Source organism: Mytilus galloprovincialis, chromosome 12, assembly GCF_965363235.1.
Source record: "Mytilus galloprovincialis chromosome 12, xbMytGall1.hap1.1, whole genome shotgun sequence".
In the NCBI taxonomy this organism is placed as follows: domain Eukaryota; kingdom Metazoa; phylum Mollusca; class Bivalvia; order Mytilida; family Mytilidae; genus Mytilus; species Mytilus galloprovincialis.
The window spans coordinates 36437884-36509972 of record NC_134849.1 but is presented as its reverse complement, the minus strand read 5'-3'; the positions used below and the strand labels follow the sequence as shown (position 1 = coordinate 36509972).

Below are 72089 nucleotides of genomic sequence, written 5' to 3'. Positions count from 1 at the left end.
AATAAACGTGTCTTTTTTAGAATTTCTGATGAAAATTATAAATGGATTATAATATACATTCAATCAAACCTGTAACAGTAAAATGTCCATTCCAAATTATGCAAAAGTAACGTACATATATATGAAGTGCATTATGTGTCTAGTATTCTGAGAAAAATCATTAACTTTTGGATCAGTACTAAATTCTTAGAAAGGTCAACGAATAATCAAGTGGTTCAAGTGAGGCTGCTGATACCAGAGCTGGACGAAACTCAAATCTTAAAACAACCTAAGTATTGCACGTTTAAAAAATATTATCAGTAATAAATTGCTGTTATTTCCTCTTCTGCCAATCAGATAGTCTGTTCGATAGTTCAATGTATATTTCAATATTATTAATTGAATCATACAAGATGAATAACGGTTTTGACCACCTCACGATACTTACATTCAAAACAAAATATTGAGTAACTGCAACGGTGGCAGCATCTAACAACAAAAAGGATACAGACATCTTGAAGTAAATAATATGAACGATTTCAAGTAAACAACCACTGCCGTTATTCTATATATCAAGTTCTGAGTCTCGTGTACATTCTAGAAGTCTAAAAATGTGATAAATGCTTATTGCAGTGTCAATATGATTTGGTTTAAGAAACTGTTATCATATTTTAGAAGAAAAAAACCAATAAAGTTGATCACTAACCTCCATCAGGTAAATAATAACATAACAATTGGGGCATATTTTTGTATGTACCATCTTTTTAGAAGTTGTTGTTATTGTCTCTTTTTTTTTGTTTAACCTGAACCATATCATACTAATTTACACATCGTATTTCATAGACTCTACAATTGCGTTATTTTGGAAAGTTGATTTACTAGTATTTAGCAGCTGTTATTGCAAGCTCTTTTATATATGTTGGTTCCCTGTAAAAACATTTAAATATAAAGTTGCTATCTGAACTGATTATCATTTCCGAAAAAGTGGCCAGCCTCCTTTGTATTCAATATCAAGATTATAATCTATTGATTATCATATTGAATGTGTGTACTTTTGTTTCTCTTTTCATCTGGAATCTGTTCTAAAATTTTGTCAGCACATCTATAGAGTTGATGACTTTTAATTAAACCCTTTTTAGCTTGCTTTTATTTTAATTACATTAACATTAAATGAAATCAACACGTAATAAATTCAATGCGTCCGAACTATTGCATTATTCTGTTTGAAACCTTTCTGAATATGATATTTATATTAAACGGGATTTATCAAAATGATGTATAAAAATGAAATATTTTAACCAAATTGTTTCTTCCTTGATCGTAATCAATTCAAATTCAATTTGCAACTTATCACGTGCCCCCATCCCCCAAAAAAATTAAGAATAAAAACATTCAGAATATTAGCAGGGTCGGATCAAGAAATGTGCATTAAGGGGGCATTGGCTGCCGAAGAGGGGACCGCACCAGTCATGCTTCAGTGATTCCTTATATAATTAACACAATTTTCCCACAAAAAGAAGATTGCCCGACCCCCAATAAATCCTCCTCTGAAAGGAAGTGGACCCGAAAATGCAAAATTACTGAATATATGTGATTACACCTCAAAATGTGATCTATAACAGTTGATTACGATTACTGATTACAACTATCCCTATGCGTCATGTCAACTATCATCAACTTTCATCATTAATTTTTACTTGGTGTTTTGTGAACTGCTGCCTCTTTTTCTGTCGTTTTATTTCACTCTGAAATGATCTCAGCATTGGTAAGGTGACTTTTAAGTTACGCCTATGTATTTTTTGGTATTTGTCATTTTCATGAATTTATTGTTAATTGACGGTTTCGATAAGTCATTGGGACAATATCAATCATTGACCATGTAAAATAAATAGAGATAAACGAAACGTCTATGTCAATGTAAATTACCGTATTTCCCCTTTCTATAAGTCAGATAGTCTGCTCTAATAGTTATTAAACATTTGTTTTGCTCGCACACCTTTTTAATCTAATGCTATTCTACATGTATGCGAATGTCATACAAGTGAGAGGTTAACCAGCTATAACCAGGTTTAATTCAACATTTTCTACATGAGATAATGCCAGTAGTAAGTCATGAAAACACAATTATATTCGTTTCCTTTCATGTGTTTGAGCTTTGTATGCTGCAATTTGATATAAGACTTCCTTTTTTGAATTTCCTAGATGTGTAGATGTGCTATTTAACTTTTTTTTGTTTGCACTTTTGTGGTGTTTTTTTTTTGGGGGGGGGGAGGGGGGGAGAAATAAAATCGTTGTTTTTCCCTTTTAGATAATTTTACATGTTGTCACACTGGGTCCAATTGTAACGTTTACAGTAAAAGTGCTGATTTTTGGAGACCATACAGTGCCCTATATATTAGCATTCATCTTCCTGCCGATAAATAATTCGCTGTCTCATTGGCAAATAATATATCCCATCTTATAATATTTCTTTTTCGTATCAAGGTATTTATAGTTGCACAAAGATTAATATTAATAATAGGTAACTCAGCTGGAAGCTATTTCCATACATCATTGACTCAAATAATTATTTAGCTTTGAGAGTTACTGATGAAGGTATAACCAGAATAGCACTTCAAATGCATGAAATGTGCAACGTTTTGTTTTCATTTTTTACTGAATTGATAAGAGTATAGTGCCACTTTTATAATGTACAATAGCTAAGTATCTCTACATTGTTGTAATACAATTGATAGAGAAACTAAAAATACTTTTGTTGCTTTCGAATGTCAAGTAAATGTTTGATGAAAGTAGAGTTTAACACTTCATATTCTATCTTTAATTGTTCACGGAAGTAGACAAGGAAATTATTTGTTGACATCAAAGTCTCATAATAGAAATGTAACACTGTTATTCAAGGATGATATGATAATTTAAGTATGCTGAACTATTTTTTTGGTGAGGTTTGTGTTGCTTATTCTTTAGTTTTCTATGTTGTGTCATGTGTTCTGTTGTTTGTCTGTTTATAAAAAAAGAAGATGTGGTATGCTTGCGAATGAGACAACTGTCCACAAGAGACCAAAATGACACAGACATTAACAACTATAGGTCACCGTACGGCCTTCAACAATGAGTAAAGCCCATACCGCATAGTCAGCTATAGAAGTTTTTCATTTTTAGCCAGTGTTGTCAGTTTATTTTCGATTTATGAGTTTGACTGTCCCTCTAGTATCTTTCGTCCCTCTTTTAAAACGGTAGTTGTTATCCTTTCAGAGAGAAAAGGAGAAGCTATATATTCACCACATCCCATAGCTTTCCTCCTTTTTGCATAAATAATAAGCCTTGATTTGAGTAGGCTGGGCTATAAGACACCCTTTGATAAAGATGAAATACTTATTCGAGTCTAGGAATTGAGTTGTTACACTATTATCTTTTTTCTTTGTTGTCAGAATTTCAAATAGTATTGTGTCATTCTTGAAATGATAAAAAGACTGAAATATAGATTAGTTTTTCAGCTTTAATAATTAATTGATAGTTAAAGCTAAAAAAAGCGATGTACTAGTAAATGAGAATGAACATTTTTTTAAAGATATTTTCGTACTTTGCTATTAGTATCAAATAAAACAGAAACAAATTGATATCGAAGCAAGTATCTTATAATCATTGGTGAATTTCGTAATAAAAAATTACACATAACACGTAAAGATAAGAAAGAAAAAAAATTAAATGTTGAAATAAAAATTTTACAACATACAGTTTATCATTAAAATTTAGAATTTTGTAATTAATATATTTATTTTTGAAGTTATTTTGCAAGGATGGTGGATGTTTCGTCTACTTCAAGTTTCTGTTTAATAACATTAACGGTACCAATTTTTCTGCACCAGTAGTGATGTCTATTTCTTATTAAGCAATGTCAAGCTATTAGATAAATAAACGATTAATGTTTTTTTCCCATAAAAACTGAAACTGATATCAATCGAACTATATTAGTGTTCAATTGGGTATATCCTCGAATATGTTAACACAAGTAGCTATGTCCTTGATATATTTCGATAACATCACTTTGATGGCTAAAGTCAATGACTTAAGTCAAATGACTTTGAAATTATTTAGATTTTATAGTTTTGTTCATCTCACCAAGCAGTAATATCTGCTCAATACAGCCTTATATAATATTGACCTGTGTTATACGTTATCATAAAGTTCATTCCAAAGATAAGTTTATACCATTCTATATAGAATCACGGATGTGAATTAAAAAGTAGAGTAATAATTTACTAAAACAATGAAGATGAAATTCAACTGCAGCAAGCAATATGTCATTACCATTGAAAAGTAACTAATGTTCCAACATTGAAATTTGTTCTATTTCTCTTTAAGGTCATGCATATTCATTTGTACGTACATTTTTCCGATTTACAGCATATTTTACTTTACAGGGTTATGTCTTTATGACTTTGGAAGACTACATAAAAGACTAGGCCTTGTGGTCATAAAACATTCGAGCACGATTTTTGTACTCGGACTCAAGAATCAACCAATCAAAATACTGGATTTTGTGTTTCGAGCATGATTTTTGTACTAGGAGTACTGAGTAAAGTTTTATGACCGAGAGCCCTGATCCTAGAAAAAAACCATATCTTAGAATACCAATACAATTTTAACCGAAATGTACAACGTATGTTTTATTGTTTTCTGTTTACTAACCACGCCTGTCACAAGTTAGGTCTTATAATAAGTTTATTATATGCATAACAAATGAAATCTTGAGAACTTTTTGTCAAAGAAACACGAAGGATTTATCAGCCGTAGTTCCTCAGATGATATGTTGTTCCCATGATAATCATCCATTTTGAAAAGATGTTCAATGTCTGCCAATCTGTAGATAATATTTTCATCCGTTTTGAAAAGACTGTGATGTTCAATGTCGGCCAATCTGTAGATAATATTTTCATCCGTTTTGAAAAGACTGTGATGTTCAATGTCGGCCAATCTGTAGATAATCTTTTCATCCGTTTTGAAAAGACTGTGATGTTCAATGTCGGCCAATCTGTAGATAATATTTTCTCATTCAATGTTTCTATGCTAGTTACGATGATGATTCAATGACAGTTGCCGTCGACATTTTTTTTTATGATATCTAGCTTAGAAAGTTGGCTTTTATTTTAGAACATATTTATACAGTAATTATTGTTCCTGATCCAATTGTTTCTCAAACTTGTTTGTACAATGTTATGGAAAGGGCCTCCGTTTACGTATGGTCTTATTGGTTTATATACTGTCACACCACCATGTCAACACCGTTGTGAGCTAGAACCCTGGCAAGTAAGTTTGACTCTAATCTTGATTGACAATGAATGTCAGTTTTCCCTTAGGCAAAGTTGACTTTAGATGAACTTGGCTATTCATTTAGGGTATTTTTGACATATATCTCTTCAACGATTTTCGGTACTTATACATATTCGGATTTCAAATCTTTGGCTTTGAGCGTTCCTGATGAAGGTAGATCCAGAAAAGCAAATTAATAAACGTGTTGTTTTCAATTTTTTGATTGCGAATGTAAATTCTCTTATTCCATCAGCAATAAAACTAGACCGCAAAACAATATACAATAGTGCTGAATGGGGCATTAAACACCAAGAATCAATCAATCAATTCCAGTCATTTTTCATGGATAACTTTGGATGATAATAATTTGTTTTTCTTGTTGATCTGTTGATCCTTCTTATAATTTTATATCTTGGTCATTACTAATACGAGTTCTTGCAACTAAAGGTATCCATGGTATCGAAAGGTGTTCCCATGTTGAATTCAGATAACAAAAATATTCTTATCATGAGAGCTTGATCATTGCTCATGATATACTTTAGTTGAAAATATAAAAAGTATTGTTTGTATGTTATATCGTAGACCTACTGGTCTACTTTATGAATGATTATTAATTAACATTGTTCATATATTAGCAAATACTCGTAACAAGTACGGAATGACAGCTGTTTGATTTTGTCATTTGATAAGGGAATTTCCGTTTTGGATTTTCATTTCGGTATCTTTTTTAATTTGATTTTACAGTAAAACAGTCCTGTTATATATTTCTGAGTTGTACTCTTTTTTTTTAGAACTTTCTGTCAATAGACCGTTAACATTTAGAAATATATTATATTTGATGACTGAATAAGCTGTTATAAGGGATTTATATTGTTGTCTATTGGTGGACCATTTATTCAACCTGCGTAAACAAACTAACTGTCTTTAACTTGCATGTTTCTTTTTGCACTTTTATGGACAGAATTTCTATATTTCTTCTATTATTCATCGAAGTTGGTATCATATACCGACTGATAAATGCAAATCTTCTATTAAACAACATAATTTTATTTAAAAAAAGAAAAGAAAAACCACATCAGTGTAAACAAGAAAAACATTCCTATGGTTGTCCCTTCCCGATCTGGCCATCCGTTTGCAAGTACGTCCATCCTTCTATAAGTACGTCCCTCCTTCCGCGGTTATCAGATTAATGTGTTGTTAACGTCAGTTTGAGGTCAAACGAACTTGAAACTTAGTACACATGTCCATTATGAGCTTAACTGAACTGTCTGAAAGAGACGCCAAATGTTGTAACACTTTTGAAAGAGCTTTCGTGAGACACTGAACATGGAAATTTAATAGAATGTTACAGGCATTGTGTTCTATGTAGTATTTTGCTACGTTAAACTTTGTAGATATATATGAAAATAGCAATTAATGAAATGCATGCGTCCAAAGCGCTTCTCGAAATTAACTTCTTCAATCAACAGCAAACCAAAACATTCTCAAACAAAGGATGTATAAGTTACTTGAATAATTAAAGAGCGATATGTTAAAACTGATCTAAAATCAATTACAATTTCCACTTTAGGTCAACATTGTCAATAGAATTTCGAAAACGTAAAAAATCTAACAGAAAGTCCCTAAACAAATGACATAACTAAAAGCTCAAACACATCAATCGAATGAATAACTATCATATTCCTGACTTGGTACAGGTATTTGTCTTACGGAAAAAAATTGGTAATTAAACCTTGTTCACCTCTCACTTGTATGACAGTCGCATAAAATGCCATTATATTGACAACGAGTCATATATGAAATCATCGTGTACACTAACAGCAGCAGTAACCCATTGTATGTTGCTGTGTATGCTTCACTTTGTTATACTCTGAACATTGTTCGCGAATTAATTCAGAACAAGACGTTTTTAACGAAAGCCCGTTAAAAAATGGATCTTAAAATAGATGGACTCAGCTGAGGCTTAAACAAAAATGAATACTAGTTAAATGAAAATGGATGTCATACTAAACTCCAAAACTTATAAATGTACTAGAATTTAAAAAAAAAATTATGCAAGACTGAAAATGCCGGGTGCTTCTGACTTGGGACGGGCACAAAAATGAGGCGGGGTAAACATGTTTTATCAGATCTTTTTTTCTTGCTTCTAGTTCCGATGCAAAGACCTTTTCGTGTGAGTATATCAATATTAATAACAAACTTTACCATTCTTAATGTCCTGATAACAGTATCGTAACAATATGCCTTTTTGAATATAGGTTGGGTTTTTGGCTGAATACCGACTTTTTTGCACTTTATAATGAATATTACCATTAAAGATTGGATTTGAAATATCTAAACATATAAGATGTCTGCATGTTGGTTTATGTTTACGAATGGTGTCCTTGTACTGATGATAAAATTAAGTCAATGTTTTGACTAGTTTGTGGTTTCGAATTATTTTTGGATAAATAAAGGCAACAGTAGTATACCGCTGTTCAAAACTCATAAATCAATAGAGAAAAAAAACCAAATCCGGGTTACAAACTAAAACTGAGATAATCGCATCAAATGTAAGAGGAGAACAACGACACAACAGAAACACAACATTAAAATGTAACACACACAAAAACGAACTATAATATAACAATGGCCATTTTCCTGACTTGATACACGACATTTAAAAAAAATGATGGGTTGAATCTGGTTTTGTGGCATGCCAAACCTCCCGCTTTTATGGCAATGTTAAATGTTGAACATTAAATGACAACATTATTAGACAAGACAACAATGATAATACAGAGATTTTTTCCGATAAATTAATATAGGTTAAAATAAAAAAAAATCCCGTTTTAACATATGGCAATGCTAAAAATACCGTAAAAATGACCACATCACGTGGCAGGAATTCAGTACAAATATACGTAAGTAGAGATCAAAGGTACCAAGAACACTCGACATAGAGAAATATATAAATAAATAATAATTTTCTTGTGTTCAAGGGCTTCGATAGTATAAGTGGTCTAAGTAGTTTATCAACAGTATCACTGACATCCTGTTATCGACTCCGATCTTATTACACTCACAGTATTTGTTTCCTGTTGATCGTCGTTGGTTTTTTCGCTGGAACTCAAGTATATCTCAACAATAAAAACTGACAACTACCATTTAGTCAATAGTGCTGATAGACCGTCAACCGCGAACCATGAAATAGGTTGAGATATCACAAATCATGTGTAACCCGCAGCCTTTTCAAAAATCTCTGGCCTTTGTTTGTCTTGTATGTTTCTTTTAAATAAGTTCATTTATATGTTTCGGAGTTTATAGTGTGACGTCGATGTGAACTACTGTAGTGCACATTTTCTGTTCCGAGGCTGCTGAAGCTAGTGTTATATATATATAAAAAAACGTTTTTTCTTCTACTATTCGTAAAATGTTTAGAAAATAAACTTCTGTTAAAGGGCAATTTGAAGCTTGCTTTCGGATGCCGGATCGCCTTATCGTTATGAAGACCCCATTTTCATTCTCACTTTTATTTATTAAGACATAACGTTAACCTTGTCAGTCATATGTACCACTTCTGTCAACACAATATTCATTTCACGAAATTACACTTATTAAACCTGACTAACAAGAATACAAATAAATGGCGGATGTTCTATCATTATTGTACATCTTCGAATCAAATGAAAACAGGAAGCCTGTGCGATAAGGAGATAGAAGAGATACTTAAAGCTACGTGAAATTATTAAGTATTAATTTGGTACACCCCTTTTATTTTATATAATATAAGCACGAGAGTCGACTGAAGGTGTGTGTATGTGGCTGGAATTCAATAAGATTTTGTTTATTGTCTGATATAGGCTTGAAGTAAGTCAGTGTCTTGTTTTATTTTCAATATATTTTTTTCAACATTTCCCCTCCTCTTTTTTCTCCCGAAATAGGAAAAGATAAAAAATTAACATATAATGAACACTGGGACTCCCAATACCTTCCAAATATGGACACACCCCAAAACAACAACAACAAAAGATTACTAAAAATAACTCTTCTACATCCAAGTGATTCTATGCCATATAAGAGCAAGAACGACTGGAACATCTTTTTCCGTGTTCGTAATCGGTCCGTTCGCGTTTTGTATTTAGCTCTGTTCAATCTCAGTGATTTTATGCTATATCAGATCAAGAACGACTGACATATCTTTTTCCGTGTTCTTTTTCGGTCCGTTCGCGTTTTGTATTTAGTTATGCTCAATCTCAGTGATTTCGCGCAATATTGGAACATAAATGGCTGACACGTCTGTTTACGTGTTCGTGTTAGGTCTGTTCGCTATTTGTGTTTTGTCCTCAGTTGACAAGAAAGACTCGTCAACCATACCAGACTGAATATATGATACACAAGACAACGACCATGTGTTTCGTCTTGATCACACTCAATGATGAAGCTCCATTTAATTCTTAAAATGTTGATATTTGAGGTGCCTCTCTTTAACTCTATTGATAGTTGATTTACTTTAAGAAATATTAATTCAAGTAACATCGCATTCAATTTTCACCGCATTCATTCAAGTAACATCGACAACCATAACAATTGTCTTTTTTTTTAACTAAAAAATTCACGCACATAAACATAGAAATGGTCGGTTTAAATGGCTGCAAGCAATGTTCAAAAATAGATTAATATATACATTTATTACAATCGCACAAAAATGTGTCAAAAATGTATTTATATGTAGCTATACCACATGATTTTCTTGAGATATTCTGACAAATACATTCGTCACAACTCGGCAGATTCCGTACCTTCATCTAACCGATAAAAGGAGAGTAGCGGATTCACTCGAGGATTGCCGATTGATGAGTGTATCATTCGTCACAACTCGACAGATTCCGTACCCTCATCTAACGGATAGAAGGAGAGTAGCGGATTCACTCGAGGATTGCCGATTGATGAGTGTATCATTCGTCACAACTCGGGAGATTCCGTACCCTCATCTAACGGATAAAAGAAGAGTAGCGAATTCACCCGAGAATTGCCGATTGTTGACAGATAAAATTGATTTTTCTAAATTTATTTAGAGCAGCTTTTTTTTTGATTCTGTTGAAAAGGTCTTTGCATTGTTGTCTGAATTGGATGCTTCAGAAACAATAAATTATAGTTATTATAAAATTATACTTTGGTACACCCCTTTTATGTTTACAAACATAAGCATTAAAGTCGACAGAATGTGTGTGTGTGTTTGTGTCTAAACATTCAAAAAAGATTTTTGTATTGTCCGATATAGTCAGATGTTAGACATTGTCTTGTTTTTGAATTTCCAATTTATTTTTCAACACCCCCTTTTCTTCTAAAAATAGGGGGAAAAACAAAGAATGAATAACAGACATTCTCTACATCTTCCAAATATGGGTAACAATTTTCTAAACCCCTTAAAAGAATTTAACAAAACAAATCTAAAACATACAAAACCCCATAAAAAAAAAAAAAAAAAAAAAAAAAAAAACAGCCATAAGATTACGGAAAATATATTCAGTTATAAATACACTAAGAAGCAGTCTATTGGTTATCTTTTATTGAAGAATTGTTAACGTTAGTCCAAGATATAAGAGCAATAACTGATGACACCTTTTTGCGCGTATTCGCGTTCGGTCCGTTCACTTTTTGCATTTAGTTCTACTCAATCATGGTGGTACTATGAAATATTGGAATAGGAACAGCTGCTGACACGTCTGTTTGCATGTTCCTTTACTTTACATTAATTATTTGGCATTTTGTTAGGTTGAACCAGTGATTCCATGCCATCTGTTTGTTTGTTCTTGTTCGATCTGTTTACGTTTTGTATTTAGTTCTGTTCAATCTCAATGATTGTATGCCATATAAAATCAAGAACGTTTGACACATCTTTTTCCGTGTTCGTATTCGGTCCGTTCGGGTTTTGTATTTACTTCTGCTCTATCTCAGTGATGTCGTTCCATATTGGGACACATCTGTTTACGTGTTCTTGTTCGGTCTGTTCGCTATTTGCATTTCGTTTTGTCCTCATTTGATAAGAAAATCTCGTCAACCATACCAGACTGAATATAGGGTACACCAGACATGTGTTGCGTCTTGATCACACTCAATAATGAAGCTCCATTTAAGGTGGTACCTAACACTACAGGGAGATAACTCTGTAAAGTCAGCTAAACGTTTTAATTACGTTGTGTTGTAAATGGAATATTAAGCTTCTCAATGATAAAAATTGATGTTTGTCAAACTGCTACATGTATATAACCAGTGTAATTTTCTGACAAAACGGTTGGTTCAAAATTTTTGTTTAAGGGTCAAAGTTAATACTTTGTCAAAATTTTATGAAAATTAAACGAGCCAAATTAATTTTAGTGGAAGTGTTGGGTACCACCTTAATTCTTAAAATTTTTGTACATTGTTCAGAGTTTATAGATATATCATATTTGAGGTGCCTCTCTTCAACTCTATTGAAAGTTTAATAAATATTAATTTAAGTTATATCATATTCATTCAATATTCACCGCATTTATTCAAGTTACATTGACAACCTTGACAGTTGCCTTTTTTCAAATAAAAGATACACGCACATAAACTTAGAAATGACAGAAATAAATGGTTGCAAGCAATATACAAAAATAGTTCAAAATATATTACAATCGCACAAACATGCGTAAAATAAAAAGTGTTTACACGTAGCTATACCACATGATTTTCTTGAGATATTCTGACAAATACATTCGTCACAACTCGGCCGATTCCGTACCTTCATCTAACGGATAGAAGGAGAGTAGCAGATTCGCCCGAGGAGTGCCGATTGCTGACAGATATAATTTATTTGTCTAAGTATATTCAGAGCAGCTTCTTCTTAATTCTATCAAATAGGTCTTTGCATTGTTGTCTGAATTGGATGCTCAAAAAACAATAAATAATAGGATTGAGCGAACTACTTAGCATGTAGTTTCTCAGGAACAAGTTGTAAACCGCCTTTCCAGCAGTGCTCAATCTTGCGTAATATGACTTGTCTAGAGCTCTAATAATAACTATGACGCAATAAGGAACAAACGATCCCATGAATACAATTGTGACCATGAACAACATCAAGGTTGTTTTGTACATTTGTGACTTTCGAGCTTCGATGCTAGATATCGATAATGATCTCTGTCTGAACATGTCACGTCTAACGGAAACTGTGGATTGCTTTGTCAACTTATGTGTATTTTTTTCTGGCGCAGAATAAACAATTTTTTCGTTGTGGTTCTCGGTCTGTAAATTATCCAGCCTCTCTTGATCTTCTGTCCTTTTGTCTCCTAGACAGTTGTCGTCTGTTGACAAAGTAGAGGTACTTCCCTTCCTATATTTTAATGGAGTCGGATTTGAAGATGTCCCCCTTTTTATAACCTGATATCCGATCATCGAATACAGAATAATCATTGCCAAATCAATTATCACATTGCCTACTAGAAGAGATAGTGAGAAAATCAGTGGATAGCTCGTATGTATGTACTCATCTTCGTATAGGCAAGTTTTCCCTATGATGCATATGTGTGGTTTTCCTGGGATAGGAATGGGTACAGTCTGTGACCCATATATGAACAGAGCCGGCCAGGCAAATGCAACTGCTAATATAAGCGCAAGAATTACAACTTTCTTGGCATGGTGTGGACGCAGTTGTGGTCTCAATGGATAACAAATTCGAATATATCGATCGATAGCAATTGCCGCCAAAACTACAGACGATCCATGGTTCATCATAAAGGTGATATATCGGAAAACTTTGCAAACTGGATTATAGTCGAATGTTATGATGTTATGCAATACAGTTAATTCCATTGGCATTGTAAAAAAGCAATTCATCAAGTCAAATCCGGCTAAAGCAAGGATAAATATACGGGCAGTAGTTTTACGCCATTTTGAAAAATAAATATAAAATACTAACGCATTTCCAGGTCCACCAATTAAAAACATAAAAAGCGTAAAGATGAAACTTGGTAGAAATATACTTTTGAACACTTGGTCATTTGTCTTGTCCAGATAAATTCCTGTTGTGATTTTAGTACTACACATAGGAAATTCGGTACTGCTGTTAGCCATACTGGTATCGTTCATCTGAAAATAACGAGTCACGTAAAATCAACTAGATTTAAACCAAGAGATATTATTTATTTATATATTACTATTAAGCCAAATAAAAATATATGTGTGGTTCCAGTTACCCTACCTACCCTTCTTTTTAGTCTTAATAATAGCCAACCTAAAGATTGTTTTGTCATTTTGCATTTAGTACTCAAGTTTGAATGTTGCTCCCATATAGTCGATGTAAAAAAAAGCCCTATACCTACATACCTACTCTAATTTCTTTTAGATGTAATTGGAACCACAAATATTATTTTCTTTGTCCTTGACATCATTTTTATCATAAATAATCATTAATATTTCTATCGTTTTTATGCTGTTATTAATTTAATGTGAATATTCTGAATACGCCTAGCAAGATCTAAAAATTTAATAATTGTGAATTCAATTACCATACCGAATTCTTTTGACTATTTAAACAGTAAAATTTAATATATCATACAGTAATTCTCAATGGTGTTTTAAGTGCATTTCTTTCCTAAGAATTTGGATCTCGAATTACAGTAAATTTTATGAATTTCTAGATTGATTAATTGTTTTTTGTTTAACTTCCAGTAGCGAATATGTTCAGGACGATGCATTTCAAGATTAATGCTTAGAACAATATCAGTGTTTTCTGAATGTAGTTGTAATATGAGTGAATGTTGTGCAATAGAAAACATTTGAACGTTTGTTTTATAAAATTTCATTTAAATGATTACTTAATAAACATATAAAGCGAGTCTGCTTATTATTTTTTTAGATTAGGTCGAAACGTGTCACAGAAAAAAGCCATATCCAATATGAATTTGCATTTCAATTAAACGGAAAAATGCAAAATTATTTCAACTTATAGCTAGAAATTTTGAAATGAAAATAAAAGTCATAATAATAATTCTAATTATATATTTTCATGACACAAAAGAGATGCGGGATATAGGTTAGTTATTACACTTAAGCTTGTCTGTATTCAGATGACTTCTTAACAAACACTTGACGAAGTTAAGTGTATTTCTTTAATGTCATATTTCATGGAGTTGTTGTATGCCCACACAAAAGTGTTTGGGGGAAAGATATTGTTTTATTTGCTATGATCAAATCTAAATTGATGCATTTATTTAAACATCAATTTAAGCTAAATATATATATATATATATATATATATATATATATATATATATATATATATATATATATATATACATGTACAAATGTATTCGGAGTTAATTATGACGTCCATTATCACTCAACTAGTACACATATTTGTTTATGGCCAGCTGTAGGATGCCTCCGGGTGCGGGAGTTTCTAGCCACATCGAAGACCCATTGGTAACCTTCGGCTGTTGTCTGCTCTACGGTCGGGTTGTTGTCGCTTTGACATATTTCCCATTTCCATTCTCAATTTCATTGAGATAAAATTGAGGATGGAAATGGGGAATGTGTTGAAGAGACAACAGGTATGAGTATTTGCACAAAACGACCTCAGTTAAAAAATAAAATAAAAACAAATTAGAAATACAACAAAAAATTCAGATGTAGCAAATTTACGATTACAAATTTCATTCCATTTTATTTTTTCTGTGGTTGTCTTTTTTTTTAACTGAAAAATTAGTTCGTTATTACTTTTAATGTAATTAATCATAAAAAAAAACCCATTTTGTCCGCTCTTCCTTTCAATAAAAAAACAAAATGACTAAAAGAACGACTGACTAACTAACTTTTGAGTAAAAAGAAAAAATCAAAATATCAAATTTGAATTTTAAAATTAAAAGTATTCTGAAAATAAAACCTACCTCAGCACAGAGCAAAGTCCTCCAAAAAACTCATCAAAATTAACTGAAACCTAACTATCTATAACCACTCAAGATACTTCCGAAACAGGGCAAGCTGTTTAACTTTAACTTAATGATATATAATCTCTTATCAAATTAGTGATATAGAGTATAAAATGTATTTATATCGATGCGATATTTTATTTCTTTGAAGTGGAATAAGATATCGTATATACTCGGAAAGAGGTATTTTAAAGTTATACTTCCTAGTGAATTATTTTGTATGGTTCTTAAGATTTATACCTAAGAAATCTTATCTTAGTGGCAGATATTAGCAAGCAAAATCGAGGGAAGTGTACAAATGATGAGACAAGCATGAAAATTAGCACAAAGCATCATTATTATATACGTTTTGAGAACAAAATGCTGGTCATTAAAAAAAAATCGTTTTTTAAAGACGTCGACGGCCTTTTTCTAAATTGGCTGGTATTTTTTCATTTTGAAATTTCTGTTTTTTTTTTCTGGAAAACTTTTCTTTGACCTTCTTTAAAAAAAACAGATTTATTAGGTTTGGTGGTTACCTTCCTGACATGGGACGTATTTATTAGAAATGAATCAGATTTGACTATTTACTATATATTAAGTGGTTTTAGATTTTTAATGATATTATGAATTGGTTTGATAACATTTTTAAGGTTATGATACATATACGTGTTAAAATTTAGCGCATGCACAAACTATTGATAGACATAAAGAGCGATTTGCATGTACTACCAGGGCACACTAGTATAAATCGTATTTAATCTCATTATTCTAAAAATCGAGGCTCTTTTAGAGTTGTTCAAGTAAAGTGTAACCTCTATGATGTCACTGTTTGAAAACAAGCCCATTTAATTGCAATGATCAGGGATTCGATGGATGAGGCGAAAAATGAGGTTAATCCCGGAGAAACATCATTTGTAACCGCGGATCAGCCACTTTTGCTAATGGCTAAGCAAATTCAGTAGAAATGGCTTGATTTGTACGGAAAAGATAAGTTTATAGTCTTGTTTGGTGGATTGCAGATTGAAATTATTTGTTATAGAATTTTGAGTGATATATTACGTGATAGTGGATGGACATTTGCTTTAACTGAAGCCGATATTGCAACACACATGTACAGAACAGCAGATTCTTTCTATGTTTGTTTAAATGTACCTAGGACTAGACACGTGCATCAGATAACTGCATGGGTTTTGCTTGAATTGTTAATGTCGGCTTATGAAAGCTAACTAAAGAAATTATAATTATGTCATGACTCTGTGACGTTCAATGATTTGTAAGTAAATAAAGTAATCTCGACCACAGGGTAATTCCTGGCGTTCAATTATAAACTAACAAATTCCTGTACTTTTGGTAGTTCGCACATTTTGTACTTAACAAACAGTCCATATAAAGCATGATACCTCATTTTTTTATGTCTTGATTCTGTAAATTATGCTCGATCGTAACCAATCCATCTCCGAATATGGTTTTCCTTCCCGAACATCACCCACATATGGCAATGGAATATGAAAATTATAATTTCACTGTACGTAAGACCAGCAATTTTTTTTTCTTATATCAAAATTGATTAGGCACAAAAACAGAATAATGCAATTATGAAGGGCGATGCTGGTGCATTGATTTAATCGAAGATCCCTTTTATATAAATGAATGATAGCTGGACCAGAAATCAGTAGACTAGAATATGAATTTGAAAGATCTAGTGGTTTGAGGCATTCTACAACAGATCAGCTACATAGTGAAGAATCAAAAGGATTTCTTTAAAATGCTTCAAAGGCTTTGTAAAGTGATGAACGAGTTTGGAAATCCAGTTCTAGAAGAGTCATCAAATTTGTAAAAAAATACTGTATTAACGAAATTGTTGTTTTCTCTGTGAAGATGACAACGAAAAAAAGTTTCTTGTCGACAGAATTGCTTCTTTAGAGACTAATGAAGAACAACGGTCAATTATTCCCCTTTAATGATTACACAGGTGGCAGTGCTGTAGATCAGGTCCAACCCACATAGCATTTGTTATCTATACACATGGAAAAAAGTATTGCAACACCTTGATTTTTTAAAACTTGAAAAATCATTCTCTTATTTTGGATGTAATATGATAAAATATTTGTAAAATAATATTGAAAAGTAGTTAATGATAACATTGGCTTTAAAACGAACAAAAGATGTATGAAAAAAAAAATTTTATCTAATCAAAATTTTTATAACAAAATGAAGTGTTTTTTTGTACAAAAAAAATGCATTTTACAACTTTTACTGTAGTCGACCTTCACAATGTCAGACATTTCAAAATTAATCTTTAGATGATTGTTCACATCATGGTTGATCGTTATACGCAAAAGAATCAGTACTTTGTGCGCAGCCTCCATTCAAACGGATAACCGCATCTTAACGTCTTCTGATTCCTGCCATAAGTCGACTAATTTGTTACTAAGCTAGCAATACCATTCTTGACGAAGGATATTGTTTATTTCATGACTTGTTTGAACTGGGGTGTCCTTTCATGCATTTTACGCCAAACAGTGTCCCATATATGCTCGATATGGTTCAAATTCGGGCTACGATTGGACCAAGGAACATAAACCGAATTCCATTGGAACAATGGATCTTCCTCCACGACGCTAATTTCCAACTTTGGCGAGCTCTGCACTATATTGGATACGGGCATCTGTGTGTCTGTTCGTAGGCAAATGTCCCCGAAATGGTACATTTTTGGTATTTTCACACGATAACCAGTAGCGATGAGTAGATCTCGAACAGTTCTTGTTTAAAGGCTCCTGTATGGTCATTATTCTCTTTTTGGGATTGTATTGTTTGCGATGGGTTTCCTTCTGACCAACCTTCCTTATGCTTTATTTTCCCTAGCAGATGTTATAGGGGGTCTTCTTGACCTCGGAAGGTTTTTAACATCGTTTCTTGCGTGATTTTTATTCTCAAAACGACTTATAGTGGAATGGTGATGACCAACAATACGTACAATTATCACAGCGACATACCTGCTTCCTTCATGCTGGATATCTGCCATCTTGCTGCAGTTATGAGTTGTGGATGACCAATTACAAGGTGTCAATAACATGAATTTGTAAACTTGGTTATTTTAAGTGTTGAAAACAATGAGGATAACAACAGATGTTTTAGTGTTTACGAGTACAGTAGCTTCATGTGCAGATAAGAACTGATAGAGTCAATATTTATTGATTAAACTCAGGTGATATTTAAATAATGTTTAACTAGTTCTATTTCAACAAATTATTTAACAAAAAAATTAAATGTGTTTTTTTAATTTGAATTTCAATTTGGTGTTGCAATACTTTTTTCCATGTGTATACAACCTATATATTTAGAATAACGGTGTGTTGATTACTTGTTTACAAGTTAAAATAACAAGTTTTTATTCACTAAAATGACATTTTGTTGTCTACCTGCATGTTCTAATAGAGGTGGAATATGGATATATTTATATATTTATACCAATTTTCATGCTTATATCACGATTTTCAAAATTATTGTCATAGCATCTCCCACTGTTGTTTTATTTTTCAGATATCTCTATTAGTTTATAAGATATCTCTATTAGTTTATAAGCTATCTCTATTAGTTTATAAGCTATCTCTTTTAGTTTATAAGATTAGTTTATAATATACCTACATTAGTTTATAAGATATCTCTATTAGTTTATGATAAATCTTTATTACTTTTTAAGATATCTCTATAAATTTATAAGCTATCTCTATTAGTTTATAAGATATCTCTATTAGTTTATAAGATATCTCTATTAGTTTATAATATTTCTCTATTAGTTTATAAGATATATCTATTAATATGTAAGATATCTCTATTAGTTTATAAGATATCTCTATTAGTTTATAGTATATCTCTATTAGTTTATAAGCTATCTCTATTAGTTTATAGGCTGTCTCTATTAGTTTATAACATATCTCTGTTAGTTTACAATATATCTCTTTTTTTATAAGATATCTCTTTTAGTTTATAAGATATCTCTATTAGTTTATAATATATCTCTATTAGTTTATTATTTATATCTCTATTAGTTTTAAGATATCTCAATAATTACATTTTATGGATGTTTCTTTAGTATGCGTTATTTTGATTGGCTAGCAGTACTTTCGTCGTGTCATTCTTCATTTTAAAATGAATTACGTGAATTGAAACATACATTATGACACGTGCACCCGTTTCAACAATAAAGTGCGCAGGAAAATTAAAGAAAAATTTGATAGGAATCGTGTTTTGATGATCATAGCGAAACAATGTAATTATAAGTATTGATTGCTTCTTTAAGTAATTTCATAGGATCGTAAAAGCGCTGACCGTGGATACATTTTTAGATACAAATTGTTCTTCGGTCTACGCTTTTACATCCAAATGAATTTACAAAAAGAAGCATTCAATTCTTAAAAAAAAGTCATGAGATATCCTATAAAGATATTAGATAAAAGGTAATTTTGATCGATTTCAAACAATAAAATTAACGATTTCTGTAATGGGATTGGTGTTGACGTTCTTCCAAAGGTTGATATAATACAATTACTGTCTTTTGATGAGGTAAATATTTTGTTTTATTGACTTTTAAAAAAACCTTGATATTCACTGAGACCAACGGCCAAGGTGAATATCAGTTTTTCAAAAGTCAATTAAAATTCATATTATTCAAAAGAAAAGGCAGTAATTGTTTCATTCCTTATTCCAAGAAAGTACAGAGAGAAATGTATGTAATGACATTTAACAACTTTAACATAATTATACACGTTAAAGCACGCAACGTTTTGAACGGTGAATACCTTATACTCTTTTTCGCGGGTGATTATGCTTATTTGCTAGTATTCAAAATCCCATTCATAAAAAAAAATTTCTATAGTTCCATAAATGTGAAATTATAGAATTTATCGTCTTTTCCTTCGCGTATATCACCTTTCCCAATCGCCCAGTCGCTCTATAATCATGACTTTGAGACGTAATCAGCCTTTAGCAGCAAAGTAATACTGTCTATGAAGATGTTATGAGGTTGCTTGCTTCAAGCTTAAAACTGATTACGTTAGGGCAAAAAGACCAGGATATCAAGACCTCAGTGAGGAATAGCATCTCTGCAATCTGTAATCTGAAGAGTTGAATTTGAATTGGACATATTATTTCACAGATTGGTGAAATAACGTACCGCTTTGAAGATAATATAAGATGATATGTATGACTATTTAATGAGTTTATATATTCATGAAATGAAATGTGGGATATGCACCAATGAAACAGCAATTCGAAAACACACATTGCCAACATATGTTCACCGGTTAACATATGCTGTCGGTTATACTGCAAACAAATTTATTTTAAAGCATGGTCGCTATTTTCAAGCAGTTTAAACATAAAAGCCATATAATATAGAAGTTGGTTATCCATGTCCATCTATTATGTATCTTCCCATACTTATATTTAAATGATAAAAGGAAGTTTTTCTCGCTTTGTCTTCATTTACAGGAAGAATTTTGAAGTGGATACTTGAAATGTCTATTTTCTTATGCAGCCAAACTTAAAAAATCTGACATTTTGAACTTTGAAAATATTGAGCATTGTGTTAACTATTATTGTATTTTAAGTTAATAATCTATTGTGGCAACACTTAATAGCTCAAGTTTAAATACTAGGAAGTTCTTACTTTGCTGGCTGTTTGTACATATATTGAAATTTTGTAAGTGATGAGGGTCTTGATTTCTATTAATATTGCTCTTTTGGGAGATAGTTTTCATTTTTTTTAGTATTTACTAGCAAAAGAGTTGCATAGCGAATTCGTCGCTTTTTTTCTCTCTGTTTCCTTTTTTGGAGGCATGCTTTAAATATTGTTTTTCCATTGTTTTTTTATCTTTAAGTTTTATTTAGTTGTTTTCAGAATTCTGTATTTGGCTGCATACAGCAGGAATACGACAAGAGTCACAAAGCTTATAATTCAATCAAAAGTAATAATTAGCAAGAACATATCCAAAGGGCCAAATGAATTGCATGTGTACCCTTAGAACTTTTTCGGTTGAAGAATCTTCGTATTCCATTATTAGGAATCAACCATTTAACCTCAAGGGGGGTCATGCTTTTTTTTCTTAGTCCGAAACTTATTTAGTTTTTCGACGCGATCAACCAGATAATTCATTAAAATTTTTGTCACCTGCTTAACCAGAAATTTTTTTTTCAAGCACATTGAAGATCAGAATATTTTTATCTAGAGAAAAAAAACAACATTACCACCCCCCTGGAAGATAAACGGTCGTTCCCTTAGAGATAAGCTGAAATAATATACAGAACACATTAATTTATTACACAATGTATCATATCAACACTTCCTTTGTATAAGTAGTAATTTTCTATCGGGAAAATCTGTGGTTTTGTTTCAAGACAGAAAAGGGGACGGTGACCTATTTTTCTATGTGATAATTTCTCAAATCTGTAAGGAAGTATTAATTTTGTTCGGGAACATCCTTGTTAATAGAAATCTTTTATCAGGGAAATCCTTAAAATCCTGTGGTATCGTTTTCATCAAGGATATGTTGTCTGTAAGTTTTGATTGAATCTTGTTAGATGGAAAATGAAAATGATTTATTTTCTCATTAAATCACGGAAATCAATTTTTCCTAACAAAATATAATAAAAGAACACATATATGAACATGAAGTCTGCTGGATATTGAAAATGAAGAAAGTTTAGTAGGCTCTGTTCATTTTGAGCATGGCTTTGTGTTTTCTTAAAGACCTTATCATGTTAACCTCTAGATATTTTTGTTTTTTTAGAAGTTGGATTGCTGTCCCACTGGCAAATATTCCATTTTTTCTTTTCTTAATTTATTAATATTAATCAAAACGGGCGGCGTGAATACGTGTTTTAAAATCGGACACTGCATAACCAGGGGACACCTTTATATCACGAAGCCTTTCAATGTATAGTTTATTCATTTATCCTGCAATTGGCTGTCTTACTATACAGATACAGCACTTCAGATATCGCTTTTCTGTATCTGTATACTATTCAGATATCGCTTGAAAGCTCCGCCCACTGCCGAACTACGATTGTGTATTGCTGTTGACGAGTGTTGTATGAACCTGCGTAACATCAGAATGTGTATTGCAGTCGCATTCCAATGAAGTATTGTTTGACCTTATGCGAATCAACGATTACTTTTATAAGTTCTGTTTGTTTTCAAACATGTCGTTAGAGCAATAAGAATTAAACAAATTTTCGGAAAACAGACAAACATGAACAGCAGTATTTTCTACGACGAAAATCATCGACTTCAAAACTTGAATGTGTACATGTGTAACAAAATATCAAAAGCATGTCAATTTCAGCATGCATGTTAAGCGAATGTCAAGTTAAGTACAAAATTCGGAAGCGTAGGACAACTCGTACACTTCTGTTTCAAATTGGACAATTTTTTTTTATTTGTTTTTACTGTTGAAATTATTTGTTATGTTAAAAGGGATAATTATTCACGTTGAGCGATGTATTTTTGTTGACCATTCGAGATTCTTTTTTGCGAACCCTTCTTCAGCTGAATGTGTGATTTAATATTACAACTTGGGCCTCAAGGGATTTTAAATCGAAAATAAATACAAAAAATGTGAGTATTTGTGTCTTTCAAAGGACAAACAATATACTCGGCTCAAAACATGAGTAAAAGCCCGCTAAAGCTCGCATTTCACCTGCCTCTTAAGCTCGATCAAATACAGCTGATATTTTAAGACACTAAACAGTTATTATCTATATACAACTTTTGGACCGTTATTCTATGTGTAAAAATTATAAGTCAATTGAAAAAAAAATTATGGCCAGATTTTTGTTTTTATACTGGTATTACATTTGTACATGTTATAAACGATAAACAATGAGATACATGTACAATTATTCATAGGTGTAACATACCTTTAGTATTGAACTTCTGGTCATTTCATCATTTCAAGTATCGTTTAAGGATACACAAGGATTTATTTCCGATTGAAATAAATGCTGTCCAAATAGAGATTGAGTGTTAGGGAACACCCAATTACTAACCAGCTATATCATATTCAAACAGGTTAAGTGAAGGTGGTATTCGTTTTTCTAAATATAGATTCTATTTTAATTGAATGTAAGGGAACGCCCAATTACTAACCAGCTATATCATATTCAAAGGAGGTATTTGTTTTTCTAAATATAGATTCTATTTTTATTGAATGTAAGGGAACGCCCAGTTACTAACCCACTATATGATATTCAAACATGTTAAGTGAAGAAGGTATTCGTAATACTTTTTATATCTGATATTTAGAATTTTGTTGCTATTTGTCGCGTTGAGAGACTGTGACGTAAGCCGATTTTGTCTCCTACCTAACAAAGTTTATGGACCTCTTTTTTAAAGACACTTTTTATTTATATGTGAAGATTGTTTGTACCAAATTTAATTAGCAAATCACTGATGTTATTATAATTACTAGTAGATAACGTTAGAGCAAAAAAAAAAGTAATGTTTTCTTCAAATTATAAAAATTGAATGAAAATGAATTATTGGCAAAATCTTATTACCCAGATTAGAGCATACTTATGTTTTACAATAATCCACTTGTACATACATTTACTATAAGGCTATTTAGTACAACTTTTAACCTTAATACTAAACTTAGCACATGGACCTTATACCAAAGTAAGGATGAGGGTATTACACATGTAAAATTGGTTTCACAACAACATATATTGTTCCTGTACCAAATTAGGCAATCAGAGCCATGTATTATTTGGTGTTATTTATAAAAATACAAAACACCATACATAAATATACACTGGTAACAGTCCGCCAAAACATAAGCACCGCCTATTTTTATTGCATCGAATTTTTTTTTTCATTTAAAAAAATCAGTTAATCCTCGAAAAAGAGAAAATATTCATGAAGCAATTTTGCTAACATATACAATGAATAAACCATAAATCGTAAGTTTGGTCACTTATGCAGGTTGTATGCATTTGAATTTTACGTTTATAGAAATAAAAATAATGAAAATTACACAAATTAGAAACAGAAATAAAGTTTCACTGTGATTTTAATTTTTTACAACAATTATTGAGTCAATAGGATGTAAAATCACCTCTCTTCCGGTACAGTTAAATAACAAGGCATCTCTGATGAGTTTATTTACAACTACTGGGTCGATTCCACTGCTGGTGGAGTTTTAATTCCCCGAGGGTCAGTATCATCAGCCCAGTAGTCAGCACTTCTACGCTGACATGAATTATCATTGATATGTTCATATTTATAAATTAACTGTTTACAAAACTTTTGAATTTTTGAAATACTAAGGTTTTTCTGCCTCGGGAATAGATCACCTAAGTTAGCTGTATTTGACAAACTTCTAGGAATTTTGATCTTCAATGCTCTTCGATCAACTTCGTACTTTATTTGGACTTTATAACTTTTTATAGAACTCGATCGTCACTGATGAGTCTTTTATACACGAAACGCGCGTCTGGCGTAATTACAAAATTTAAGCCTGGTATCTATGATGAGTTTATCTTATACTCTGTACAAGCCTTCTGAGCTTAAGTTGAGCAAATTTATTCCATTAATCAACAATTGCCCCTCTCAGATCGCAAAGATTTTTTAAAGGTGGATATCTGCGATTGAGATTTCTGCCAATAGCATCCCAGACATGTTCGATAGGGTTCATGCCTGGAGACATGGAATACTAAAAGATAGTGTCAATGGCTTTTTGCTCTTTGTACTCGGTAAAAATCCTTGCCCTGGTCTAGCGTTGTCGTCCATGTACAAAAGACTTGATGCAAGTGGAGGATTATCAAAATGAGGGTCTTCAACGTTTTTTAAGCACCAAATACATGTATGTTTGTCCGTTCATGTTACCCTCCGGAATATGCATACCCAGCTTACTTACAACAGTATGAGAAGAAACCCCAAACTGTTACACCACCAGCAACGAATGCAGTCGTTGGGCAAATGTTCTTTTGGTCATAGGCAGTTTTATTTCCCCATCAAACTCGTATTCTGCCGTAAATTGGTCGTAACAGAAACTAACTCTCATCTGAACAATGAGCATTTTGCAAGCATCTCACGTTCCAGTGTCGATAGCCATTAGCCCTTTAAATTTTGAAACCTGATAATACGGTGCCTGGCTGTTAGGGTAGGTCTCTTGGCAACACAACGTAGTACACATCGGAAGCCTTTATGATTCAACTGACCAATTTTCGAGCGCTGACACGACCAACTGGAGGCCAGTAGTGTCTAAGCTATGGATGCAGGAGTAAATGTATTGGATTTAACAAGACCAATAAGCAGTCTGTCATCACGATAGGTAGTTAAACTGGGTCTTCCGGACCTTAGTCTATCATTTACAGTTGCTGTATTTGACAATCTGACAATGACAGGGTGATTAACATTGAAATGGTTACCTATTGCTCCTATTGCTCCTACCGCCAAACATGTCAATTGCTTGTCAAAAAGTAAAATCACAAAAATACTGAACTCAGTGGAAAATCCAATCGGAAAGTCCAGAATCACTTGATAAAACACATCAAAAACGAATGGACAATAACTGTCATATTCCTGATTCAGTCACAGACAACTTATGCCATATTTCACAGTGACTTGGTGAAGTTCAAATTTCACCTGTACGCGGGACAGTAGAAAGATGATTTAAAGACAACAGTGTATTTGTAAAAGTGCAGAAGACCTTTAATAACAAGTTGGTTGGCGGGTTAATCAGTTCTTTTAATATTTTTGAATTTTCTTAGTATATATTATTTATACATGTTATAGGCAATTTATAACAATAAACATAAATGTTTTTTCGCAATTGTTTAAAAAATATTGCCAGTTATATTTAGGTGGTGCTTAACCTTTGGCAAACGGTATATAAATATTTTAGTTTTATTAAAGGGGCACTAGCTGTCAAATTCATGTTCACCGATTTTACTCAAATTCTCATATTTGATTTATCACAATGTCAAACATTTATCCAAACTATCAGAAGTCTAAAATAAACAATTAACAGGGCTCGATAATATGTAGCTTCGTTTCGTGTCAGTTTTGACGCCATCCGAAGACCATATAAGCGATGTAAACATAAATATAAATATAAATAGATTAGGCGAACTCGTGCAATTAGATTTTTCTAGGTCTGGTTAATTAATCTTATATCATACTAGTAGATTAGAAATATATGTTTTTCATCGTTTATAAGAAGATTTTTTGTGGATCGAATCGATTGTTTCACTTTCAATGTGACATTCTTTTTCCTTTGAATAACCATACACACACAAAACATACGTTTTCCATCTCTAGCTAATGGGTTAAATTGAAGTTCACATAAATACGGTTTTAATGAGGTCGAATTATTCACTTGCAATTGAACATTTTATTATCATTTTTTCTTAGTTTAATTTAACAAAATTATGGCATTAAATGAAAATAATGAATGCATAAACACTTTTAACTGATCAATTCTTTAAATATTCATTTATTTATTTTCGGTTGACTGAAGGTATTTCTCTGCGATAGATATAGTTATATATACACATACTCATTAGATAATTTGTAAAACGGGTAATTGTTATATTGGATCTAAATATTTTGGTAATATATAAGGTATGCACGTGAAATCCTTTGACGGTTTAAAGGGTCGGGTGCCCTTATATAATGTGATAAAAATGCTGAGCTGTCACTTTTACGAAGGTGCTCATAGTTTTTTCAACGTTCAGTTTACTGTTCATTGTCTATTCATGAATATGGATTATATGGAGTTTACGGTTCATCATAAGAAATGGAAAAAAAACTGTGTTAACAGCAAAAAATACGGATTAAAGTACAATCAGACTCATATGTGTATCTGAAAACGTTTTAAAGCCTGGCATCCATGAAATATATAAAAATTAGATGCATTTTGTGTGTAAGCATTTTTGCAAGAGAAAAAACAAGTTACTGCGAGCAAACTGAATCTGTTTTAGATGTTTGTCTAATTAATACGCAGGTATTTTGTAAACACATGCTTTTAAGAACAGACAAGCAGAGGATGGATTATTCAAATTCCGATTAAAAGAGCCCATATGGAGCATATGTTAAAATCAAATGCAAATATAGAAAGTAAATAGTTAACGCTGCGACTGATGACGCCAGTAATCCCCGAATAATCCCTAAAACATCCACAACAAATTACAAAGCTAATACTAAATCAAAGAAACAGCACATGCAATTTAGTCTTTTAAATAATTAAAAATGATTGTGATTATAATGACGTCAATAAAACATACAGGTTCGGGAAATTTTACGTCGTCCGCTCCAAATTAAAAAAATGATGCTTTTTATCATTAATATTTCATTTGGAACAGTTATAGGTTGCATTTATATAAACAATGCAATTTCTCATAGGAACTCCATTTGAACTAAAACTGTGACACTTTTACTATAAAGATTCGTGAAAAAATATATACAACACGAACTCCACTAAAAACCGGGAGTGAAATCAGGTGCTCCGGAAGGGTAAGCATTTCCTGAATAATCATACATTGTCTCGCTAGGTACAACCTCGCTCTCTACCTGGTTTTTTATCCGTGTCCTCATAAAATTTATAGTTCGAGAAAATGTATGGTGATTCTATATGCATTAAACACCTGCATTGTTTATATATGCATGCACATGTATATCATATACTAGCACATTAGGAAAATATTGCAGGTCATTTATGGTTAGATCATAAGAAATAATGTAAAAGACTCAGAATTGTTTGTAGTATATTGTTTATTTGGTCTTAATGTTGTCATCAGTTTTGTTTTGGGTTCTTTGGTGTAAATGTAAAATAGGAAGATGTGGTATGAGTGTCAATGAAACAACTCTTAATCCAAGTCACAATATATAAAAAGTGAACAAATATAGGTCAAAGTACGGCCTACAAACTTGTATAAATAAAGAAAAATGTGATATAAATGCCAGTGAGACAACTCTCCACAAGAGACCTAATTACAAAGAAATTAACAACTGTAGGATTCGTACAACCTTCAAAAATAAAGAAAATACTAAACTGAAGAACATGAAATCAGTAATCCAGCAGATTGTCCGCATTTCTATGGAAGCCAACTGTGCACTTCTCCTGCCCGACTATTTTTCTTAATTTTCAGAATCAGAGTTCCTGAACAAAGGTCATCGGAAAGTATATAGTTCTTATATATACATATTCGGTATCAAATCTAAAAATAATACAAGTTATGTAGTATATGTACTGAAGTGTATCGTGTTATTTTCTTTAGTTTCCTCATATTTAGCTTTGTGCTATTATGAGAAATCCTAGTGCAGGATTGTCCCGAAGTGCATTTCAAAAGCAAAGGGTTGCTACAGTGATTTTTGCTTTTTGTTTACCCTTATTTTTTATATTAACTTAGTTTGCAAAATAAAGACAAGAGAAATATACCGCTGTTTAAAAGTCATAAATCGTGTGATAGAAAACAAATCCTTGTTACAGATTAAAACCGAGGGAAACACATCAACTATAAGAGGAAAACTACGAAACAACAGAAACATTGAAGTGCAACAAAAAACAAACGACAATGCAACATACATAGAAAGTGTATACGATGAGTACGGTATGTATTATCAACGAGAAACTATTTTCTTAAGACTTATCATATACTGAGTATTCAGTTCACACCAATAACTTGTTAAATTTTTACTATGTCTTATTTGCATAATGTCAACAGCATAACAATGTCATACATGTCATGTCATTCACTTATGTCTTGAAAAACTGTATGTTTGCACTGTAGTTTGAACACCAAAAAGATCAATAAAAAATTAAAAAAAAAAAGAAAAACTATTTTTGTTGGCGTCCCAATGACAAGAAAATGTATGTCTGTTTGAATTTATTTGTCAGTTGTGTTGTACGTCTATAATATATTTTTACACAGTTACTGGTGGATAATAATTACTGTTACGTAAACTTATTGTGTTTGTTTAGATAGCTGACCCAAGTTTGTCAACATAACAGAACTATTAAAACATCTGTCATACAATTAAGAGGTTTAGCTAGTTATAAAATCAGACTTAATCCACCAATTTAAAAAAAAAAATGCCTGTACATGGAGGGAATATGGTAGTTGTTTTTTCACTTGCTCCGTAGATTAATAGCGTTTGACTTTGTCAGATTTTACTAACTTCTCCGTTTTGAATTTGTTTTTAGTTCGCTATTCGTTGTTATACTTTTTAATTTGAAAAGAATAACAAAAAGTATAGTTGATGAATATTTTGGGCATATTATCTGGTTTAGAAAAATCCTTAGTCCCCGATTTCTTTTTGAATGCTTTCTGGGATTATCTGGGAATATTCTATGGTTACGAATGTTTGACTTTCGTGGGAGATGGGATTGTGTACAGGTGGAGTTTACAAATGAATATAATGGGCTAGTAATTGTTGAAAAAAATTTTGCACAACACTGGATGAAATTGAATGTTCTACAAACAATAAAAATGCAGGAAACAAAAATGGGAAAAAAAAAAGAAGAAAGGTTTTGCTGATTTAAAAAACATGCATAGTAACAGATGAACAGGAATATTCATCATCAATACCAGGATTAAATTTTGTATTTACGCCAGACGCTCGTTTCGTCTACACATGACCCATCAGTGACGCTCGGGTCAAAACAAATTTCAAAGGCCAAATATAAGTACGAAGTTGAAAAACATTGATGACCAAAATTCCTGAAAATTTTGCCAAAAACAGCTAAGGTAATCTATTCCTGAGGTTGAACAGCCTTAGTATTTCAAAAATTCAAAAGTTTAGTAAACAATTAATTTATAACTATGACCATATCAATGATAATTCATGTCAGAACAGAAGTGCTGACTACTAGGCTCAGCCTGGTGATACCCTCGGGGAATTAAAACTCTATCAGCAGTGGCATCGACCCGGAGATTGTAAATTAACTCATCATAGACACCAGGATTAAATTTTGTATTTACGCCAGACTTGCGTTTCGTCTACAAAAGACGCATCAGTGAGGCTCGAATAAAAAAAAAAGAAGGTCAATGTCGTTGTACCAACATTGCTTGTTTCTTATCCAGCTCATTAAAAATTGGGCTTTGCAAAATATACTTTATGTAATTCCGTAAACATATTTAGTAATGGAGAGAAGAAGAAAGGATCCACATTTAATTTACATTTGTATTCAGTTGTGAGAGATACAAATAGGAAGTTCAATTTTAATTAAAAAAAACTTAGAGAAAATTTTATTAAAAATGCATGAACATGATTGTACTTTACATATAAAATAACCAATACACCTTTTGCACGCATATATTTGTTTGTAATAAACTAGTTCCATTCAATCAATTTATTGATTTAAAAATCTCAATATCAATTTCAAGTGTAACACATTTTTAACTATTCTAAATTGTCAATATGATCAGGCTGTGAACCGTTTGATTGTTTTAGTCTTTTCAAATATCTCAGTTTAAAAAAAAATGTATTATTGTCATATAGTAACACAACCCCTTTTTTATTTTTATTAATAGAATTTAATTGAACACAGGCGTGTGTATGGTATCTGGTTAACAGTAATTGCACAGGTTTAAATCGTTAATAATTGTTTGACACAATCCCCACATTTTAAATTATAATTAAATTTCATATTTATAGAGAATATTTGACAATATGAGTTTTCGTATTGCGTTTTCATTTGCACTCTTTCTTACCTACTTTCATTGTATCGTAATCAGCGACTTATCTAATAGGATTGTTTTTACCACATCAAGAGAAGGTGATCCAGAGACATGGTTTGATAATGAAAATCCACAGTTCGAATACATAGGTCAGGTAAGACATTAGTTTAGCATGCACAAAACAAACTTTTATTGTGGCTTATAAAATATTGAAGAACAGTAATTTTCACATAATAATCATCTTCCCCGAAGTATGTGCGTTTTCTTTCTGGCTATGTGCCTTCTGAACACCTGATAGTTAAGCCTGACTCATTAAGTTGACCGATTAAGTAATTGCAAATATGACATTCAAACAGAGGAGGATTCTGTTTTTGAAAGCTATGATTATAATTCCACCAGAAGTGGTACAAAATATCCAGGTATTGTGCTATTGTAAAAATTGTTTGTTGCTTGTCTTTCGTTGTTTGCTTTGTTCTTTGTCTATATGCCTTTTTATGTTTATTCGTTACACATATGACGTGGCTCTGTACTTGTACATCCCGTCATTGTTTTATTGTACTATTGCAATTTATGGCTTTTGTGCTGCTTTGTTTCATTTTGTTTGTTTAGATAGTGATTAAAATTAAAACAATGTTGACTGCTGTATATTTGACAATTTTTCCTATTATTTCTGTTTGTTCTATTCACGCTTCGTTGTCAAAATAATGGAATTTGATGCGACTGTCATACAAGTGAAAGGTTTATCTAGCTGTAGAACCAGGTTCATTGACAATCCACCATTTTAAACATAAGAAAAAACCTGTACCAAGTCAGGAATATGCCAGTTGTTATCCATTCGTTTGATTTTTTAGAACTTTTAATTTTGCCATTTGATTATGGACTTTCCGTTTTGAATTTTTATCGGAGTTCAGTATTTTTGTGCTTTTACTTTTTATTCATTACAGCTTATGCATGTATTGCATATTCTACTTCTGTGATCCATCGACTGTTGTTTTGTTTCAACAATTCTTTGCATTCATCTATTGTCTTGATTCTGATCTGTTAACATTCATTTACAGATGGTCTTATCCAGGATTTGAACAAAAAAGTTTGTTTACTGGAGACGGCTTCTCGAGCGCTCAAAGTGGAACCAAGTATTGTTTTTGTCTACCAAATTTACATCCTGGGAAAGGCGAAAAGGAAACGTGGTGTTTGCCTTTGTATCTAGAAGTCCGTTATCAAATTTGCTGATAATTTGTTGGATTCCTGACGGCGAATACTAATAAGACAGCAAATATTCCAGTTTATATTTTATTTTTTGTAGTCTATTTCTAAGAGACTATCGATCTATTTTAATTTTCCTTTTACACTTTCTTTATTCTAGCGTCACTAATTTCTCTTTGGTGGACGAAACCCGAACAACTTAATCCATTTACATTGTTGTTTGTGAAATTATCCTTATTTGTCAGATGTCTCGATATTTCAAACTTTACCGTTATAATTGGGGAAAACATTCCAAGATTAGTAAAAATCAGTTGATTTGTTTTATCGTCATAATGAACTCTGAGTTTTTTTTAATTTTGACAATCGTGATTATGGTGAAGTATATTTTTCTTTGACCTATCATCATCGTGTCCTCATATAAAAATAATAGTTTCTTTAAATGCATTTAAAATCTGCGTGCATTATATTTTAAATTACACCTAAATAAAGACCGCCAGGAAATTCTTTTAAATATTCTTAACTCACTTAGGTTGTCTTTTAAAATACACGGATGTATGTGAACCCAAATTTAGAAGTAATGAACGTTTTTTTAAAAGATGATGTTTTGTTTAATTTCTTTAGAAATAAAGTAGTTAATATCTTATATTAAATACAACTTTATAATATCCTTCTTGACTTAAATGCTCTATGCTTATAAAGATATGTGAGGTTGGGATCATCTGCTTTCCCTGAGAAACAGAATTTTTCTTGTATGTTATGGTTACAATCGTACCCGTCTTATCATATGATTTCTGAAATACCTGACCTTAGTGTGTTCACTACAAAATATAAAACACATATGTGACCAGCCACGACATATCCAGGCTTATGGAGGTAGAACGTCATTGTGAGAAAAATGCCGTTAACTATATGTTACTAGCCATTTCCAGGCTTAGGAGGGTACATTGTCTAAAATTGGATTTTTGTATATTTATCTAGAATATTCCAAAACAAAACTCTTTGTCATGTTATTATGACATATTTGTTGTAATAGCAATGAAACGAGTCATTTCGAATACCGGTATGAAAATGAGACTGTTCTATGACGACTTTTATTAATTGAAGGCACTAATTTATAAAACACAAAATTATTGTATTTATTGGCTTTTAGTGATGTTCAATAGCGTATTTGAATAAAATTTCAAAGACTTAAATTTTCTACAATGCAAACAATTCTTAGCTCTATTTTAGAACATGTAATTTAAACTTGTTGAAATGAAGTTAGTTTAAAATTTGTCAAAGTAAGCTTTAAGAATTCCTTTCTTTTTAATTTAGATTTATTATGCATGTCTCTAAACATAGTATGCGACGCGTAACAGTTTATAGGTAGGTGTTCTCATATATTAATTTGATACGGTGCATTTATTATGGATATATTTCAGACTTCATTTATGAAAGGAAATCTATAGAGCAGAAATTTGATATTTTTTTGTATCAATTTAAAATGTAGATTCAAATATTTTTCACTTCAAACGATAAGTAAAACTTCTTCAAAACTTATGTATGATGTATAGTTCGGCGTCCGCAAAATAGAAACCAAGAAAGGGATTTATCTCTTCTTCACAAATACGTATTTCATTGAATCTCCATATTTATCATGTTTATAATTTTTCTAACAATGACGTTCTACCTCCATAAGCCTGCAAATGTCATGGCGGGTCACATATATGTGTGTATATTTCAAGAAACCTATAGCTGTCCTATCTATTAGCCTCCTTTAGATGATTGTCAGAACTTACAAGGTGTTTGGCCACTTCTTCCGTTTGCTGTCAGTGCTATCGACAGACAGTTTGTGGCAAATAAAGGAACATCAAGAACCGTAGTTCACAGGACATTGTTTCTGCATTCGAACACAAGTTGTAATATTGATCGATATGTTATTTTAAGTGGGGATTTCTTTGGCAGAAGCTATTTATGTTGATATGAAATATAGGGCAAGCATTACTTTATAGTAGGGGTTGAAGAAGCATTCAGAGAATTAAAAAAAACCCAGAGATATCCGGACTTTGGGGTGATTCATATATGTTGTCAACATAAGTATCTGCATTTGTGTGTCGTCAAAAAAGTCATATCTATTTTCTATTTGCAAATAAGTTGATATCAACGATATGTCGTACAAGTTCGATGATGTCGGACGATCCACTTTAAAACAAAAAGTTTCAAAATATCATAGTAATGCAGGAAACATTGGATCTCTGTTCTTTTATTATTTCAAGGACCGCTTGATTTTTGTCAACTGTAATCGTAAGTGTAATCCCAGGTATAGACATAGTTTCCGCAAATGTCTATTTGACTACCAATATTAGTTACATTGACTATTTACATGTTTAATGAACAAGAAACGTTGTTTTTTGTTTTGTTTTTGTTTCATTAAAATAGTCAAGAAAATTAATGTTTACCTAATTTCGAATGCCTTTCTATACTTTTTTTCAATCATATTCATTTGTTAGTGCCCGCGTCACACTGTCCCGATTTTTACGCCGATGGCAACACGATTATGGAAATTTTCAAAATCGGGACTAATCGTATCCAGATCGGGCTATTCGTAGTGCCATCTTTAACCATCGTAAAGCCATCGGCCACTTTTTCTAGCCTTCGTGGACAACTTCGGGAAGGGTTCTAAATTTTTTAACATGTTAAAAAATCCCCGAAGGTGCGTCCGATGTTGAGGGTTCGTATTGAGTTCGTATCACCATCCTCACCATCGTAATGTCACCGGGAATGCATCTTTGAACATCGTATTGCATTCGTGTTTTCATCGTTTCCATCGGGCAGTTTTGACATTACGATGTATACACGAATGAATCACGAAGCTACCCGAAGGTCTTACGATGGCAACACGACTTCGTGAAAACCTCGTAGTCCCGTCGTGTTGCCATCGAATAAAAGTATGAAGGCGACAAGATGGAATTACGACGGCAATAAATCCAGCTAAATGTAAGTTAATTTTCGCGCTAAAATACATTCAAAGTGCCATGCGCGAAATGCACTGGTCAGTCTAATACGACAGTTAAGAAAGACGTTCACAAAACATGGAGCTCATATCATATGATTCTATGAGAACAAGAAAGGTGACAGCGTTGTTTCTATTAATTCAAATGGAACAAGAAGAGCAGCTATTACAGGCTCAGGATTTACTTTTACAAGTAAAATATTATTTTTTGTCACTTTTTCATATCAAGTAACATAATGAAAATCATAAACGCGCCTCATACACCAACACTGCAGGTACACGTATATAGGGAAACCAATTTTTTCTTCATTATTCTGATTTTTTATGTATCGTCTGAGTTGTTGTCACACGAATGTTTACTCCATAACCATTTTGTTTTCTATATGTCATATTTTGCTGCATTTGTTGCTTTTCCCACATCCTTCCTTTTGTCTATATTATTATGATATTCTCCTGGAAAGAGCTCTTTTTGAATAAAAGGGATCAACGAACCCATTACCTTACCTTTAAGATAGATCAGTAAACATGGCCATTATTATGGGTGATTATTCAGACTAGTGCACACATTTTACCCTTCAAGCCCACGGTCTTCCGTCTTATGATTAAACCAGAAATTAAATGTACAATATAATATATATTCAATATTGATCAAACAATTTAAAACGCGTGATGCCTTCGGCATATAATTTAAAAGCACCGTAAGCTGTACACGACGTCTTTTAGACATCGTATGGCCATCGCGCCATCATCGTAATCCATCGTGTAGCCTTCGTAATCCATCGTGTAGCCTTCGTGATCCATCGTGTAGGCTTCGGCTGAGATATGAAGCTTAAATACCCGTCTTCGGTTAACCTTCGTATGTCCATCTTTTGCTATCGTATATAATTTCGGCACCAATGTATAGACTTCGTTATTCATCGTACTTGCTTCGGTCACTTTTTGGTATTTTAACGAGATCGGGACCAACTTCGCACGAACTTACAATTTTCGCATTCGGGTGTCCATCGTATATAAAAATCGGGACAGTTTGACGCGGGCATAAACATGTTAATGAATGATTCCCTATAATTACTTCAATTTCCCATTTTTAAAGTATTTAATCATGAAAAATATTGATGACGCCATGGTCACATGACAAAATTAGTTGTATCAGCTTAAAGATAAAATTAAAAAAAGTATTTGAACACTAAATAAAAATTGTAAACCTTTGTTTCATTTAAACTAAACGTTAATAAATCGAATTACAATTAGCAATTTTTACAATATACACTTGGTATCCGCTGGCCTTTTGGTACATTATTCAGGGTAATGTTATTTTGAATTTCGATGGATCATATTACTAATACAACAACTTAACTTCAAATGACAAAGCGACATTATTTGTTCAAATGAAAGTCCATTGATAAATATTATATTTATTTTAGTTAGATGTAGGTGAAACTCGATACATCAAAGCCAGAATACGACAAACAGACACTAAGAAAAAGATAAGCTCTTTCCGAGAAGATCCGGATGTAGAAATTCTGAGACAAAAACCCGAGGTGAGAATTAAGATGTTGAATAAAATAATTCATCATTAAAATACAAATCACATTCAATATCATGCTCACCATTACAAGAATACAATATAGCAAAGATGAAAAGGTATGGTAAACATGTATGCCCGTCGTCTTAAGTATTAAAACTTAAACTTTCATCTTCAAGATGCGATTAACTACATGTAGTCGATGCAAGGTCAACTATATTTTGCTGAAAAACGTTGATTATGCCTATTTAATTTCAAAAAGGGAAATTTTATCATGAACATTCGTAAAAATTATGTTTAAGTCTAAAAGCAAAGCATGATTTGTCAACGAAATTTACATACAAAACTGTTTTTTGTTAGATCTTACAGCTAGCTCTAAGTACTTATCCTGATAATATCATAACCTCAATACATTTCTTCGCGGTAAAATCAATTGATGTATTGCAAAGACGTTTAAATACCGCAACGGCGTGTACAGAACACGAAGATAGATCTTCTACATCATAAAAACACAAAATGTACTGAAAGTAATACAGACACAACATAAAGATGAATATTTTTAAATTGCCTCAAACTTGCAATTACCATACGCAGTGGTTGAACAACAATAATAATCTTAATGAAGTGAACCTTTTTATCTAGTTTACTAAAATCAAAATGCATGAGGCCTCGGTGGCCGAGTAGTCTAAGTAGTTAATACTGCAAGACAACACTGAGGTTGTGAGTTAAAACCCCGCTCGTGCGGGTGCACTCGACTCCAATCTTAATTGACTAGGAATGTCAGTTTTCTTATCAAAGGTCTGTGGTTTTCTCCGGGTACTCCAGCTTCCTCCGCCAATAAAAACTGGCCGCCACGAAATAGCCTAAATGTGGTGCTTAAAAAATTGAAAACATCACGTTTAATAATTTCTTGCGTCCGCAGAGCTTTTCTGGATCTACCTTCATCAAAGCCAAACATTTGAAATCCGAAGATGTATAAGTACTGAAACCGTTGAAGAGCTATATGTCAAAAATACCTAAAATACATAGCCAAATTCATCTAAAGCCAACTTTGCCTGAGGGAGTTGAAATCTTAGTTTCTTTATAATTTCGAAATCTGTAAATGGACAATTTTAGGAACTTAAACACCAAAAATCAATCAAATCAAAATGCATGAAATAATTTGCATGTAAACATTATGTAACCAGTTATAAGTCAGTACCATGATAACAAAATATCAGCCTGGCTAACCACGATAGAATATTGGTATAAACTATATATTTTCTTTATTCTCAAATCTTATAGATATCATGGATAAAGCAAGAAAAATTCAAGGCGAGAAAGACGAAAACATCAGATCCAGAATGGCCTAATCTGTGGTATATGGTAAATATGCTTGATTTGTATCGTCAGGATTTTGCCAGTCATATTTCGTAGTGAAACAGAAACACTCTACCTGGATTGTAAAATTTGAGTGCACGTATTTCAAGCACTTAACAATTTAGCGACTTCTTATCGTCGTAACAAAAAGTGAAAGTTGTAATTCGTTTTTTTTTTCGTCTGATATCGGTTGATTTATTCAGTTAAATTGTAATTGTGCAATATTTTCCAAGTTTAAACCGCATACAAAATTCGTAAATGTTTAGTGCATCAAAATCTATGTACATTTTCGTCATCTGTTATTAGGAAACGCCAAATCAACACCTATCGTCTTCGTTTCTTCAAAAGTTGTACAGTCCAACATGTATGACCCAACACAGACGGATAATTAGATCATCACAAGTAAACTAATCAATTTTCTCAAAACATTGACATTATTAATGGTTCCTTAAAATTATACTACTTTGTTTCAGGTCAGGTCAGAGGCCAGTCATACATAAACACATAACAATCATAAATCAACCAAAAAAGATAACATATTGTTGATTACTTTAATTTGGAATTTTGAAACCGAACATTTCTTAATGAACAGGTGAACTTTGCCAGACTACATGTATACCATGCACTAATCCCATACACAAAACAAAGTTAACTTATAGTTTAAAGTATATGAGAAACTGACGTAACCATTAAAAATTAAAATAGGCAAATGAAACACGAAACTGAGGTCAACGTCAGATAAACCTTGCTAGACAGACATGTTCATTTTATATAATTATTTAATATAACAACATCTTTCAACAGTAAAACAAAATAGAAAAAAAAACATTGTTCAACGTTTCAGAATTTTAAACTGTCCGTGTATTACCTGTTAACTGACATAGTTGCAAGGTTGAATGTGTGTGTTTCACAATTGCATGTTCAAGTTCCGAACTTTAATATAGGCGTAGTAGAAAATGAAGTTAATCCTTCTATTTATTCTATTTATGTTTTTCTATGAGCAAACATGGGTTAGGGGTCGGCGACTGGAATATTTACAGACTGAGTATTATGGCATTGGAATGTTACTGCAATAACCATTCATAGATCACTAAAGTTTATACAACACTTGTCAACAGCAATGCACTAAAATAGTCCGATTGTGGACTGAGCTTTTAAGCGAAAAATCTATAATATACAAAAAGGAGTTAGCCATATCTGTTGGGCTGTTAGTGTAAGATAATACATCGGCCAATTGCAAGATAAATTAAAAGATTAATCTAATTACGGTGTTGAATAAGTAACCATCAATAGTCAGCTTATTTAACAGATTAATCAGATAACATTGATCGTAACATGAAAATAAGCATATAATTTTCCGTTTTCAATAACAAAATCTTTTTAGGTACAACTGAACTTCCTAACAAAATATTTTCTCTTTTATCAATAAGCTAATACATCAAATTACTTTAAAACGCTTTAAAATCACAATGTCAAGGTGATGAGTGTAATATCCTTGACTTTTAATTGTGTATGTAACAATGGTTTATTTAATACACCTAGAAAAGAGGATATATCAGGTTACTTCTAAAGATGTTAATATAAATTATTTGACATTTAGCGTCATGAAACAGCACATGATCTTTATGCACTCTTATATAAGTTTAAAAGGTAATTTTTGATGTGTTACATATCTTTTTTTCGTTTATTTTTTAACATAAATTAGACCGTTAGTTTTACATTTGTCATTTCGGTGCCTTTTATAGCTGACTATGCGGTAAGGGATTTGCTCATTTTGAAGGTTTTACGGTGATCTTTAGTAAATCATTTATGTGTCATTCAGTTTCTTGTGGAGAGTTGTCTCATCGGCAATCATGCCACAGCTTCCTTTTTATATTGTAACATATGGGGGCTTAGAGTAAATTTAGAAAAAAACAAAAACTGGTAGTTTATACAAAGATTATATTACACACAAGTGAAATTGTCTTTTTAAAAAGAATAATTCAAATAATGATATTGATATAGACTTTTGAAAGTGGTATAGATATTCAAGTTATTGATCAGAAAAAAAGCTGCTAACACTAAGTGTAATATGATACGAAAAGAAAGAAAAAATAATTCAATAATTAGCTGTAAATTTGGGCAGAAACTGTGATGAGAATCGGAGACTTTCAAATACGGAGCAAGGCGTCATTTAAATGTTACTGCAATACACATTCAGAGATCAGGAAAGTTCATTAAACACTCGTCAACATCAAAATACAAAAATAGTCCGGCGGAGGACTGAGTTTTAAGGCGATATCATTTTCGTATACATGTACAGGATCCGATAGCGATGAATGTTGGGCTGTTAATGTATAATAAGACACCCAATTACAGGATTGATTTAATCCTTGATTTAATTACGATGATATATTAGTGACCATCAAGAATAAGTTGATTTCACAGATACATAATAGTGCATTGATCGTAACTGAATTTGTTCCCATAAAACTAAAAATATTATTGTCCATTTTTGTTCCACTTGGTGTCGACATGAATATCAATTATATGAACATTTTATAAATTTACTGTTTGCAAAAATATGAACTATTCGAAACACTAAGGATTTTTATCTTTTATCATATATTACAGTCTTAGCCGTATTTGGCAAAACTTTTTGGAATTATGGGTCCTCATTTCCTTCAACTTTATACTTGTTTGCCTTTCTAACTATTTTGATCTCATGAGTCGTATGTAGACGAAACGCGCGTTTGGTGTATCAAATTATAAGGCTAGTACCTTTGATACCTATCTGGTACCTATCTAATAGCAAAAACGTTAAGGTACAACCAAACTACTAACATGACTTATCAAATATGTTATCTATTAAAGATTTTAGTAGTAGCAGTTTGAATTAAAGTATGGTAAATCAATTCCTGACTTATAAATTTACCAGCATACATAAATTACGTTCATTGAAATGTAAAACGCTGGCATATCAAACAAGTTGTGAAATAAACACAGCGTCATCAGGACCAAAAGGAACTTCATCGCTAAAGAAAATGAAGATAAATACAGTGAGATGGGTTTCTCTCTTTTAGTAGATTTTTCTTAAAATAATTCTAAATTGATTCTGTTAATTATTCAATAAAGCTATAAACAATCCTATAAAATAACGAAAGCAGACCTTTAAAATTATGAAAATATATTGTGTTTTACCTTACAATGCGAAAAAGGCCATGCAACGCGAATTGTCAGCGTCGTCAATTTTGTCTATTGAAAAAGAAGAATGAATTTAATATGGTATGATATTGCACAAACACTTGATTCTATATACAAAAAATATGTTAAGGTTTATCAATTAGTTTAATAAAACTCAAAGCAACACTTCTATTACAGAATGATGAAGTTTCCCCATCAATGAAAGTCACCGAGGCTTGGAATATTGGCTACTCCGGTAAAGGGGTTGTAATAGCTGTTGTGGACGATGGGTTACAGACGGACCATCCTGATATTGCTGCAAACATCGTGAGTATTTGATTCGTAAGCATTTATAAGTTGTAAGATTATGAAATTGTGTTATTAATGAATACTTCTTTCTTAAGTTAGCACTTTGGTCGTATTCAAAATCTATATATTTGTTTTATTTGCCAAAATATAGTTTTTATCATGGCCATTCTTTTTTATTCCAATTTTGAAATATGCATTTTTTGTTATAATAAATGTATAAACACTTTATATTAAATTATTTATTGTCTGAAAATAGTATGCAATTGGAAAGTTGAAATGATGGCGTCATTTTTTATGTTCAAATCATGTGGAATGCATCATTTGGGTACTGTTTTAAACCTGCTGATTTTGCCTTTGTAACATGCATTACACATGTTACAGTGTGTTTTGGTAATTTCAAGATTTAGGTATTTAAATGTTTATCTACAGTAAATATTTTGGCATTTCAGATATTGGAAACCTTGCTGGCATGAATCTATCTGCCATAGCATTCGGCGACTAGATAAACTATTTAATGTCATAGTACATTCCAGAAAAAAAAAACCCAATATGCATGCATAACTTATCTGAGTTCATTTGGTGATTTTATTACGAACCCACCTATAATTTCAGTCTTCCATTCTCAATTTTATTATTCTTCTTTCATAATTAACGTTCGGTTTGTTGCAAATTATTGAAGTTGTATAAATTTTTTAATTCAAATTGTATGTATCAAGAAACAGTGTATAACTTGATTATTCACCAAATAACCCTTCCTACAAAATCATACATAAATAAACCTTTAAAGTAAAATTTTATGAATGGAATTGGATTTAAAAACTCATTCTCTTAACTTGCAGTGAATTGAAACTGTATGAGAACAAAACACGACACAGGCATTTGGATGTATAGGATTTTTTTCCTTAAAACAAGTATCATTGCCTGTTTTAAGGTCCTGTATATATTCCCTATGAAATTGTACATAAAAAGCTAACACATGCTCGACCTTGAACTTTTCCGGTGTTTGGATTATTTAATTTGTTAATTCAGGTTAATTTTGAACAGTTGTCAATTTATATAGATATATGAAGATGTGGTAATGAGACAACTCTCAATCCAAGTCACACTTTTAAATGTAAATCATTATAGGTCAAGGTACGGTCTTTAATACGGAGCCTTGGTTCACACTGAACAGCATTTTATAAAGGGTCACAAAAAATACTAGTGTAACCCCATTCAAACGGGAAAATCAACGGCCTAAGCTATAAAAAACGAGAAACGAGAAATACTTATGAACCACATCAACAAACGACAACTACTAAAAATCAGATTCCTGATTAAGGATAGGTGCAAACAATTGTAGCAGGATTAAACGCCTTAATGTTACCAAAGCTGTCCCCTTATCTGAAACAATAGTGTAATATTTCAACATAGAAAGACACAATATAAAATATCAATTCGAATAGTTTGAATTAGTTATGAGTGAGAATATGCATATATTGGCTTATTTAGTTTGTTTATAAAATTGTAAGTTCCATGAGTAAGATCTCCATAAAAAATACTTTTGTTTATAACAATATTAACCGCATGTGTAAAGATTTATAGATTTTAACATTCAATTATTTTTTTATGTTGCAGGATATAACGAACAGTGTGCAAATTAAGGATGGCAAAATCACAAACGATCCAAATCCTAAATTTCCGTCAGATAAGTAAATAGACTAATATTTAGAATTGATATAAACTTTGTTAAGCCTTCTTTGTATGTTTCATTACTGAACATTTGTTGTCAGTCGTTGGATACACGTCAGTTATATATGTTACAGTGAATTTGTATAATCAGTGATTATGTAGAATCCCTGAAATTTTCAGGGATTATGTAGAATCACTGGCCAGTTTAAGGATTCTATATAATCACTAAAATCTTCAGGGATTATGTATAATCACTAGAAAAATCGTCAGTGAGTATACATAATACCTGAAAATAAGATAAAGTTTTATTTATAAATAAAATAAATAAAAGTCAAATGATTGATTCTATAAATCACATCCAAACATCATTACAAACATTATTTGTAAAATGTTAAGCACAATATATCAAAATGATAACCCAATCTTTTTGAAATTTTAAGCCAATATATTAAAATGTTAAACACAATATATTAAAATAATATGCTTCACATCTGTTTTTACAAAGATATCCACATTTTAAAAAACCTTTTCCTTCACATATCAAATCAGAGTTTACCACATAGAAATAAAGTGTGCAGTAAAAACATGCTGTGGATTTACAAATAGAACATATATATCCATATGACTCTTGCTTTTAAGAAACAAACAATACATGTAAATTTATCGCTATAAAGGGAATGTTAATATCAGTAATTTTAAAGTCTTCAACTGTATCTCGAAACCCTGTGTTGGTTATATCTTTTAAATTATCCTCTGTGTTTAAAATCAAAATTATTTCATCTGGCAAGGAATATGAAAGAACAAAATGATAACTTGTCTATAATAAAAATATATATTATCAAACAAAGAATCCTTTAATTATTGATAATCCCTGAAATCATATTAAGGAATTTGTAGAATGATTATTAAAATGTTCAGTGATTATGTAAAATCATTGGTCATTTTCAGGGATTATATATAATTACTAATGATTTTAGTGATTCTACATATTCCCTGAAAAATCAGGGATTCTACATAATCCATGATTATACAAATTCACTCTAACATTTACATTGATAATCAGGAATATTCAATTTTACTTAAAAAAAAAAAAAAAGAAGAAGAAAACCTTTTCCTTAATCTTATTGCATATATCTGAACGATTCTTGATAAGGTTTTTAGTATGTTGCACATCGCGTTTAAGATGTGATGTTGTATTTCAGGCATGGTACATGGGTCACTGGATTGATTGCAGCTGTTAAGGATAACAATATTTGCATACCTGGAGTAGCTTATAATTCTACTATTATAGGTTGGTAAAATGTAATTATGTATATTTTAACACTTCTACCTCAGGAATAGATTACGTTAGCTGTATTTGGCAAAACCTTTAGGAATTTTTTATCCTAAAGCTGTTCAACTTCGTATTTTTTGGGGGCCTTTTTAACATTTTTTTTATTCGAGCGTCACTGGTGAGTCTTTTGCAGACGAAACGCGCGTCTGGCACAAATTTATAATTTCGATCCTGGTATCTATGAGGAGTTTATTTATAGAGATATACAGGAAACTGACAACACAATCAATATCATTTTGTTTGTGCAATCGATGCTTAAATCCCTTCTATTTGCTGTTTATTAAGAGTTACTAAATGATGCATCAGCGATGTTTTTAGCTTATTTTGACAAAATTGAAGTTTTGAAAATTGACTTCCTTAAGCTACTTATTATTTCACACTTTCATTAATGATTGTAAAAGAACCTATTTTTTATATCTCTTATCGAATGCCTTATTTTTATTCAAATCACACTTTAATCAAATTAGAAGCTGTTTAAAAATGACGTGATACATATTTAGACCATTTAGAATCTGAAAACAGTATACACAACAATATGTATGTTCCTGTTATAATCAAAGAAAGCCAACGTGATTGATGTTATTATGATATTGTAAAACTAAAACCATAAGTTATTGTTGCTATAATGAAAAACAAAATTGAAAGTCCTTGTACGTTAAAAGTGACACGTGTAATTGGCATACAGATGTTTATTTTATTAAAGGGGCACTAGCTACGAGATATATAAAAAATCTTAAGTAAGATTTGTTTTGTTCAATCAATAATGAAAGTGAAATAGTGAAACAATAATTCGCTTTTAGCAACCAAAATGGTTCAATTTTATCAAATTAACCGAAGAAACATTGATAATTACTTATTCACTTGCAACGATTAGTCGACTTCATTAAATCCGTATTCATGTGATCTTCAATTTAACCCATACCTAGAGATTGACAACGCATGCATTATACGTGTACAGGTTATTACAAAAAAAAGAATGTCAACAATGAAAGTGAAACTGCGGTAAATCATTTGATTACTGATTCGATCTATATAAAATCATTTTTATACGGTTAAAAACAATGATAAACATAAATTGTTAATCTATACGATCAAATCAAACAGACCTATAAAAATCCAATTGCACGTGTTGGTTTAATCTATTCATATCGTTATGTATGTTTACATCCCTTATATTGTCATCTGAGGTTAAATTAGTAGTTAATCATATGGCGTCTGGACTAAGATACACACGAAACGAACCTACATATTATCTACACCATGCTCTGTAAACTGTTTATTTTAGACTTTTGGTAGTTTGGATAAATGTTTTACATTGTTATAAATCAAATATGAGAATTTGAGTCAAATCGGTGACCATGAATTTGACAGCTAGTGCCCATTTAAGGATTTATACTGATGTAAACAATTCCTTGATTGCTTAGTGGTTACAACTAGTGTGTTATATCCACAACCATATAGGTGCTCAATTCATTAAAGCGATGTTAAAAATGGACTAATTAGTTATCAAAAGTACCAGGATTATAATTTTATACGCCAGACGCGCGTTTCGTCTACATAAGACTCATCAGTGACTCTCAGATCAAAATAGTTAAAAGCCAAATAAATACAAAGTTGAAGAGCATTGAGGATCCAAAATTCAAAAAAGTTGTGCCAAATACGGCTAAGGTAATCTACTCCTGGGGTAAGAAAATCCTTAGTATTTCGAAAAATTCAAAGTTTTGTAAACAGAAAATTTATAAAAATGACCATATAATTGATATTCATGTCAACACCGAAGTGCTGACTACTGGGCTGGTGATACCCTCGGGGACGAAACGTCCACCAGCAGTGGCATCGACCCAGTGGTGTAAATAGTTATCAAAAGTACCAGGATTATAATTTTATACGCCAGACGCGCGTTTCGTCTACATAAGACTCATCAGTGACTCTCAGATCAAAATAGTTAAAAAGCCAAATAAATACAAAGTTGAAGAGCATTGAGGATCCAAAATTCCAAAAAGTTGTGCCAAATACGGCTAAGGTAATCTACTCCTGGGGTAAGAAAATCCTTAGTATTTCGGAAAAATTCAAAGTTTTGTAAACATAAAATTTATAAAAATGACCATATAATTGATATTCATGTCAACACCGAAGTGCTGACTACTGGGCTGGTGATACCCTCGGGGACGAAACGTCCATCAGCAGTGGCATCGACCCAGTGGTGTAAATAGTTATCAAAAGTACCAGGATTATAATTTTATACGCCAGACGCGCGTTTCGTCTACATAAGACTCATCAGTGACTCTCAGATTAAAATAGTTAAAAAGCCAAATAAATACAAAGTTGAAGAGCATTCAGGATCCAAAATTCCAAAAAGTTGTGCCAAATACGGCTAAGGTAATCTACTCCTGGGGTAAGAAAATCCTTAGTATTTCGAAAAATTCAAAGTTTTGTAAACAGAAAATTTATAAAAATGACCATATAATTGATATTCATGTCAACACCGAAGTGCTGACTACTGGGCTGGTGATACCCTCGGGGACGAAACGTCCACCAGCAGTGGCATCGACCCAGTGGTGTAAATAGTTATCAAAAGTACCAGGATTATAATTTTATACGCCAGACGCGCGTTTCGTCTACATAAGACTCATCAGTGACTCTCAGATCAAAATAGTTAAAAAGCCAAATAAATACAAAGTTGAAGAGCATTGAAGATCCAAAATTCCAAAAAGTTGTGCCAAATACGGCTAAGGTAATCTACTCCTGGGGTAAGAAAATCCTCAGTATTTCGAAAAATTCAAAGTTTTGTAAACAGAAAATTTATAAAAATGACCATATAATTGATATTCATGTCAACACCGAAGTGCTGACTACTGGGCTGGTGATAACCTCGGGGACGAAACGTCCACCAGCAGTGGCATCGACCCAGTGGTGTAAATAGTTATCAAAAGTACCAGGATTATAATTTTATACGCCAGACGCGCGTTTCGTCTACATAAGACTCATCAGTGACTCTCAGATCAAAATAGTTAAAAAGCCAAATAAATACAAAGTTGAAGAGCATTCAGGATCCAAAATTCCAAAAAGTTGTGTCAAGTACGGCTAAGGTAATCTACTGCTGGGGTAAGAAAATCCTTAGTATTTCGAAAAATTCAAACTTTTGTAAACAGAAAATTTATAAAAATGACCATATAATTGATATTCATGTCAACACCTCATAAATATGGATGTATGTCATCGCTCGTTTTATAGTGGTACCATGCATCCACTGTTATGATGATTGACTATGAAAATACGCGCGAGTTCAACCCTTCTTTTGAAACTCGTTATTTGAGAGGATAAATGATCGTTAGTTAATGGTTATAAATGATGCTAGTTATCTAAAGTTAACACCGTGGTCAGTGGATTCTTAAAAATCATCTACAGTAAGAAAAATAAACTAACGTCAGAGCAAGGGGTTAAATACAAATTATTATATGAAACTACATGTATGCACAATTGTTAGCCAGATTTCCTTGCAATTTCTGATATTTTAAGTTTACAGTTGTAAGATTTAATGTCGTTTTCAAATGAATTTTACTTTGAACGTAAAAATTGGATTACTTTCATATAAATGAAAAATGTATGTCACCGATGAGTCTTATGTAGACGAAACGCGCGTCTGGCGTACTAAATTATAATCCTGGTACCTTTGATAACTATATATATATGCATATTATTTATTTTTGGCAAAGTTTTTATAATTTATTTTACAGGAGTCCAGTTACTTAGTGTAAATGATACAGATGATTCGAAGAACACATTTGATTCAGGCGGTTTACGTACATCCAGTGGAGATGATACTAATGATGCAGGCAGTATAGAAAACATAGTTGATTCAGATGAGGCGTCTGCCCTCCAACATAATAAATCAATTGTTGAAATATACTCTAATAGCTGGGGACCGATCGATGGAACTGGATTTGAAGGTCCGGAAGCAATAACAGAGAACGTTCTCCGCAATGGAGTAACTAATGTAAGTGTGACTGCTAAGCATATTCATGGCTCACAATCATACAAATAAATTAGCCGGATATCGGACACCACTTGGGAAAACAACAGATAGACTTCGAATGACCAATTACAACATAATCAAAAGAACTAGATAACATAGATTTATGGAACCATTTACACTTAAAGTTAGACCAAAGAGAATTTAAGGGCAGTATATCTAAATATTCAAAGAAAGATACATTGTACTATTTTGTACCAAAAAGTCAAATAACAAATGCTCCAAGGAAAATTCAAAACGGAAATACTTTTATAAAATTACAAATTCAAACGTCCAAACACATCAAACGAATGGCAAACAACCCCATGGGTTTGAACAGAACTTTTGAAACTTATAGTGCTTTTTTAATTTTAAGGGAAGAAACGGAAAAGGTGCCATTTACGTAATTTCAGCAGGAAACGGAGGAACAGATGATAATTGCAATGCAGACGGTTATGCAAATAGTAAATACACGATAGCTATAACCAGTGTACAAACTGGTAGAAATGCAAATTACGCTGAAGTGTGTGCAGCTGCACTAGCAGCAACATATGGTGGCAGTCATCAGGATAGATATTTGGTAAGTCATTGGTTGATAATCTTGCAAAATCTGAATTTATTAAATTTGTATTTAGTGATGTCACAACTTTAATTAATGGGATATCACCATTTTGTAAGTCAAGAAGTTAAGTTTCCTATGACACAGAATATTACTTTTGTAGCTGGTACTGTAAAAGAGGGACGAACGATACCAGAAGGACAGTTAAACTCATAGATCTAAAATTAAGGACAACGCCTGGCTAAAAATGAAAGACAAACAGACAAGCAATAGAACACATGACACAACACAGAAAACTAAAGAATAAGCAACACGAACCCCACAAAAAACTTGGGGTGATCTCAGGTGCTCTGAAAGGGTAAGCAGATCTTGCTCCACATGTGGCACCCGTCGTGTTGCTTATGTTATAACAAATCCGATAAATAGCCTAATTCGGTAGGTCACATAAATGAAAGAGAAGGGGATTGTAGTTATCACATAGGAAACGTACCCGATATCATTTGTGAAACGATTATTTCATAACGGTCAAACAACTCGTGATGGCGTCCGTAAAATTTACGAAGGGATGATTTCAACTTCACCATTTGGAAATCTTGGTGTAATAGCTTCATTGTGAGCAGCAACCCTCTATCAAGAAAATCATGATAGGAAATGCAAGCACGGGTATATCGTATCAATTGAGAAATATATACCCCGTATGCAGGTGCTGCTGTAATGTTGCTACTTAGAAATGTAAATGGTAACATTTCAAATGTAATTGCCTTTTGTTTGAATATCATTATTGTGTTCCTCAGTATGGATTTTCGGTCAGAAAAAAATTGTTTAAAAATGCAAGCCGAAAGCAAAAGACATAAATGTTGAATTTTGAAGGAAAATATGTAAAGTTTAAAGCTTTTATAGATTATTTTAATTATGTATGCTCCTTAAACGTTTAATTTTTTCGTTTATTATTTTGTTTAAATTCTTTAATATTTGACAAAAGGGATAGCTTACTTTAATCGTATGGGTTAATTAATGACTGCAGTAACATATAGTCGAATATTCCAACACCATTTGGTGTCTGGCGGGAACTTATCTCACTTGCAATTAAATCATATTTTGTTTAGTTTTCATAGTGTATTGATTAATCATTTTAGACAACAACAGATACTGATGTGGGTTGTATAAGCGATGATATTGCGGGAACTTCTTTTTCAGCACCAATAGCATCTGGTATTATTGCCATGGCACTTGAGGCAAAGTATGTTTTGACAGTGTTATCGAATAAAAGCTCTTAAACTAGGTTATTTTCATCTTAGTCAAACATGTTAATTTTTCTTATGATTGGGCAACACTTATTTTAAGATCTGAAAACCGCATTTGATTGCTATGTATAGTTGTAGTATCGAATTAAAGTTAAAAAAAATCTACCTGTCCTGGTATAACCAAAGATTCTTGGAGATTTTCTTATTATTGAAGTGTTGAAAATGTTAGTTATTACTAGTATAGTAGGACTTTGCTAACTTTAGATACCAAACTAGATAAAAATATCAAACTTTATTTAATGTGTTGTTCTGTCACTTGTTCAATATTTTTATCTATTTGAATTCTTCGATTAGTTATTCCATAAATCATCTCTGATTGTGATTATTCGGTAGTATCTTTATGTTGATATCTACTTTTTTAATATTCCCACCATTATACTTGTAGTTCTAATTTGACATGGAGAGACATTCAACATCTTATAGTGTTGACTTCAAATAGGTATTTATTTACTGATACCTTTTCTGGGTGGTCAACAAATGGAGCTGATCAAGAGTGTAAGTTTGAAAACATCATATAAATAAAGGCAACAGTAGTATACCGCTGTTCGAAACCCATAAATCGATAGAAAAAAAACCCAAATCCGGGTTACAAACTAAAACTGAGGGAAACGCATTAAATATAAGAGGATAATTATGCCGTTTAATTCATTACTCAAATTAATTCTACCAATCATTGAAAAATGAGTAACAGAAGATATGGTATAACTGCCAATAAGACAACTCTCCACTAGAGACTTAATGATATAGAAGTTAGCAACTATAAGTTACCATTCGTGCTCCAACAATGAGCAAACCCATACTACATAGTCAAACTCTGTATACATAAATCTACCTCCAATTGCACTGTTGTCTGCATGTTAAGTATTGTTCAGTTAATCTTTGTAAAACAAACCAACAAAAACCCGAAACCCAAGAAACTGTTAAATGTCTGTTCGTTATTTTATTATCAAAATTGGTACAAGGGTAGACCAGAAATGAATGTCTTTTACAAAGACCAAGAACGGAATGACATCAATCATCTCCATTACTTGCGGAAAATGCAACAAGAAGATATCATGAAGGAAATTTTAAGATGTATCCGACTCTGCACATGCAAACTTATTTGTGGTTGCGCTTAACTAAGTTTAGTTTATAGAATTCAATCCTACTGCAAGAGAACGTAATCCGTAAGATAAAAAACAGTAACGGTTCCAAAATTAACATATATACAAGAATAATTTGAGTATTTTAGATGAAACGTTTAAAAAATAGTCATTAAAGGTAGAATCACAGAACGTTTCACACAGGAAATGCATGCATTAACGAAACTGAAAGAAACAAGATAAGAGACAAAATGATGCAACAGTTTACAATATAATTCGATTTCAAATTTAAAACTTACTGTGTAATAATGAAGGCAAAAACCCAAACTTTAAAAGCAGAATTACAATTAAGTGTTCAAAAAGAGTGAGCATTTCAGAATTTTCTCTTCACTTGTCTTTATTTATATAAAGTTGTTTTGGTTTCATTATCTATTTAAGCGCTTCGGACTCTTGAAGTGTATAACGTGTTATTTTCAAAAAATCGTATTGCAGAATGTCGATTCAAATAATCGCTTCATGTCAAAATCATTTAAAAATTCAATTGCAACACAAACGAACAAACATAATTCAAATAAAACGATTAGTCATGTTGATTTACTGGATTTGTTTTCCGTGATTAATTTAGTTTCTACACATATGATAATTTTTATTTACATGTATTCCATAACATAAAAAAAAATACATAAGTGTAACGTTCTTAGGTATATTCACTTAATTGTTATCATATTAGTTAGCCAGATACTAGGTTTTGGTCTTATGGACGCAGAGGCTATGGTGTCATTGGGTTCAAAGTGGACATCAGTGTCACAGCAACTAACTTGTAAATCAATTACAAATTTTGTAAATGTGTAAGTATTTCCTTTGATTATTCAATCAAAAAAGTCTTAATAATCATTATTTACCATTTTTTGTGTATACATAGGTGCATTTATAAGTTGATCTTTTTTGTCATATATTGTTTTATTCTTGGTTAAAAGCATATGACTCATATTTCAGTGCGTTTTAAAAGTAGTATCTTAAACGTGAAAGAGATGCGAAAGTTACCAAAGTGATATCCAAAATCATGAGTCGAAAATAAACTGACAACAACTGATAAAAATAGAACACAAAACACAACATAGAAAACTATAGACTAAACAACTTTTTGCCGTATGTCAATAATTCATTCAAGATGTTATCGTTAGTGGCAATATTGGAGGCTTTTGTCTTTTCGACGTTATCCATAATTCATTCATAAAACCGACTTTAATCCTAAAACATAATGTTAGCAATGTATCAAGACGAAATGGTTATATTGTAGGAGCACGACGACGTCTACATTAAATAATTCTGTTGATATTTCCACTGAAGAATGTCTAAACATAGCATATTTGGAACATGTGGAAGCAGAAATAACCTTTTCGTATACCGGTTATAGAGGTGTAATTCAATTGTACTTGATTTCACCCGCTGGAACCAAGAGCAACCTACTACACTACAGACCCGAAGATGCAGAAGATAATAAAGATGCCGGAAATCACACTTGGACTTATATGTCGGTACATTTTTGGGGTGAAACTGCAAGTGGATCTTGGGTCTTGCAAATAAGTTCAAACCACTCTAGTGTGACAGGTAGATCTTTTTCTATCAAATATCAAAAAATAGTTTTAGAACAAAATAATATATACAACAAACCAAACGACGATAGTTTTATTTTATATATAGATTTTGTTCTGATTTTTAATAGTTCTATTATTTATATTCGAATACTTTAAAATTCAGATTTGTTTTAAAAACAACCAAATAATTTTTTCAAAAGCAAATAACCTTTTTGATGTATTGTAGTATCGTTATTTTGTTTACTTTCAGTAACCTTAGATGAGTGGTTTCTCAGATTGTACGGTCATGACGGTACTACAATAGACCCATGGAAGGGTATGATATATATATAGTAGTATACAAGGACTTCGTTTTATAAATCACATGATTATATTTAAAATAAATAGATTCTGTTGTCTCGTTTATTCTTATTTGTACCGATTTTCGTTGATTGATATTCAAAATTATTTTCATGCATTTGTGAAAAATATGTTTGTGTAATTTTGATTTTTTTCCAATGCAATTGGAAATTTGAACTTAACTGAACAGATAAAATATCATATCTCACTAATATAGATGATTTACAGAAATCAATTGATATCTCACCAGTACTTAATTGTTACTATGGTATAGACAAATTCATCTCATGACATGTTTTATCAGTAAAACTAATGCTTCACTGAAGTGTTCGTATTAGGTTGTTGTATTAAGATATTTGCTCAAAATTAAGACATTTATTCGATGCATCGTGTAGGAAAAATGTGTTGCTCTATGTATTTTTGAAGGCCCTTGCACAACAACACTATGATATGTCACGTGGTGAGGTCACTTGGTGTCCTGTTGCAAGGGAAAACGAAAACCCTTATGCAATACAAATGGTTAAAATGCCCGACTCTTTATCGCCGTCAACCCTTTCCTTGCAGAACGTATAATGCATTTATTGATAATGTGTAAATAAACTCATCATTTATACCAAGAATACATTTGGTATTTACGCCAGACGAGCGTTTCGTCAACAAAAGACTCATCATGATATGTAATAGTTAATTATCATTTCTATTTTAGTTGCAATTTACAGAGTGGTATTTTCAATTGAGACCCCAGCCTATCAGACTTCAGACAGTGCTACAATGAATAACCAATCATCTATTGAATATAAAGATATAAAAGCAGGAGTAAGTCTGCTATTGCAAAACATTGAAACAAACTACACTGTTAAAAAGAGAGAAAAGGTCACAATTGATTAAAAAAGATAGGCGACAGATACCAAAGGCCTGGCAAAAAAACCTGAAAACTTCCATGGGAAATGAAAAGAAAAACAACAGTTCTCAAAACACAACATAGAAAACTAAAGAATGAGCAACACAAACCCTACAATAAAACCGGGGGTTATCTTAGTGTTAGCAGATCTTGCGCCATATGTGGCACCCATCGTGTTGCTTATGTAAGTAAAAACCCAGTGATAATAAAATTGAGAAAAGAAATGGGGAATGTGTCAAAGCGACAACAACCCGACCATAGAGCAGACAACAGCTGAAGGCCGACAATGGGTCTTCAATGTAACGTCTAATTCGGTAGCTCACATTAGAAGAAAAAAGGACAGAATAGTTTTTATAAAAACTGGGACATATCCGTCCTAAAAATTTCCAAAATGCTCTATAAGTTTGTGTGTTATTCATATTTTGATTTTAATTATCCTTTTCTTACATTTTCAGCTTGAAAGATACTGGTCGAATGAGCTTGGTCAAGGTTTTTATTGTTTATCATTAAATAGATTAACACCAACACAGTAAGTAACGACACAAACTATAGTGAACAATAAAATGTCTTTCCATAGGAGTTTAGACTAATTGTGTTGATATGAAAGACAAAAATATCTTAAAATACTTGAGGTACGAGGAAACAGCTACAATGTAGCATAAACAAGGATTTTAAAAATATATGGTTTCTATTTACATTTCCTTGCAATGAGGGAGATGTTTGGCGTCCTCTTCAGTACCGATGTCGTATATTTTTTACTGATCAGAAGATAATTTGAGAAAGATGTCATTTTCAATCAAGCATGATAGCTTTCTATCAAATTACTGCGTCAGATTAATATTGACAAAAAAGAGAACGGGCAAAGAAAAACAAGTTTCTGAGTGATTTTCTGACAACATATATGTACAACAACCAAATAAAAAAACAGCTTCACAAACAACACTTGATATTAACGTATTGTGCATTGGAATTGTCTTGAGAATTATCTTGAAACACGATATTAAGGAAGCATCTATATGTAAAAAAAAATAATACAATGGCTGTGTAGGAAACATGCTTGAAATTATACCCATATAAAAATAAATATTACGTCAAAAACGAACTGGTTAAAAGTCTTGCAATTCTAGTCAAGTAAGAACCGAGTCAAACGCAGTAGAGTAAGATACAAAAACATATCTTCTAAGCTTTGTATATATTGTATACTTGTCGATTTGTTTCAGTTATGTCTGCTATTAACGTTGCATCCTCATTGACGCGTTTTTTTAAAGATATTTTTATACATATTCTGTTTCTTTTCTTGCTAAGGAATTTGTTCAATCTATTTGAGATTGACTTTTATTGTTGATAGGAATGGTTCTATTCTTGTTGATCAGAAGGTTTACACAAGAAACGACAGCGTGAATTCTTTCGTAAAAACCTGCTACGACCTTGTGAATGGTAACAGTTCCCTCAGATTTGGACGAATTACCTCCTTAAAAGCATCAACTGCTAATATTTCGAAATACAAATTGCATAAAAATACAGGTACATGTATATATTATATTTTTGTTGTAAACAAAGGAATTAATGCATCATTTGCAATCGAAATATATGTTCATTTATTTCTATGCGATAATCAAGTCTTATGTGATATCGAACAGGTTCTAAAAAGATCTTATTGAACAAAAAAGGAAATTGTATTCTAATTGTTTTAATCAAACAGAATAGGGCACAAATTGAAACTACCCAAACCAGAATCAATAAAACTTTTCACTTTGCCCATGTTTAAAAATGTATGTATATTCAGCATCTTCCTTCTTAGTATTAAAATAAGGAGATGTAAGACTACTCTTGAAACTACGTACATGATATATTTTTGTTGTTTTCATTTGATTATTTTGTGAAATTAGATAATGTGTAAGTATATAAAAAGGAGACGCAGGGTAAGATTAAAAGGGTTACCGAACCCATGTCGTTACTGAAAGACAAAAGCATATTGGCTAATTGTACACAATAGAACCAGACAAACCAACGTTCACAAAACAATAAAAACAGAAATAAGAAAACTCGGTGAGTGTCGCTTTTCGTCCTGTTTCTAAAGCTTATACAAATATATTTGATTTATATTGTATATGTATTGGTCATATAAAAATAGGAGGATGTTATTTGCCAATAAGACAACTTGCCACCAGGGACCATTTTATATAGACGTTAACAGCTCACCATAAGTTCTCCAATAATGCGCAAACTCCATTGCGTAAAGTCATCTATAAAATGCCCCGAATATCAAATGTAAAACATTTCAAACTAGACAACTAACGGACTGATTTGTTTATAAACATAATAAACAAAATAAAAATATATTTATTTACTGGTAAGGAAAATCCTTGTTTTTAAAATTCCAATAGGGAACATACTTTAAATAATTGTATCAATAAACCAATTTTTTAGACGTTTCGGCCATTGTCCTTCTTCAGTTCTTTATTTTTCTCCACAAGTACATGGCTGACATTTCATTTGTATTTTCTTTTTCAATCATTTAAAAGATGTTATAGATAAATTTCCTTGGAAACGTCATAACTTCACAATACTTTAAGTCACAATATGTTAAGGACAACTCAGGAAATAGAGTGTTCCCCCATTTGACCCCTCAATATTAAACCCATTGTTAAAAAAATGTGTCCACTTCTTATAATCAAAACTGTGTGATTATTTGTTTATTTTTTGCAGTGGAAATATCAAACGTCACAGAGATAAATGAGTTGTGTTCCATTCGCACTTCATTGGTACCTTGTTATTCTAGCCAAGAATGTGAAATTTCAAATGACAAACCATCTTGTATTTTTAAACAGTAAGCTTTTTTTCAATAGATGAAAGTTACTCACTAGCGTTTGAAACACTACAAACCATTAAAAGTCTGAAATGGCCTATATATGTACTCGACTGTATTGATTTTTACTCGACCAATCTGAATTCGTCTGAGATTTACTTGTTAATACTCGACTGTAGTCTGAATCATACTTAACAGTCTGAATGTGTACTTGACCAGTATTTAACCGTTTTATACGAGTCTGAACCGTACTCGACCTAGTCTGAACCGTACTCGACCTAGTCTGAACCGTACTCTACCTAGTCTGAACCATACTCGACCATGTCTTAACCAAACTAGACCTATTATTTGTATCTATCAACTGAATTTTATCAATATAGGATTTCTTTTTAATAAAAATGAAATTTGAACAACAACTTGAAATTAAAAATGTATTCAATACAGTATTGAAATTAAAATTTCACAATAATCAATAATAATATAACTTCAACTCAATATTAATCAACACTTACATAATAATATCAACTTTTAAAATATTAATAAAACAAGCTGATCAAATAATCTAAAAAAATGAATTGTGACTAATATTTTCAATATTATTCAAAATTTTATGAATATTTCGGAAGTATTTTATGGTAACTGGACTATTTTCACCATTAACTTAAGCCTATTATAGATTTATGGTGTCAGTTGAGTTCAGGTAATAATGCCGTGAATGTTTTTTTTATTAAGATATATATAAAATAGTATATGAAACAACTTAATAAATTTAAAAAAAAAAATGAGAGCTTAATTGTTTTGTTTTATTAAACCATGAATTTTATATAATCATTATATTAGAATTTCCATAGCAATCCTTGATAACCTTTTCAAAAAAGGAAATGTACTCCAAAGTAACAGTAAAAAAAAATTTCAATTAATTTAAGTATTTTTTTGTTAAATTAACATGGCGTACATAAAGCACTTTAATATGTTCTAATTACCTCAGTACATGTCTGTTTTACAGGTAAAAAGTAAGCCCTATTTTCTTAAATTCGTATATTACTTATCTAGTACATACATGTATATTCGAAAGGCCTTGTTATTTAATTTAAGCAGGATGTTGCAATTTTGAATCAATGTTATTTAGAATTTAATACCTCTGACCAGGTGTGATCTTATTTATGAGTTTTCCCAAAGCAGAGGTTATACTTTATATTTCAACACTAATCAGAAAAACAATTTTATTTATTTATTTAATTTTATTCCTTTTTGATATAAGTTATAAATAATATACATATTTTGTTTTATCCTAAATATAATCAAAGATACATTTCTTTTATAAGGTTAAACTTTTTTATAAATTTTGTTGGCTGTTGTTATATATGTCAGTTAAAAAAGAAATTTATTTTAACAGTTAAAAAAAGTAGAGATTTTTGGTCTACTATGGTTCAGACTGGTTGAGTATTGTTCAGACCTTTGGTTAAGTATGGTTTAGACTGAAAAATAGGTCGAGTACATGTCGAGAATGGGTTAAGACTGTTTCAGACTGGTCGAGTAATAGTTCAGACTATTTTCAACCGCAAAGATAATGGTCAAGTACGATTCAGTACAGTCAAGTATGGTTCAGACTGGGGTCGAGTAATGTCAAGTAAAAGTCAGACCAATTCAGACTGGTCGAGTAAAAATCAGTACAGTCGAGTACAGATATAGGCCATTTCAGACTTTAATGGTTTGTAGTGAAAGTTAATAAATCTGTTTTAAGATACTGAAATGCTTACTGACTTTATCAAAACCGAAAGTTTAGTAAACTGTTTATAATTGTCAGGAGATGAAATCAATTTGATACCGTTTGAATTTGTTATTTTTACCGTGATAGATAAAAAAAAGTGTTTAAGGTGGTACCCAACACTTTTACTAACATTAATGTGGCTCGTGTAATTTTCATAAAATGTTGTCAAAGTATTTACTTTGACCCTTTAACAAAAATACGAAGATTTCAAAAATTTTTAACCAACAGTTTTGTCAGAAAATTACACTGGTTATATAGCAGTTTGACAAACACCAATTTTGATCATTGAGACGCTTAATATTCCTTTCACAACACAACGTAATTAAAACGTTCAGTTGACTTTACAGAGTTATCTCCCTGTAGTGTTAGGTACCACCTTAAAAAATACTGAATTCCAAGGCAAATTCTAAAAGGGGAATTCCATAAAAACTGAAAAGATCAAACACTATCAATCAACGGAATAAGTGAAAACAACTGTCACATTCCTCACTTGGTACAGGCATTTTCCTTAGGAAGAAAATATTGGTTTTAAACTGGTTTTATAGCTAGCTAAACTTACCACTTGTTTAACAGTTGTGTATAGTTGCGGTGTATTGACAAAATTGGGTAAGCAACTAAAAACAGACATAATAGGTTATAGTGCCAATAATTAGGATTTAGCAACAAAAACTGTGAAAACATAAACCAAAAACAGAAGAGAACAAAAGAATAGAAAAACAGTCGTCATGTTCTTAATAGAAAAATCTTCAGGGTTTGAATAAGAATTATTTGTTTTTTTAATATTTACTAGTTACTTTTCACTTTTTACAACAAGTTTTTATGTCAATATTACTGTTTTCTTTTACTTTATATGTGCTGTATTTATAGATTATCGTTGATCATCTCAACGAGATTGATTTCTCGCTCGAACCGGTACTATGAGTTAAGATGACCAATGATAATCTGTTGATCGCTTTTTTACATATGACGACGTCAATTTCATGTCGATTTCATTAGCAACGCCACATGTTCCCTTAGTTTCTCGCGATAATTTGCATATCACTCGACTATGCTGAGAAAGGAAATTATCAGTTAGCAAGATCAAAGGATCATCGTAAAATAGCGATAATCATATATTGATAATGATGTCTACTTATATACATATCCTCATATGCTAAATTCAGTCTTGTTATCAAGTGTTGCAGGTTGTGGAGTTTTTCTCAATATGAAAGTAATTATTTCATTTTTTGTGTTTCAGGAACCAGCAGCAATCGGCATCAGGTATGTTATTTAAGCAAGTTCGCTCCTCGTGTTTTTGAATTTTTGCCAGATATTCGGAATCCTCTGGTTTTATTCATGTAGTGCCATTGACAAAAAAATGCTCATTAACTCCTATCTTTCTTTCTTTCCATTATTTATTTGAAAACCTTATAAAATCCTTGTTATTTTTTCATCGTTTTTGAAGGAAAAAAGGTGTCGATGTTAAATATATGAAAAGTCAAGAGAGAATTATTTCCCGCCAAAGTTGCAATGTCTTATATCTCGAAAGTTGTTTTTGCTCTTTTCGTTTCTTTATTTATATATTATCAATTTATAATAGTCTTTTTAAAGTTTGTTATTTTGAAACAGTGTAGCGAACATCATTAATTGTTATAATTAGAAATTGAAATAGAGGTAGAAGTAGTTGTTGTAGTATCAAAAGGTATAACAACGTTAAGATATAGTTAAGTTCGATAACCGAATGAAGAAACGTTGGTTAAGAAAATTTAAGATATAGGTAATACAATGTTTACAACCGAACAGGAACTTCAGATACATGTTCTCAAAGAAAATTACAAATATCATAAAAAATCAGACTACATATTATATAACTAGGTTAAAACAAAGAACTAAATGGATTGCAACAGGATTCACGTGTTAAAAACTACATGTATATAGAAGCATTATTTTACAATCAAGACCTGAAAAAAATTAAAGGCACAACCTACATTTTTTTTTTATCTTATGCACAGTTGTGTTAGACCAAGGACGTATATAAGATATACGTCCTTGGTAAGACATAAATATTATTTGCTTCCTATTTGGTTGTTATATGAAAGTCTTTCCTTTTTTTAACATACCTGGCCCAAAGGGCCAAGTGAGCTTTTCTCATCTCTTTGCGTCTGTCGTCGTTAACTTTTACAAAAATCTTCTCCTCTGAAACTACTGAGCCACGTTTAACCAAACTTGGCCACAATCATCATAAGGGTATCTAGTTTTAAAAATGTGTCCGGTGACTCGGCCAACTAACCAAGATGGCCGACATGGCTAAAAATAGAACACAGGGGTAAAATGCAGTTTTTGGTTTATATCTCAAAAACCAAAGCATTTAGAGCAAATCTGATAGCTGTAAAAATGTTAATCAAGTCAATATCTGTCTGCGCTGAAATTTTCAGATGAATCGGACAATCCATTGTTAGGTTGCTGCCCCTGAATTGGTAATTTTAAGGAAATTTTGCTGTTTTTGGTTATTATCTTGAATATTATTATAGATAGTGATAAACTGTAAACAGCAATAATGTTCAGAAAAGTAAGATTTACAAATAAGTCAACATGACCAAAATGGTCAGTTGATCCCTTAAGCAGTTATTGCTCTTTATAGTCAATTTTTCTTCGTAATCTTTTACAAAAATCTTCTCCTCTGAAACTGCTCGGCCAAATTAAAACAAACTTGGCCACAATCATCATTAGGGTATCTAGTCTAATAAATGTGTCCGGTGACCCCACCAACCAACCAAGATGGCTGCCATGGCTAAAAATATAACATATGGGTAAAATGCAGTTTTTGGCTTATATCCCAAAAACCAAAGCATTTAGAGATAATCTGACATGGGGCTTAAATTGTTTATCAAGTCAAGATCTATCTGCCCTGAAATTTTCAGATGAATCAGACAACCAGTTGTTAGGTTGCTGCCCCAGAATTGGTAATTTTAAGGAAATTTTGCCGTTTTTGCTTATTATCTTGAAAATTATTATAGATAGAGATAAACTGTAAACAGCAATAATGTACAGCTAAGTAAGACCTAAAAATAAGTCACATGAACAAAATGTTCAATTGACCTCCTAAGGAGTTATTGCCCTTTGTAGTCAATTTTTACCAATTTTCATAAAATTTGTAAATTTTTACTTACATTGTCCACTGTAACTACTGGGCTATAAATTCATTATAGATATAGATAATTGTCAGCAGCAAGAATTTTCAGTAAAGTAAGATCTACAAACACATCACCATCACCAAAATACAATTTTGTCATGAATCCATCTGTGACCTTTGTTCAATATTCACATAGACCTAGGTGAGTGACACAGGCTTTTAGAGCCTCTAGTTGGTACGTATCTTGGTCATCTTTCTTTATTTAAACATGTTTATGAAAGAATTACTTTCTAAAACTTATTTATCTTAGTCTAATATTTAACTAACTTTAAAAAAAGTTTCAGAGAATATTGGTGCAATTATTGGAGGGGTTTTCGGTGGTATGTGTGTGTTGGTTGGTGGATTCTTTGCCGCCATTTTTATTAGAAGACAGAAAAACAGGTATCAGAAAATATATTGTTAGAAAGTAGGAAGTGCATTCATTGGCATGTTTTTGTCTCGATATCGATAAATGCAGTGGAATTCGGGATCTAAGGATTTTATCGAAGGCAACGTCCTTAGTTTTTTTTGAAGATTTCGGAAATAAGCATACCTTAATGAAAGTATATACATGAGCATGGTGATTTAAGTCTGATTACTTTAGTTATTAAAAAGTTTCTGAATCAATTATGTGTCAAAGGGGACTTTTACAAAACAATTGTAACTGATTTACCAACAAACAATATTACATAAAATATGCATTTTTAGCGAACCAAGCGAGAACAAAAAAGAAAAGAAAGCAGACAGAGAGGTTAAATTGGATCACCTGACTAGTGCATAATTCGAACTATTCAATTCCATTTTAATCATTTGTAAAACATATACCAATTGGTATAAATTTACCAATAATTATCAATTATTGAACATTTATATATATTGTGAGGTATAGTATTACTATGTATTCTTTGTAATATTAACAAATATCATGAATGTAGTTCGAATTAATTGATGATCACTTTTCAAATGCTTGTATCTGTGTGTATAAAGATGTGATATTTATGTCATTTGTATATAGATTTCATTACCTCTGACCATACGAATGGCGTATGTATATATATATATTAACGATCTTAATTCAACGATTTGTGTATATGACCAACAAATTTCCTAAGAATACGTTTGTGGTACTTGCACGTGCTCAATATTTTCAAATGACAAATATGCAAATTGTGTCCGTCTGGTAGGACGATTTTTGTTTCGTAGACAATAAAAATATCCGCAAGTATTCATGAAATTAAAACAAAACGCACTTCGCACTTTAATAATATACATATATATATATTGTTTTAAATATATTTTTTCACTTTTTTGGTCTTTTGGAAAATGTTGTTTGTGCTGTATTTAGATCCTTCTACAACGAAATTTGTTTTACATGCACACGTATAAAAATTGCGGTTTTCATCCAACGCAATCATAGGACTGGTTTGAACGTAGTTTTCAATTAAGACTTATATATATATATATATATATACTTAACGATTAATTTGTAACTAAAATCACTTAGTTTTGTTGTAATTCATTTATAGTGGCAGAAGAGAGTCCTTGTTGCACTTTCTCCTTTGTTTGTATGTCATGACGGAAGTTTCTGCAAAACTACCGCGTCACTTTCTATTGACGAAACTAGAAAGCTTCCTTTAACTACTAGTCGTAGAGTTTTGTAACAAAATCATCTGTTTTTGTATTTACAGATGACATGTTTATTTGGAACTTTCTTATGCTGAACAGTTATCAAATGTACCAGTCTTATAATTCAATACACCAGACGCGCGTTTCGTCTACATAAGACTCATCAGTGACGCTCACATTAAAATAGTTATAAAGCCAAACAAGTAGAAAGTTGAAGAGCATTGAGGACCCAAAGTTCCAAAAAGTTATGCCAAATACGGCTAAGGTAATCTATGTTTGGGATAAGAAAATCCTTAGGGAGCTACCATTTGATTTCTATGGGGGGGCTAGGATGAAAAATTTTGTCCTGCATTTTTTTTTTAGCTGTAATCTCTGTCCTGCCTTTTTATTTTTCACTCTGTTCAGTCCTGCCTTTTTTTTTAGTTTATCCAGACTTTTTTTTACCTAAATTGTCGTCCTGACTTTTTTTTTTTTGCAAGTGTCTCATCCTACCTTTTTTTTTTACTCAAAATTCCTGTCCTGCCTATTTTTTTCAAATTTCATCCTAGCCCCCCCATAAAAATCAAATGGTAGCTCCCTTAGTATCTTCTTGAAATTATGCCATGTTCAATTGTATCTTGCAATCACTTCCGGTTTTAATATACTTAAATATGACCTCTGGATTTCTTTTTATGTATTTGTGTCGTTAAACTTTATGATCCGTTTAAGTATACCCCATATATTTTATAAATACATGTAATATAAAATAATATTTTGTCTGAGGTATGAAAGCAATAATAGAGAAGATTCCAATCACCTTAGGTTGAACATGTACATCTATTTTTTAAAGCTCACTTTCATCATCAATATAATAATTTGTGTTGTTCGTTATTAATTTTTATTCAGATACCTGTATATTTATTTACGCTATTTTTTCATGTTTTATTTTCTTTGTATATGTATATATGTATTTGATCAGGTAGCAAAACAATATCATATAAACATGTTGAATGTGCTTCTTCAGAACCGAGATAAAACTTTTAATAAAAAAAATTTATGTCCATGTGTTTTGTTTTGTTGTGTGTCCTTCCGATAATTCAATGACAAAATCTTCACAATTCCTGTGAAAACTATTGTGTGTGAATATTTTTCAAAGATGACTTTATTATCTTCATACATTGTTTTCACATTGAATAGCGGGTAACTATTGTTGCTTTTATTTAGAAATTAACAAAAAACTGATTATTTTACATTTCTAAAGTAACATTTTTAACTCTTTCTGAATATGATCACAGCTCCACTTAATGATTTTTTTGGACATGTTTGGTATAAAAGCGTCTCCTAGTTGCCTCTGGTGAGATTTTTTCTGCGTTTTTTTTTTTAAATTATTATTTATTAAAATAAAACATGAAGGATAACATGAATCAACAACAATATAAGACCATACCACAGAGCACCTTAACAATTGGAACATAAAAAAACGGCAGAAATAAAAAGAAAAAATAGTCAGGTACGTGTGTACAAAATGGAGTTATGAACGAACCTCTTCGTTTGAGTATGCAGACCCACGGCATATAATTCAGGAAGTCTGGTCTAAATGAGTTCGCTACTTTATATAGTTAGCTAAAAGTAGCTATAACTTCTTTAAATACTACCAGGCAAATTAAGGAACAATAAAAACCAAAGAGCCAAGAGTCAGACACCTCGTTTCGTCACGTGGCATTCTTGGGTCGTCGTATGTCAGTATTTTACCAAAATCTTCTGTTTTAAAACTTTTGGGTTAATTAGAACAAAAGTCTGTACGTGGCTGCGTATTTGATACATCCCGCTCAGCCTAACAGACGCCCCACTTCGGAAAGGGTCCAACAAAGACCAGAAGAGACCATACATCTATATTCCAGTGATCCTTTGGATTTTGGTGAGAGGAAGGAGTGTTTCCTTTTTATTTCAATGAATCCTCAGTTTCATGTATCAGGATAGATAAAAAAAAATAACAACAAGAAAAAGTTGTATCTGCGAATTGTTTGGCGACCTTGAAAATATGAGCTGCAATAGTTCGATTTAAAAACTATCTCAAAAGACATTTTATTATAAGGTAAACTATTGCTATCTTTGTATATTTAGAAATGAGAAGTGTGGTATATGTGAAGACAGTTCCTTTGTACGTAATACTTTTGTTTGAAAGCAAATTTTTTAACTTTACACCTGTCTTACTTTTGAAATTAATATATATTTGTCATATACAACCTGTTTCATAATAAATACGGCAATTAAGTAACTTAACAATAACTTTTACATGAAAATCAATATATATGCAGCTTACACTAAATTGACTTATAAGTATATTAGATATGTCTAAGTATATTTCTATTTATTTAAATTTTAACTACGATGACTATGTTTTTATGGGTTGTATATTGCATCAACTGCACATTCAATGTTTGTGGTAAATTAATATATCAAGTACCATTTAGCTCCTTTATCGTTGTCACATCTCCTAAAAGGGTTCCTGAAACCATAGGCCCATATTTCTTATTTTCATTCAGTGGAGTGGAGTGAAAAAAAATTAATGGCTTTCGTGTCAAACAATTATATTTTCATTTCCAATAAGTGTGACTTAATGAAAAAAGACGAAAAATATATAATTATGCCATACAATGTTTTGTTTTGTTTTAGCGAGCGGTATCTACATACATATATGCATAAGTAACTATAACTTTTCTATACTCGAGTCATGCACACGTAGAATATCGCCTATTGTGTTCTTGAATATAAATCCGAAGATGTGGTATGAGTACATTCGTCTCAACTCGGCCGATTCCGTACCCTCAGAAGGAGAGTAGCGGATTCTACCGAGGATTGCCGGATGGGTATGAGTACTGTGTTAACCTCGATATATCTTTCAGTTTCGTGTCATGGAGTTGCTGTCTCACTGGCGGGTATTCTATATTTTCGTTAATTCATGTAAGAATAATACGCGTATTCTACTACTCTGGAAGTAGACAGCATAGGACATCTTAATACGCTGCAAATAGATTTACTGGTCACTTCAACGGATTAACTTTTAAAATTATCATCATTTAATTTTCTACCCTGAAATATTTTTTTTTTTGGATCGAGGTTCATTTGTTATCCATTCGTTTGATGTGTTTGAGCTTTTGAATATGCTATTTGATTACAGACTTTCCGATCTGAATTTTTTTCGGAGTTCGGTATTTTTGTTATTTTTCACTACTTGGTTAACGATCGACAGTTGCGAGTTACATGTATGTGTGCACAAACATGTGTTGCATAAATCATGTGACAAGATGTATATTTGTGTAATGTTTAAAATTAGGAGGTAAAACAGTACATGGTCTTACTTTATATTTATCAATACTAGTAAAAGTTGTTTTGCGTAAAGGCTAGAGAGTGCATATTCATATATATGTTTTTCATTTTCATTTGAAAATGTAATGGCTACACACATGAAACAGTGCAAATACTTAAACATGAAAAAGAAGGGTTTTGTTTTAATTAACTTCGCACATGGCAAAATTAATGTCATCGGTTGATCACGGTGAAGCTGTAATCGGATGATGCCGCTCGAAATTATTGTTTTCCGATTAAAGTCATATATATCGACAGAATAACAACGTTAACCGCATATTGGAATAAAATTACACGAATTTACCGTTGTTTGTTTGACTGTCGATCTTAGAAAATTGCATTGTGATTTAAAACTAGAGGCTCTCTCTCTCTCTCTCTATATATATATATATAAGAACCCATTAAAAAAAAAAAAAAAAAAATTGTAATATTGTATATTCTATAAGCTGTATTGCTTCTGAATAAAGTATTATTATTATTATTGGTGATGGTGATGTGTTCTTACTTTACTCAGGGACTTTCTATACTAATATTATTATTATTATTGGTGATGGTGATGTGTTCTTACTTTACTCAGGGACTTTCTATACTAATATTATTATTATTATTGGTGATGGTGATGTGTTCTTACTTTACTCAGGGACTTTCTATACTAATATAGTATAGAAAGTCCCTGCTTTATTGAACGTTTTTGCTGTTTACAAGATAATTAACTAAGCCCAATAGTTTCAGAGAAAAATATGTGTGTAAATACTGGGACTATTATACTAACTGTTACAATTATAGGTTAAAAAACAAAACTTTACATACGTTAAATTGTGAAAAAATTACTTTAATATAGTAATAATGAATGGGTGTTTTTATAATGGCCCTGTTATATGTCCAAGGTATGTAATAATGGTCGGGGAAGTCTGTAAGGGCCCGAGGCAACACCAAGGGCCATTACAGACATCCGAGGCCATTATTACTAACCGAACTGCAAAATTTCCATAAATGTACCAATTCATGGGCAGCAACCGAACAAGGGGTTGTCTGATGGGTCGGAAAAGTTCAGGGCAGATAGATCTTGACCTGATGAACAATTTTACTCATGTAAGATTTGTAAGGTTTTTGGCTAGGTGAGCTAACAAGCTCTAAAGTTTCAGACTTAATCCTTATTGTGTTATTTAGGTCGAGGCTAGTGTGAACAGGTTTGTCGGTTTCTTACTCCATTCAAAGATCTCAGAGATCTACAAATAGGGTCCGGGGGTAGGGATCCATCTAATACAATTTGTATTCAGAAACGTCAACACATAACGATATGGATACCGTGACTTAATTTAAATAAATATCTAAGATTCAGGAACAAACAAATTAATTTGCTTTTACAAAGCTGTCTCCAAGTTCACAATTAACAAAATTTAGGATGGAAATGCATGTGGAATGTGTCAAAGTGACAGCGATGCAACTAAAGTCTTTTTGTGCAATACGTAGAGATAATTATGTGTACATGCTATGCAATAAATGTATGTTTATGAAAAAATACAATTCTACATAAGAATAGGGTAGTTACCCGCTCACAAGCAATATAAAGCCCCGGTCACACCTTACCGGATAGCTCGAACGGACGCCATACGGATAACTTTTTTTTTTTCAATCCGTTCATGTCCGTTAGACGTCCGTTCTTATCCGGACGTCCGTCCATATCCGTTGTATTTATGTTAAGCGTACGTTTTATCCGTCGGCGTCCGTTCTGTCCGGTGGAAAACTTTGAGCATGTTCAAAACTTTGAACGGACGTCCAACGGATAAAATGTCCGTTGAACGTCCGTTAGGCGTCCGTTTAGTACGGTACTCGTTCGTTTCGTTTCCGTTTTGTATCTGGTACGTGTCCGTTATACATCCGTTGGAGGTCTGGAAAATAAATTCACCAACGGACTTCTACCGAACGTTTAACGGGTAAAACGGATGAGAAACTGATTTCTATCGGACGTATAACGGATAAAACGGATGATGAACGGATCTGAAACGGATAAATGCAAATTAAAACTTTCGCGTCAGGAATGAAAATTTGGTATGTCAGATTTCTTAAGGTTCATGAATTCTTATTATTCATAATCGATCTTAGAGTATAGGCACGTCTTCACAATCAAGCAGTTCTTATTCAGGCCAGACACTGCCCTTTGGCGGCATTTTGAAGAATAAACCAAAACCAGTTACACAGAAACATTTTGAATATACATGCGATTTACATGCATTATTATTGTCGCCTATGATTTTTCCGTATATCTTGTTCATCCGTTTTATCCGGTACGCTTCCGTTAGGTGTCCGTTTTATGCGGCACTCGTCCGTTGGATGTACGTTCGACGTTCGACATCCTTTCTGTCCGGTACGTGTCCGTTTCTCGTACGTTGCATATCCGGTGTGTGTCCGTTGTGCATCCGTTACACGTCTGTTTTATTCGGTCAGTACATTAACGGACTCCCAACGGAAAACAATTATGTCAACGGACAACTTTTATTTTCATCCGTTAGGCGTCCGTTCGTGCTATCCGGTAAGTTTTGACCGAGGCTTAAGTTATATAAGTGTACGTATGATGTCTATAAAAGAGGGACGAAAGATACCAAAGGGACAGTCAAACTCATAAATCTAAAACAAACTGACAACGCCATGGATAAAAATGAAAAAGACAAACAAACAACAGCACACACGACACACCATAGAAAACTAAAGAATAAACAACACGAACCCCACCAAAAAACTAGGGGTGATCTCAAGTGCTCCGGAAGGGTAAGCAGATCCTGCTCCACATGCGGTACCCGTCGTGTTGCTTATGTGATAACAAATCCGGTAAACAGTCTAATTCGGTAGGTCTATAAATGCATGAATGCATGGTTAATGTTCATACATGTCATTTCTTTCTGTTTTCTTTAAAGACGTATTTGTCTGCAATCGTAGTGGTTTATATTTATTGCAAAGCGGAGAGGAGTGGGGAATTAAAATATAATAAGAGGCCTTTCATTGTTCATTCATTTAACTTCAGAACCGTGATTTTTGTGTAAAAATTATTTGTCAGTCAACAAAAAAATATGTATATATATATTTTATTTTAAATTGGTATTCATCAACAATTGTAATCGTGTTATATATGTTTTCGTATGTCATATGTTTTCGTATCAACCACAGTTCGTCGGTTTCGACTGCATACGCATACATTATGCCGTGTTTTTCGGTTTCTATATTTAGGAACAACAACACCACTGCAACTTGACAAAGAAGTAGGTTCGGTAAGGACCGATTTTTGCCTCAAATTTCAGGTTCGTCTGACGAAAGTTTTGACCACTTTTTAAACACTTTTGTGGCTATTTCATTTGATTCAATTAGTTTATGTGAAAGATTTTAACTGATTTAGTCATTAAAAACGATCTAGTTCAAGCTCAAATATGAATAATCTACCAAATATGCCGAAAAATGTCACTTTTCAGATGGTTTTTGTCAAAAATGAAAGTGGCCTCATCCGTGTTCATCCTCTACCTTTATATGTTTTATGTAATTATCATCAAATACAACTTACATTTCAATATTAACGGGATGAACACGAATGCGGCAACTTTCGTTTTACGCGAAAACTGTCTAAAAATTAACTAAAATGCTAGAATTGTGAAGATTTCAGTAATTTAGCATGACTTAATGGTGTTAGTATCCAATATATGTGCATTGTATTGTCAAAAACAGTCCATATTTATGTAGCAGAATCATTTTACTGTCCAATAAATAACTAAAAGATAATATTTTCACAATTTTGTAAAACTGCTATATTTTGGGGCCAAAAAGGGTCTTACTGGACCTACTCCTTTAAAGCATATTCAACTCGCTTTTTAAAGACGTTAGAACAAATTTAATAAAACTGACCTATTTAGCCATTTTTATTTAATGTCAAAAATATGCATCGCTAGAATAGTTGTGGAAAAAAAATCTGAAGGGTTAAAATAAAGTCCGGATACGTTTTTTACCTGATCTTCAAGACATGTGACTGTCATGTGGTTTTTTTTTGCCGTTTTAATTACAAACCAGCGAGTTAAAAATAACAGGGTTCTTATATAAAATGGTTGTTCAAAATCTAATTATTCAATAGTTTAATGAAAGTTCTTTTTATACATCCTTGATACATGAAGATGAATACAGTTTTAACTTTTTATATCTAATTCTAAATTTTGAAAACTGCATTCATTTTATTTTAGAAAAAAATCATGTATTTTGCACAAACAAGGTGCCAATCTGAAATTAATCAAAATCTAACAATTTCAGCACATGAAACACCAACCTAAAACTATTTAGTAGTAATTTTTAGTATTGAAAAGTATTAAATAAACCCTTTTTTATGATTCAAGCGATCACCAGAACCACGACTTTAGAAAATATTCATTTCCGAATTGTATAGTCATTTCATACGAAAACATATGACGCCGTTTTTTTTACATACTCAAATCGCAAAGTAATCGGAAACAGTAAACAATCGTGTTAAGCCTTGACAAAAAAAATAAAAAATAAAAAAAAAAATAACCTAAAATCAATCTACAAGACATGCTTTTTAAATTTGAATAAACACCTGAATAAAAACTCAACAGTGGAAACCGTAAGCAGTGAAAATTGTTATTAGTACGAAAACACATTACACGATGATAAATACATTAATTACATGTACAATTATTCATAGGTGTAACTTTAATTCCTTATCTTATTTTTCAATAGTATTAGTGGACTTCTGAGAACTAATATTTCAAATTCCATGCATTTGAGAACACTCAATGAATAATTTTCTATTGAAATTATGTGTCTAAATGTAGGTTCTATTTTTGATTTAGTGTAGTAAGGTTACTGTAAAACGCCCAGAAGTTAGCCACTGTAGCCACTTAAAACAGTGAAGTGAAGGATGTATTCATCATTGCTAATATCATGCTTTTATAATGACGTCTATTTAAAGTTTATGCGTGGGAGAGCATGCATCTCGATTGGTCTCACACGGCTTACTGCGACATAGTGACATAGTTAAAATTTAGTTTTTCGGTTTATCACTGTCTTTTTGCTACTTTATTTCTCTGTTTGAAAATTATCAGTACAGAAATGGTACCACCACGACAAGCTCTTTTTTCCCGGATGACGGAT

The 72089-nt window shown here is 32.0% G+C and overlaps 2 protein-coding genes across 2 annotated transcripts; one reads left to right on the top strand and one right to left on the bottom strand.

Annotated features, from left to right (window-relative positions):
• Positions 1–10820: 10820 nt before the first annotated feature.
• Positions 10821–15306, bottom strand: LOC143055704 (cholecystokinin receptor type A-like). The gene is made up of 2 exons (XM_076228865.1): positions 15183–15306; positions 10821–13383 (listed from the first exon to the last, which is right to left on the bottom strand). The coding sequence occupies exon 2, from the start codon at positions 13381–13383 to the stop codon at positions 12127–12129; it is 1257 nt and encodes a 418-aa protein (XP_076084980.1). The 5' UTR covers positions 15183–15306; the 3' UTR covers positions 10821–12126.
• Positions 15307–30845: 15539 nt separating this feature from the next.
• Positions 30846–63382, top strand: LOC143055701 (furin-like protease kpc-1). The gene is made up of 20 exons (XM_076228859.1): positions 30846–31044; positions 36510–36626; positions 37895–37975; positions 41330–41458; positions 43058–43131; positions 44314–44402; positions 48182–48441; positions 48833–49036; positions 50152–50255; positions 50705–50814; positions 52132–52249; positions 52702–53012; positions 53250–53315; positions 54045–54154; positions 54695–54768; positions 55588–55763; positions 56949–57069; positions 60057–60079; positions 62270–62372; positions 62679–63382. Exons 1-20 carry the CDS (start codon positions 30883–30885, stop codon positions 62749–62751), a joined length of 2505 nt encoding a protein of 834 aa, XP_076084974.1. The 5' UTR covers positions 30846–30882; the 3' UTR covers positions 62752–63382.
• Positions 63383–72089: the final 8707 nt, after the last annotated feature.

What these genes read in the sequence shown, in the direction of transcription:
- LOC143055704 (XM_076228865.1), bottom strand. Translation starts at nt 13,383, where the DNA reads ATGAACGATACCAGTATGGCTAACAGCAGTACCGAATTTCCTATGTGT.
- LOC143055701 (XM_076228859.1), top strand. Translation starts at nt 30,883, where the DNA reads ATGAGTTTTCGTATTGCGTTTTCATTTGCACTCTTTCTTACCTACTTT. An exon ending in CTGATATTGCTGCAAACATC is followed by an intron (nt 41,459 to 43,057) that starts GTGAGTATTTGA and finishes TTTATGTTGCAG; the next exon opens with GATATAACGAACAGTGTGCA. An exon ending in AAATGGAGCTGATCAAGAGT is followed by an intron (nt 50,815 to 52,131) that starts GTAAGTTTGAAA and finishes TTATCATATTAG; the next exon opens with TTAGCCAGATACTAGGTTTT.